Source organism: Fundulus heteroclitus, chromosome 20 (genome assembly GCF_011125445.2).
Source record: "Fundulus heteroclitus isolate FHET01 chromosome 20, MU-UCD_Fhet_4.1, whole genome shotgun sequence".
Lineage (NCBI taxonomy): Eukaryota > Metazoa > Chordata > Actinopteri > Cyprinodontiformes > Fundulidae > Fundulus > Fundulus heteroclitus.
This window is the reverse complement of record NC_046380.1, coordinates 47,552,748-47,624,836: the sequence shown is the minus strand read 5'-3', so window position 1 is coordinate 47,624,836 and position 72,089 is coordinate 47,552,748. Positions and strand designations below refer to the sequence as shown.

The window sequence follows — 72,089 nt, the reverse complement described above, 5'->3', positions numbered from 1 at the left end:
CTGTAGAGTTACCGCAATATTTCTGAGCTGTGTGAAAACGAAATTTCGTTCTGTATGCACTCTGTGTATACAAAATGACAATAAAGAAAGTCTAAGTCTGAAAAATGGTTGTGGCCGTTCTTTGTTTCCGTAATTACATCAAAAATAATTACGATTCTAAACAAAACTAGTGAACTTGTTTAATTTGTAAAACAATAGAAACATCTTCATATTATCTATCGGCTGCAGCTGTCTACAGAAGGTTTTGTACTTCGGAGTACAAAATGTGTGGCATTATGCATGGATGATCTTTGTATGAACAGGCAAAGGTTTTCAACAGGTGTGACCCCTAAATGGGCTAGAAGCCAAGTAATGTTTTCCGTGGTGCTATAATGTTAGGAATTGTGGTTATGGTTAACTCTGCACTGGCCAACATAGGTGATTCCACCGACACTGGGATTACCAGTCTGTCTGATGCTACGGGTCAGAGAACTGTGCCGGCTGTAGCGGCTGGGCATGTTGCTCAGCACTGCAAGAAGAGAGAGAGGGAAGGTGGGGGCTTGTGTGCGTTGTGGATCAGACTGGGGCTAAATTCTCATAAGAACTCAAATAAATTCACCTTGAATTTGAAAACATTTTTGGGGGAAATTGATGCCATGCTTTCACTATGGCGCCATGGACGGCAGCCACGGTGTGTTGGTGTGCACTTTTTTGTCTTGTCTCACTATTTAACTCAGGTTTTTGCGATGAGACCCGGAGCTCTTTCACCAGAGAAGAACTCATGAACATCAGGGCTACATCACCAGAGGATTTATTCCCTACTTTTCTTCTCCCTACGCTGGAAATTTTGGACATTCTGGTCAAAGGTGCGCTCACCTTTGCTCACGCAGCGAAACGCCGGAGGAGAGGGAAGCGCGCTGGTGCGTCATCGCCAGCGCGGACTCCGCTTACCACTACTGGGCATAATCCTGTCCAACGTGCGTTCCCTGCCCAACAAACTACACAAACTGAAACTGATGCTGGGAAAAAACAGGGACTTCTCTTCATCTGCTGTGTTTTACTTTACTGAGACGTGGCTGTGTGGATTAATCCCAGACTCCGCGCTTCAGCTGGACGGTTTCCAACTTCACAGAGCTGACCGCGACACATATCTTTCCGGCAAAGCGAAAGGTGGAGGGATCTGATTTACACCAACAACGGCTGGAGCAACGATGTGTCAGTGATCCAGCAGCACTGTTCTCCTGACCTGGAATCCTTCATCATAAACTGTAAGCCTTTTTATTCACCCCGCGAGTTTGCTTCATTCATTCTGGTCTGTCTTTACATGGCGCCGAATGCAAACGTGCAGGTCACACAGCGTACGCTCGCAGACCAGATACTGAATGTGGAGCAGAGAAATCCGGACTCCTTAGTTATTGTCCTGGGTGACTTTAACAAAGGAAACCTCACTCATGAACTTCCTAAATATAGACAGTTTATTAAATCCCCAACCAGAGAGGAGAGCATTCTGGATCACTGTTACACCACAATCAGAGATGCAACTCCCTCACCAAGAAAGCCCAGCAGAGGATGGACTTCCTGAACACGCCAGCTGAAGAACTTCAACCTGCCAAGGACAATGATGGTGCAGTTCCTCCATCATTGAGTCCATCCTCACCTCCTCCATCACCATCTGGTACCCTGGTGCCACCGCTAAGGACCAGAGCAGACTGCAGCGTGTCATCAGGTCTGCAGAGAAGCTGATTGGCTGCAATCTTCCATCTCTCCAGGACCTGTACGCCTCCAGGACTCTGAGGCATGCAGGAAGATTGTGGCTGATCCCTTCACCCCAGTCACAGACTATTTCAGTCACTTCCCTCTGGCAGGAGGCTGCGCTCCATCAGGACCAAAACCTCACGCCACAACAACAGTTTTTCCATCTGCTACCGGCCTTATGAACAAGGCCAAGAGCCGCCTGTGACACTGGACACTGCCTCTCTCCTCCGTTCAGGACTTACAAGCTTCTGCGTTACCACTTTTGTTTTGTCTTCTATTTGTTTTGCTTGTAAATAGTTCCTTAGCTTAGCTTCTTTTATCTTCATTTTGCTTAGTAGTTTAGTTAAGTTTCACTAGCCTAGTAGAGAGGATTTGTTAATCGAAATATTGTGTTAATTCAGATAATCAGCATTACATAGTGATGTTCTCTGGATGTTCATTTTATTTCTGTTATTAAATTCTTCAACTTGAAAAGAAGTTGTCACTCCTTTATTCTATGTGTGTGCAGGTTTTGCTGTTAAAAAGATTGCTTGTGCTCAAATTCATCCCTTTGAACCATTGTCTTGATATCAGCTTAAGAGCTGATCATCACCAGACAATACTTAACAGAGGGTTATTTAATAAACATTAAATAACTTTAAACAGTGTATAATTGCACAACACATGTTAGGCGTGAGCAGGCTTTAGCCATGTTGCTGCAGTGGAGAAACATATTTTGGCATTCAAGAAGAATAGCTACATCTGCTAGATCCTCCTCACCAGTACTAAGTATCTGTGGAATAGCCACATTATTTGACCGTTTAAAATTATACGTCACTAGTTCAATCTGTTTGCATACGAAGTTTTTATGAAAGATTATAACGTCCTGCTAATTGTCTTGCTAGTCCTGCTAGTTTTATGCTTTGTTATTGCTGACTTTGTTAGTAAATAAAGCCTTTCGTGTTTATTTACCATTTTACCATCAGCATCTCTTAGTGAAACAATGCAGAATTGTCCAAGATCCAGTGGAAAAAAGTCACAAAAAATATATGATTCCAAGAGGGAAAAGGCTGAAATGTTGCTGGGAATATGGTAGGACCGTTGGTGTTCACTGAAGCAGACACTAAACCTGCCGCGGCTCAGATGTGATCGCAGAGTTGATTGATGTGAGTAAATTATCTGATATGAGGCTGTTAAAGTTTTTGTAGATTGGTTTATTTAATTATTAACGGTTGGTGTTTGATCATGCCGAGCTGCTGCTTTATTGTGAGGCAACAGAGGGTCAGGCTTTGTCTGTTATTATTTACAATTGATTTACAAATTAAGCAGATATTATGATAGTTCTGCAATACTGTCACTAGATGTCGCCACGTCTGTTTACATTTGTTTATCACGCTCGAGAGCAAATTATTTTTCGGCTCAAAAAGGACTATCAAACACTATCAAGATAGAGGCTTTGTGTAACCTTACTTTATCATGATCAAATGGTTTTTGGTCTTTTTTATAAACATATTACGTGGTTATATACCTTCTACCATTGCTCCAGCCAGTTTACCTAATTCAATTCACCTGCTGCTGTTAATTAGGTTCAAGTCATTTAACCTGACTCTGCTTATTTATTCCTGCCTCCCACAGTCAGATTGTCAGAAAGCCAGTGTGTGAGTAAACCTTCCAGCATTCCTTGTCCGCCTGCCTGTTTTTGACCATGATTAAGTTTTTGGATTTTCCCTGTTTGCCTTGCCCTTGCTGGACCCCTCATCGGCTCTCCGATTCTGGACCTGACCTTGGACAATTCTAGCCTAGCCCATTGTTCTTGTCTGGACATTTTCCTGTTCACAACTGTTGTTTAACTGTTATTTTTAAAATAAACTTTTCAAATGCAACTCTGTGTCCAGCTTGAATGTTGGGTTCTCTGACCTCCTGTTCATGACACACCCGCTGAGATATGGCAGTTAAACAGTCCATCAGCCAATATATGAAGCCGGAGTCAATACCATAAAAACACTAAGTTTTCATATGGGGTTGAATGCAGTTCAAAGCAGATGAAAAATCAATAAAAACAATCTTGCAAAAGCTTTTGCCCCATCCACAGGACCTAAAATCACTTTTAATAAAATCCCTACTGCTTACTCCTCCCCCTCCCGGACTTGTCGGAAAACTGACCTTTGACTTTGGATAACAGGACAGTTTTAACATTGAAAAAACAGACTTAACAGCTGTATTTTGGGGGACAGAAACAATAACTGTCTTTCCAGAGCTGATGAACCCTGACCCTGGATAGGTACATTAAAAATAAATCAAAACATGTCTGCCAACTGCAGGAGACAATGTCTACAAACAAGTCCCTCTGTGCCATCAAGACCTGCACTTTTCATGTCGTGGGTGTCAGGACTCAGCTGGCAGGGCCATGCAGCCTGTTGCCATCTTTGCTTCGTCCACAGGTGTTCGCGGTTGGCTGGTGGGCGGAGTAGGCGCACCTGCAGCTCGTCAGCAGCACCGGAGCTGCACTATAAGATCTGCACTCAGACAGCGGGTGGATGCCTGAGTGTTACCGTTGTGGTATGCCTACCAGCCTCGACCTCACGCCATTTAGACTTTGCTCCCTCGCTAAACCACTACCCTTTGTGTCTCCCAGGTACCTCCTCGTGCTCCTTCGTCCTCCTTCGAGCTCCTCAGTCCTTCTCGTGTTGCCTCTTGGGATTTCCCCGTTCTTCTTGAGTGGAGCCTTGCTTCTCGGACGAGACGCACTCCCGACGACTCCCAGGTTCCATCCGCTGTCCTGAATCCTCCGGTGCTGCTCGGACCTCTCGCCCCGCTCTCAGCCGCCCGGACACCTACGACCAACATTCAGCTGAGTCCACACTGCCGTCCTCCCCGGTCGGGTTTCTTGCACCTCGTGGTAAGCTTACGTTCCCCTGAATACTTTCCTTGGGGCTTTCCCTTCCCAGAATTAACGTTCTCCCCTTACCTCTAGATCGACCTGGTCCCCGCCGCCCGAGTTCCTGCCCGAGTATCTTCCAGCCCGCAGATTAGCTTCGCCGCCTAGCATTCTCGCCTGTGTAAACAATAAACCTTTTAAACTTACCTGTCGTTACCGAGTGTGTTTCTGCATGTGGGCCCGACATCTCAAGGCAAACATGACAGTGGGTCATTCCCAAGACTAAAAAACAATTCTATCAGTGTGCTCTGCAAAAACTAAGGTCTCAGTCTAAAACCAGAAAGCTCTTCAATATAATCAAAGTCAAAGAGATTATGAAACGTGTTAAAATCCTCAGATAATTCAAGATCAGACAGAGTTAAAAGCATTCAGAGTCCTCTGGGTTGGGATCCTTATCCCAAGCTGGTCAAGCGCGATTGGACCAAAACCACCCTCTCCTCGGAGTGAATTGTTAAGATGAGAAATCCTTTATTGCCGCACAATGGGGAAAGAACATGATAATGAGCCATATCCCCATTATATCCCCTCTTTTTCCATTTGTTATTTTACCTTAATGTCAGGATGCAGCTTGTAGGCTGCAAGCTGAACCTCCCTTCCTCTCTCTCTTCCCTGCGCAGCCTGATTGGTTCCACCTGTCAGGCTGCAATTATCACTGATTCGTTTCCACCTGTGGTCACCTCTATATATACCCACCTCATTCTGTTCTCGTTGCCGGTCTGTAGTGTTCAACTCCTGCTCCATTATAGTCACTATCCTGTGTCAGCTCAGTTGTTGTTCAGTCAGCCAGGAGACTTTTCTTCAGCTTTGTTTTTTGTTCAGTTAAGTCACAAGACTCTGCTTCAGCTCTGTTCCAGCTCACCCTTGCCCAGAGACCTCATTCCAGCCCAGCCTCAGTCTGAAACACTGTTCCAGCTAAGTCACAGCCAGCGACTCCATTCCAACTCAGCCGCAGTTTGGTTTTGCTGGTTCCGGTGTTCCGCTGTGGTCTCTGTCTTCGGCTCCTGTGCTCAGTCCTGGTCTCAAGCTCTCGGCTGCTGGGTTCCATCTTGGTCTAAAGTCCTCCAATCCTGGTGAGCCGTCCTGGTCTCAAGTTCTCGGCTGCTGGGTTCCATCTTGGTCTCAAGTTCTCAGCTCCTGGTGAGCCGTCCTGGTTTCAAGTTCTTGTCTCCTGTGTTCGTCCTGGTATCAAGTGAACCGTCCTGGTCTCTAGTCATCGGCTCTAGTGTTCCTTCCTGGTCTGACTCTCCGCACTACTCCTGCCGACCAGCTTCTGCACCCTACACGTCTGTCTGGTAAAAGACTCTGGGTTCCATCATCTTCCACACTGTTCAAAAAACTCACTTTTAAGAACTAGCTCTGTGTGTGCGTGCTGTGTCCGCGTTCATCCCAGAAAAATATCATGACACTTAAATAAATTATTTAAAATAAAAATTTATTTCCTATTTACTCAGATACCTGTAAGTAAAATGTTTGATTTGAAACATGCATGCAGTTCCTCCCGCAGTCTAAAAACATGACTGTTAGGTTAATATGTACAAATTGCCCTTATGTGTAAGTGCATGGTTGTTTGTTCTGTGTGTCACTTTATTGCCTGTGAAGGACTGGCGACCTGTCCAGGGTGGACCTTGCCTCTCCCCCACTGACAGCTGGGGATAGACACCTATGACCATGCACAGGTATAGATAATGGATATATCTGAAACATTTACACTTACAGCCCAAATTATTCATATCCTGTACCAGACAAAGATTAAAAAGTTACGTATTAAAGCACCGGGTTTGTTTGTGGACAGAACCCTGGCTGGGCCACTACAAAGTGCTAACATTACTTTCAGCCAGAAGAAACATGTTTGTACAATTAAACGATTCATTTAACTCTAAATCTGAGGTATGGATAATTTTTAAACAAAACTAGTGTACTAGCACAGCAAAAGCAGATGAACTGTGCCAGGCCACATACTTTCTCATGGCACTGTAAACCGAGAATGTCAAGCTTAAAACATTCAAATTAATGTTTGACCATGGTGAAATTACCTTTGAGGCAGAGACCGGCTTAGGATATACACAAATAACATGACACACACATCAGGCTTAGTATTTGCAGTTTTCTTTTTATTAATTTTTGTGCAGTGATCTCGAGGCTTCATTTACAGACATATGCAATTTGATATTCCTGTGAATTAGAGTGTGCAAATAGGCAACAATAGTACTGTGATTGTAACATGATGGACCACAAACTTCTCAGCAGGGGCGATCGTCCTCACAGCTCGTGGAAAGAAGCTGTTTCTGGGTTTATTAGTTCTGGATTTGATGCTTCTGAAGAATTTACCTGATGGGAGAGGAGCAAAGAGTGCAATGCCTTTGTGGGCAAAGCACTGATAAAACAGCTACAGAGCTTTTTATAAGACTGACTTAACTACAATAAGTTGATTGTCACAGTTTATTACTGTAAAATCTGGCAGATACCTTACACCACCACTTAGCTAAAAATATTTCATAATTTTATTATTCTCTTTAAAAGCTTTTGCAAAAACAGCTGTTCTTAGAATGCCTTATTGATGTCGACAAGAACTGAATTATTTGCAAAAATGTCAAGGTGCACTTTTGAGAGCCTAAGTCACTTAAATTCCATAAAAAGTAAAAAACAAAGCAACTGGACTTGTTTTACGTAGTTTGAAGACATTTTGCTTCCTATCCAGGAAGCTTTGTCAAATCAAAAAGTCTGGAGTAATGTGGAGTACCAAGCTTTATACTACTGCCCAACAAAGGCCTATTAACATGCAAATTCAACAGAAACAGGTCCACCCCTTAGTAATGGGCGGTCGTTAAAGCCATTAAGGCAGCAGACTGAACAGAAACTGGTCCACTCCTCTGTAACGCGGAGTCGTTAGGGTCGTTATTGGCCTGACTTGCAGGAACGATGAACGATATGAGGGTGAGAACTGAGGTGATGATTGGCCGGAATTAATCCTATAGCTGCATTATACATTTTAGAGAGTTGGAACCTAAGGCCTCCTCCTCTGTTTAAGGTTGGTCTTTTTCTCTCTTAATGTAGATGGCTTCCTTCACACCCCTTTCAAACCATCTGTCTTCTTTGTTCAAAATGTGAACATGTTGGTCCTCACAGAGTGTCCTTTGTCCTTAAGGTGTAGGTGGACACCAGAGTCTTGTCCTGAGGAGGTAGCTCTCCTGTGTTGAGCCATGCGACTGTGGAGAGGTTGTTTGGTTTCTCCATCATGAAGATCAGAACATTCCTCACTGACTGAACTGCAGACACCACTCTACTCATCTTAGCTTTGGGGGTTTTGTCCTTGGGATGCACCAGCCTCTGTCTGAGGCTCCTGTTTGCTTTGAAATGTACTGGGATTTTGTGTTTGGAGAAAATCCTCTTGAGTTTTTCAGAGACTCCAGCAACATATGGGATGATGATGTTTTTGCGTTTATTCTTCTCACCATTATATTCTGCAGCGGGTCTTTTGGATTTTCTTGCTGATTTGACAAAAGCCCAGTTAGGGTACCCACAGGTTTGGAGAGCATCTCCGATGTGTTTCTGTTCCTTGTACTTCCCGTCTGTTTTAGTCAGGACATGCTGGGCCCGGTGTTGTAAGGTTCTCAAAAGTGAAGGTTTGTGCTCCAGTGGGTGGTGTGAGTCAAAAAGAAGATATTGGTCTGTGTGTGTGGGTTTCCTATACACTTCAATGTTGAGGTTTCCATCTCCTTCCATGTTCACCAAACAGTCGAGAAAAGGTAGCTTGTTGTCGTTGGCATCCTCTCTGGTAAACTTGATGTTGTTGTCCACCGAGTTGATGTGTCTTGTGAAAGCTTCCTCTTCTTTTAACTGGATTTTGACAAAGGTGTCATCCACATATCTAAACCAGTGGCTTGGTGGTGTTCCTCTGAAGGTTCCCAAAGCTCTCTTTTCCATTTCTTCCATGTAAAGATTGGCTACAATTGGTGACGCTGGAGATCCCATGGCACAACCATGCTTCTGCCTGTAAAAATGGTCGCTGAACTTGAAATAAGTAGGTGAAAGACAAAGGTCCAGTAAGGTACAGATCTGGTCCGGAGTGAAATTAGTTCTGTTATTTAGGTCACTGTCGTGTTGAAAACGTTTCCTGACTGTTTCTACTGCCTCTGATGTAGGTATGTAAGTGAAAAGTGAAGTGACATCAAAAGACACCAGAGTTTCCCCTGGTGCAATCTTTAAATGTTTGACTTTGTTTGCAAAGTCCTTGGAGTTTTCTATGTGATGTGGTGTGTTCCCCACCAGGGGGGCTAAAATACTAGCAAGCTGTTTAGCAATGTTATATGTTACTGAGTTAATGCTGCTGACAATGGGTCTGAGTGATGGTCCTTCCTTGTGAATTTTTGGGAGTCCATATAAGCATGGAATGTCCTCCCCTGGATATAATCTATAATAATATGATCTTTTTCTAGTTGTTGGAGGTAGTCAGTGATTTTCTTTTTGTAGGAGTTGGTTGGATCCCTTTTCAAAGACTCATGTGGTGGTGTCATTCAGTAGAGTGTGAATTTTGACCATGACCTGGATGACTGAGAATATGCACCAGCATAAGTCATTTAAACTGTTTTTAACCCAGTTCAGGTTGACCAGAGTTGATGTGATATGAGCTTTACTTTCTAATGTTAATGCGTTTCATCACATTTTTTTCATCCATCAGCCATGCCGTATTTATTTCTACAATATGTAAGCTATCAGCAATGAAGCCAAACTTGATTAAACGATTTAAGTGTTTAAATGAATGTCTCATATTCTTTGCTGTCAAATCCAATCACAGGTATGAAACGCCACTTTAAATTGTTAACCAAACAAATCTAATCATGCAACTGCACACAGTTTGACCTGTTTACCTGGTGCTGCCATCTGTGGAAGGTCACAGGCAGGAGCAGGGAGAAATAGTTCCATCCAAGCTGCTGCCTCTTTGGACCGCCATCATCTCATTTAGCTCCCATCAGTAATCACGCCTGTGCTGTATTGTGGGATTTTCGAAAAAGAACTCTGTGAGCATCCAATTAGCATCCAACAAAACCAACACAACCTGTCACACTGGATTATCCCATCCGAGCACCCCATTCCCAACCCCCCCACCACCACATACAGACACGAACACACACATCTTCACATCGCATGCTGGTTTGCTCCACCATCCTATTTACATTTTTATTGGCCAATTATCTCGCTCTTTCCTCAGTCTGTCTAGGAGCATGGTGCTAAAAAACAAAAACTGGGGGAATCTCAGCCATTCTCTAATTGAAAGACTTTCTGGGGATTATGGAGGGGTCAGAAATAAAGTTATTTTAGGAAATCATAAACACAAGCCTTTTCTCTCAGTCTGTTGAAGATTTTTTTTCCCTCCAGCAGCTGTTTATCATTTCAGGAGTTTTTTTTCTGGCTGAGCAGAAGGGCTTATCTCTCCGCTGTGAATACTTTAAGTCTGGAGTCTGGTGCTCTTGTTACCACCAGGAAAACAGGGAGGGACAGATGTTTGATGAGACTTTATGATGGATTAGACTGGTTTTGTATCTGCCATTTTGCTTTTCTCTTCAATCAGTAACATCTCTGTTGTGTCACGATTTAAGACCATAAAAGTCGACCACAACAAAAAAAAAAGCTGCACACGAATGGACACAAAATGTGTGTAAACGTGTACATCCCAGTCTGCAGGATGAATCGGAAAAGGGGAACAAATATCACATGCTGAATTCTAATTGGTTAGTTAGAAAGAAAAGTTTAAGTGAGGTTTGTTTTTTGTTCCAAGTGTCTCTTGAGCCTAGAAACAAATGCTAACAGGGCTAACCAGATGTTATTTAAGGGTATCAGGGGAACAAACTGTAAAGTATCTGCATCCACAATGTGTCTGCTTAACGAAAAGGAAAGTTTCCGACTGCAAACTTTATAACATACTGTACTCAGGTGTGCTACAAAACAGAAAATATATACGTTTGAAATATAGAAAAATATATTTACTTCTGCATATTAAGAACAGAATGGGTGTTTTTCTTGGCACTTTACATATCCTTTTAAAGTTTGAGGTAGTGGGGGGATATCAAGGTAGCAGTCCCCTGCCACTTTGTTAGGTACACTGGTTAATAGCTTGTTCTGAATAATAGTGAATAAGCCAAGCACATTGGAGCAACTTATTGTTATCAGGCATCTGAGGAGGTGAACAGAAAAAAATAATTTAAGTGACTTTGAATCTGTCGTGGTTGTTGGTGTGTGATGAGTTTGTGTTTCAGAAACTGCTGAGTACTGGGATTTTTTTTACACTATCACCTCCTAGTTTTACAAAGAATGCCAAGAAAAAGAGTAAATATCCAATGAGTAATAGTTTTGTGGAACAAAATGCCTGTTTGGTGTCAGAGGTAGGAAGAGAATGTGCAGACTGCCTCGGAATGATGGTTCAAAAGACCACAGTAGGTTCAATGACCCTCTATTACAACCAGGTATGCAAAATACTATCTTAAAACGCATAATGCATCAAACCTGGAAACAGATGGGCTACAGCAGCAGAAGTTCACACCTGCTGCCACTACTGTGAGCTAAGAAAAGGATACATAGGGTACAGGTCCAATTGACTAAGCAAAATTCAACAGGAACAGATTGAAAAAATGTTGCAGATGAGTCAATTTCGTTTACTCCTGTTAGCTCCTATGCCATCCAAGAGTACTAGAGACCCAGCCAATATGGCATTTTGTCTATTGGTAGGAGTGTGGGAACGCAGTGGGGTGGAGGGATATTTCAGCCAGTTATACTCACGGTGTCTGTAGTGCAGCAGTGCAAGCGGGTCTCTATAACTTGTCATCACTTATTTTAGAGCCCAAATAAGTGAATTCACTTTCAGAAACAAGCCCAAAAAACCACTACTCACAGAATTTACAAGCAACTTAAAAAATAAAAGAATCCCAAGGTCGCTTATAATAAGCAGACTTGGGAACAGTGTCTAGAGCCGTGCTGTGTTTCTGAGATACTTTTTAAATAATGTCTATGCTCTCTAGGAAGGGCGTGGCTGAGTAGGTTGCAGCAGGCAGCAGCTTGGTGCACCTGATATCATTCAACTTGAATAAGCTGACTGCACTTAAGGAGCTCCCATATGGTCCTTCTTCACCCAAGTGTTTAACCACAGTTATAGCATCAAGTTTTCACCAGAGGTTGGTAAATCCTAGCCTCGTGAGACCATCCGGATCTCGTGAGCTTTCAAGGTTTCTCTCGCAGATCAGTCTGGCTACTTTTCCTTAAAGAAAATTTGGAGCCGTTCACCAAACGAACGTCCAATCAGCGTTGGCTTTGAGGCGGGTTGAGGTGTGACGCAACGAGAAGCGCGACAGTTCAGTCTAAAGAACATGGCGGCTTCAGCCGATGAAACTTGCGTCAGCGTGGCTATCGAGCAAGTTTTATCGGAATTACAGAGTATTTCTTCACTGAAAGAAGAGCAAAACACTGCTCTGAAGGCTTTTCTCAGAGAAAAAGATGTTTTTGCTCTTCTCCCGACTGGTTTCAGCAAGAGCTTGTAGTTGTATTTTGGTCGTCGCTGTTAGTACGTCATATGCTTCGTTAATCTGATTGGTTTATTTGGCCCGTCTATCACCAACATAGGTCAATCAGCTAACCAGTATTTTCACCCCTTCCCAAAATTACTTCAACGGAAGGTTTCCAGATGGATATGCGAAGCAAATCTATCTGGCGGAGTCAGGTTAGGTAAATCCACCTTCAGAAAGTAAAAACCCTGCCTGGCTTTCCCTTATCTGTTCACTTAACCAGGTTATTTTAAGCCAGTAGTCTCAAACTCATATCCGGTTTCCTGCAGCTGATAAATGGGTCCTTTGCAATACACAACTGAGTCAGATGGTTCAACTACCTCACTAGGATGCAGCCAAACTCTGCAGAGCTATGCTAATAAGCTCATATTGAAGTCAGGTGTATCGAAGCAGAGACAGATCTAAAAGTTGCAGGACACCGGCACTGGCGTACTGGAGTTTGAGACCACTTGTTTAAACATTAGTTCTTGGCTCCAATCCGAAAACATCTAATATTAGCTACTACCTCCTGTTCCTAGCTCCTGTTCCTTGACACCTCATAGAGTCAAAAGTAAGAACTCTACCGTGGGGAGAAAAGGAGCTTTGGACTGCTGTGCTGATTTTGGACAGCCTTACACTTCAACGTCATTGCGTGACTGAAACGCACATGAATGAGTCTAGTCAAATCCAGGCCTACAGCATTCTAAACAAGAACTACAAATTATGCAAGTTAAACAAATGAAGTGTAGATGTAATTAATTTATGAATAGGTTGTGTTTTTAACAGAAAATAGTGTTATACACATATGCAAAATAAACAATGTATACAACATGAATATTCAGAGTTTAATTTTCAAAGTTAACATATGTATATTATATTTCATCACACTACAGCTGGTAATTGTAATAAAATATTGCTGTTCCACTGTTAAACGATCTATTGGATTTTATTTGCTGTAGACAACAAAAGCGGAGATGACCTAAGGCCTCTAATCCACATGGATGACCAACAAGCCATGTAATATGTAAAACAATAAATGGTGCTACTTACAAGTGCACACTCTCTTCTCTTCGGACATTTTTGTTAATTTCCGTGAGGTGGACTGTGCTTATTCATCATGTCCTGTAAAAGATTGTGGGATTCTTTATAGCTCCTCAGCACCAGTAAGGGGCATTGCAAGGTTTCTATGAGTTAGCTATGAGTTGAAGCATACAGGCTATTTTTACTACCTCCTTCCTTACTAACTGCGCTACTCGGACTACTTATGGTAACTGCTGATGCTCTTCTGCTTTGTCTAAAGAGTCCTTACCCAAAATATGTTTTTAGATGCAGCCCCTCACTATGCTGTGGAGCTGGGAATGCAAATAGCTGGAACTAATCTCTGTGCAGGCAATTTACTTTCTGAACCTGGATTACCCACCTCTGACTTCCACTATCCCCATGATCTTTTTCTCACCTTGTGTTCTCCTCTGTGTTCCTCAGTGTCTGCTACACATCCTTCTTGAAGCTCCCACTAAAAGGATTCCTAGCAGAAGTGGGTAATAGGTCTCATAAGTTTGTAAGAGAACATCAGCAAACAAAGATCATCATGAATACCAAGAGGCATGTTAAGAATAAAGTTGCAAAGAGGTTTAAAGCAATGATATGCCACGATTTGGGTTTAGTTTAGTTTAGTTTTTTCTTTGCTTTATTTTGACCAGTTCACCAGTCTGTTAGTGTCAGGGTTCTCTGTGGTTTCCGTGCTCTAACTCTGCTCCACAGGTGGTTCTACTTGACTGGGGGGCGTGGCCCACACCTGCGGCTCATCAGGAGCGGCTTCCACTGACTTCCTAAGGAGAGCTCAGACAGATGGAAGACGCCAGAGTGTTAACCCAGTTGTGCAGTAACGTGCAGTCAGGGGAGGCAAGTAAGGCCAGGCCTCACTTGTCATCATGGAAAGAAAGAAAATTTATAATAATGATAACATAATATACACTCACCGGCCACATTATTAGGTACCCCATGCTAGTAACGGGTTGGACCCCCTTTTGCCTTCAGAACTGCCTCAATTCTTCGTGGCATAGATTCAACAAGGTGCTGGAAGCATTCCTCAGGGAGTTTGGTCCATATTGACATGATGGCATCACACAGTTGCCGCAGATTTGTCGGCTGCACATCCATGATGCGAATCTCCCGTTTCACCACATCCCAAAGATGCTCTATTGGATTGAGATCTGGTGACTGTGGAGGCCATTTGAGTACAGCGAACTCATTTTCATGTTCAAGAAACCAGTCTGAGATGATTCCAGCTTTATGACATGGCACATTATCCTGCTGAAAGTAGCCATCATGGGTTGGGTACATTGTGGTCATAAAGGGATGGACATGGTCAGCAACAATACTCAGGTAGGCTGTGGCGTTGCAACGATGCTCAATTGGTACCAAGGGGCCCAAAGAGTGCCAAGAAAATATTCCCCACACCATGACACCACCACCACCAGCCTGAACCGTTGATACAAGGCAGGATGGATCCATGCTTTCATGTTGTAGACGCCAAATTCTGACCCTACCATCCGACTGTCGCAGCAGAAATCGAGACTCATCAGACCAGGCAACGTTTTTCCAATCTTCTATTGTCCAATTTCGATGAGCTTGTGCAAATTGTAGCCTCTGTTTCCTGTTCTTAGCTGAAAGGAGTGGCACCCGATGTGGTCTTCTGCTGCTGTAGCCCATCTGCCTCAAAGTTCGACGTACTGTGCGTTCAGAGATGCTCTTCTGCCCACCTTGGTTGTAACGGGTGGTTATTTGAGTCACTGTTGCCCTTCTATCAGCTCGAACCAGTCTGGCCATTCTCCTCTGACCTCTGGCATCAACAAGGCATTTCCGCCCACAGAACTGCCGCTCACTAGATGTTTTTTCTTTTTTGGACCATTCTCTGTAAACCCTAGAGATGGTTGTGCGTGAAAATCCCAGTAGATTAGCAGTTTCTGAAATACTCAGACCAGCCCATCTTCCCCATACTGATTCTCGGTTTGAACTGCAGGAGATTCTCTTGACCATGTCTACATGCCTAAATGCACTGAGTTGCCGCCATGTGATTGGCTGCTTAGAAATTAAGTGTTAACGAGCAGTTGGACAGGTGTACCTAATAAAGTGACCGGTGAGTGTATATTGTGATTCACTCAGTCATTTGTAAATAAAAGTTCTTTTTTTTTTATCTAATTTCCTCATTTTTTTATCATTGTCTTTAAAATCGCAGACTTTTCGCTATTTTCCATGTAAATTCTTGGTGGAGCTTGACAGCGAAGCCGGTGAGGCCGCCGCGAGTTTGGCCTCCCCTGGGATTGCACAATCCCATGTTAACTGCGCTGGCTTCCATTCTGTGATGCATCTTCCTGTCTCTAGATCATAAATTCAATTGTTTAAACAGTTATGAACTGATTTTCCACAATTTAATATATGTGGATGTTATGCCATAAGCTGGTTGAATATGCTTATTATTATTATTAATTATAATTTGGTATTATAATTTAAATAATAAATCATTCAACTCAAAATTTCGCTATAACAAATATAGTTCAAATGGTGGTGATGTTAGCTATAAGCTTATAAGTATTTATACCACTAATGCATTAGTTAACTTGCTGTTATGAACTCATTTATGCTGGAATAAATGATCAGGTCGGACTGTTAACCGACCAGGTTTATCCAGCAGGCTGTGAGAACCCCAATGTAACTGCAATTAGAGTTTAAATCCTTATTCCTTATCACCATCCAATGATATTGTCTCTGTATTAATATCAGATGTTAACTCCAAAGGAGGTTAGCTCTGATTTCTGAATAACCATGTAACTGTGAATTGGACTGAACACAAAACAATGTCTATTCCGCAGTCGTGGTTTTATTGAACCAAAAGCAATTCCCTGTTACAGTAATTCTCTGATTCAAACAACTTTGGAATTCTTACTCATTACTAAACTAAAACATGCAAAATATATATGTGGAAATAAAGAACAAAACAAAATAAACAATGGATTAAAATGAGCGGTTAGCAGATCTTAACTTAACTCAAAGTTGTTTAACACCGCCCTCGAAACACCGGCATTTCACGTATCAGCATTGACAGACAGAACAGCTTCGGGAATCTCACTGGACGCTTTGATGTCTTACACAAAGCTAGTTCAGCTAAGCTACCTACAGTTCAGATATACGTCACCCTCCCAAGATGGCTGCTACGATGACGTATGAGGGGAGGTCCTAATGACGTAACCACGCTTACGCTGATGGGACAATGCCTCGCTTCGAGGGGCGCAGCTAACTGGGAGTTTAAAGCAAAGCCTGCGACTTGAGCTCGGACAAAAAGATTAAATTGATAAGAAGACGCGAAAAGAGAGAGGGGGAAAAGCAGGGAAAAAGATGACAAGAAATAAAGCGGTAACCCACGGCAGGGTTCTTGATGGATCACAAATCAACACAGCAAATCAATTGTAAAACGCATGCACATACAAAGAAAATGTTCAGCAAAATAATTCCAACTTCGTCGTGGAATAAAAGCATTAACCAACACCTACAAAGTTCTACCGCCTGCCCAGGCACTTCTAAACACCCTGTTGGTGAGACAGAAATAAAAGGGGAAAACCCCGTTACTTTAAGTTGCCTCGGGGCTGGTCCGGAGCGCTCCGAGTGTGGCTTTCTGGACGCGCCTCGACGAGCGCAGTTGTCCACAGGCTGCAGCGGGACGGGGAAGAAGCTCCTTCGTTTCTTCCTCCGGGTTCAGTCAGTCGCTTTGTTGGCCAGACAAAGCGGGGTCCTCTTCGATCACTGGGAAATCCGGCGTCTCTCAGTCTTTTGATCAGAGGGAATTTAAAAGTACTTATTTAAAGTCGACCTCCTGTTATAAAGCAGGGAATAACCGTTGCGTCGAAAAATCTCGGTCCAGCGAGCAATCGAACACGTGGCGTGGGAATCACCCCAACGGAATCAGCTGTGTGTGTGTCTTCTCGGGTTGGCCAAAAGCCAGGGAAGAAGGAAGACTTTCGTGTGTGATCGGCTTTTATAGCCATCACCATAGCAACCTTATCTTGATCGGCGGCCATTTTGCCGTGTTGCGTGATGGGAGTTGGTGGCCATTTTGACCACATTGCATGATGGGAGTTGGTGGCCATTTTGACCACATGAGTTGGTGGCCATTTGACCACATTGCATCATGGGTAACGCAGTCCGTTACGTCCCGAATTGATGCAGTTTTCTGTCACGTCTGAACTGGCACAACATGGATTACGAATTGTGTTTTGATCATCATACTGTGTGCAGGTAACATGTTTTCGTGTTGCTGGCCGATCATAAAAGGCAAAGAGCTGGTTGTAGGTGAGGCCGGCAGTTCCTTGGCCTCTAGGCAGGGGGCGCTCAAGGAGCACCGCTTCTGATCCCAAAACTATAGAGTGACAGCAAGTTATGGATGTTTTATTAGCGAGTTTTGCTAAACAAGTAAAGCATTAAAAAGACTGTAAACATCCAGCCGGAACAGGGCTGGTCAAGGAAGGCTTTCCTCCATGGCAGTGAGCTCCACTGAGACTGAGAAACTTTTAAAACTGAAGAAGATAAAGAGAACTTTTACCGGAAAATGACCGATATTTTTGTTCAGAAAGAGCGTCGCATGAACTTCATTTATAAGTAGAGGTAAGACAGCGATAATTATTCATGTTTTGTTTTTGTGATGAAATGTGCGTAATGTGGGTAATAGTTTTTAAATGTGTTACAAATGCAGAAATCCATCATAGCTCATAAACTGTTCCCAATCAAATGACAAATAATTTAGTTTTAGTTTTTTTCATCAAAGAATCAATATTTTTCCATGTATCTTGGTGATTTGATTTGGCTCAATCAGTCTCCTTCAGTACTTCACAGAGTAGACTCGTTGCAGAGTATATATATTTGTAAATCTCTGATGATGTCAGTGCCTCACCAGCTATGAACCCTACCGCACGTCACTGCAGTCGTGGTATGCCTAGGCCTCTGACCTGTCTCCTGTGCCTCGTATTTGTGAGTTCTTGGAAATCCTGTTTTTGGAATAATTTTTGTCTCTCTGTGTTCTTCAGTTTTTCCTGTTTGGATTTACTCACCTGCCTTGATGTCGTGCTCAAAGAACCAGCTCCTCAGAATCCCTGCCGCTCAGATTTTGCTCTGGCAGCTCCCCTCATGCTCTCTTGATGGTACCAACCCTGGCGGGAGACCCCCTTCCCTGGATTCACCTGGTTCACCCGCAATATTCCGGTTCTTCCATCTGCTCCTCCCATCTGCCGTCTACTGTGGTGCGCTCCGGATCCCTCGCCAGCATTACATCTGTCAGCCCTCCAGTCACTGAGCCACCTGTTACCATCGATGAGTTACAGTCACAGAGTTCCCTCGTCATTACTCTCTCCAGATAAGGAACAAAGTTACGAGAGATCAAACCAGGGGAAAATTCCAGAAGCTGCGCCGCTTACCATTTAGTTAAGAAAATCTTTCTTTCGGTAGTCGTTCCAGCACTGACGTTCAGACCTCGCTCGAGCCACACGTTGTGTCTTTCCCCGTTGTCCGAGCCTTTAATAAACATCTTGAATTTATCCCTCTCTCCCGTCTGTATCTGCACGTGGGTTAAACACTTAAAAACCATGACAGAAGAACACTCTGGCCAACAAAGCCAAGCAGATACATTCGGTCGGCATTTAGCCGCCCAACAGGAACAATTACAGGCGCTGGGTTTAGCAGTTAACTTCACGCAGGAATAACTACAGCTTGTAGCCGCTCAGCTTAACTAGCTGACAGCAGCCCTTACTTCCGCGTCGAGTCAGCCTGTCACTCAGGATACTAGCGCTCAGCCCCCTGCTACTCTGATAGCTGAAGCCTCCAGTCAACCTCCGCTCTCCGAGAACTCGTCACCGAGTCCTGATAAATTCTCAGGAGATAGTGGAGATTGTGGGGGGTTTCCGTATAATGGGGGTTTCAGTATAATCTCTGTCACGATTTTGTCTTGGATGAACCCAGAACACAGCACACACACACACACACACACACACACACACACACACACACACACACACACACACACACACACACACACACACACACACACACAGCTGGTTTCCAGAGCTTATTGAAGCAGCAGGAAGTGGATGATGAAAGCCAGAGTCATTTACCAGACGGAGGTTGCAGGGGTACAGGAACTGGCAGACAGGACCAGACCGTAACAGACAGGAACAGGACCAGGACACAAGCAGAAACAGGACAGGCATGGTGTTCAGGAGACTGCAGACGAACCGGTAACCGTGGACGAACTGAGGGGAGTTTATATGGTGGAGTGAGCAGGTGGGATGAGTCCATGGTGATTGCAGCCTGACAGGTGTTCCTAATCAGGACTGCACTGGAGACGGAGCGAGAAATGTTCAGGATGCAGCCTCAGGCTGCATCATGACAATCTCATCTTTAATCGTTCCCCCTGAACTTTTTCCACCGACCAAGCCAAGATTTCATATGTGTTACGACTTTTAACCGGTAGAGCACTTAGATGGGCAGAGGCTCGTTTCCCAGATTGTCAGTCGTTCGGATGCACATTCCAGGAATTTATCACCGAATTTAAGACGGTCTTTTCAGCCAAATTGGATCCGGTACAGCAATCTCGCTCTCTACTTTCTTTAAAACAGCGTGGATGAAGCGTCTCTGATTTCTCAGTTGAATTTCGTACTTTTGCCGCAGCCGCCGGCTGGGAAGCCAAGCCTTTGAAGGCCGTCTTTTTTCAAGCTTTGGACAAGAACTTAAAAGATGTATTAGCTTGACTTTAAGAGCCAAGCACGTTTGAGGGTTTGGTCGCGTTAGCCATTTGGCTGGACTCCTGGTTACGTAGCAGGAACCGGGGCTGAACTGATAGACTTATACAGACTCTTGGTCTATCGGCACAGGGAACTGGTTCGCAACGGTTCTCTGAAAATCAGTGCCTTTACTGTGGTGGAGAAGGACATTTTGTAAAATCCTGCCCAGTGCTACCAAAAGACCGGGTCTGTCACCTGTAGTGGGTAAGATGGCGGACCATTGGAGAATTTCCTCCCCCAAATCTTTTTAAGATCCGGTCCCCCGGACAGTACCGGAGGATACTATTGACCTGACCCATGTTCCTGAACAATATCACGATCTTCGTCTGGTTTTTAGTAAAAGTTGGGCGTGCTCACTTCCTCCGCATCACCCCTATGATTGCGCCATAGATTTTCTACCAGGGGCTCCGCTACCCTCCAGCCGCCTCTACAACATCTCGAGGTCTGAACGTCAGGCGCTCGAGAAGTACATAGGTGAGTCCCTTTCAGCTGGATTAATTGGCCCTTCCTCCTCTACTTTAGGTGCGGGTTTCTTTTTTGTCGGAAAGAAAGATGGATCCCTCCGGCCTTGTATCGACTACCGAGGGCTAAATAAGATAACGGTTAAGAATAAATACCCGCTTCCTCTGTTGTCTTCTGCCCTAGAACCAGTCCAGAATGCCTTCATCTTTGCTAAGCTCGACTTGCGTAATGCTTATCATTTGGTTCGGGTTTGACAGGGAGACGAATGGAAGAGGGCTTTTAAGACCCCACTGGGTCACTTTGAATACCTGGTTATGCCTTTTGGCTTATGTAATTCTCCATCCGTCTTCCAAGCATTAGTTGATGATGTCCTACGGGATTTTTTGAACGTCTTTGTGTTCGTCTATTTAGACGATATTTTGATTTACTCTAGTGATCCAGATCAGCACCAACAACATGTTCGCTTCTTAGAAAACCGCTTGTTCGTCAAAGCAGAGAAATGCGAGTTCCATCAGAGCTCTGTTTCCTTTCTCAGCCTCATTTTAGAAGGTGGACGAGTTAGGTCCGATCCTGAAAAGATTAAAGCGGTAGTAGAATGGCCTACCCCAGACCCCAGGAAGAAACTCCAGAGATTTTTGGGTTTTGCTAATTTTTACAGATGCTTTATCAAAAACTACAGCCAGATCGCATCCCCTCTGCACGCTTTAACTTCCACTAAGATTCCGTTTGTCTGGAGTTCTGAGGCTGAAACCTCATTTTCTGAGCTTAAAACTAGATTTTCACAGGCCCCCATACTCATTCATCCCGATCCAGCCAAACAATTCACCCTTGAAATAGACTCATCTGATTCAGGTGTTGGTGCCGTATTATCTCAACAGTCTGAGTCCGATAACAAACTTCACCCTTGTGCCTTTTTTTCTCGCCGGCTGTCTCCAGCCGAGCGAAATTATGACGTTGGGGACCATGAACTGCTAGCCATTAAGTTGGCATTAGAGGAGTGGCGACACTGGTTAGAGGGATCCGAGCAGCCCATAATCATCTGGACAGACCACAAGAACCTCGCTTATGTGCAGTCAGCCTGACGTCTCAATCCTGTCAAGCCCGCTGGTCCCTGTTCTTCTCCAGATTTAATCTCACCATATCGTCCCGGCTCGAGAAACATCAAGCCTGAGGCCCTCTCTCGAAAATTCGCACCTCAGGAACAGAAAAGGGAGCCGGTGCCCATTCTTCCCCTCACATGCACTGTTGGAGCGTTACGTTGGGATTTAGAGGATCGGATTAATCAAGCTCTGCACCTTGATCCTGACCTGGGTACCGGTCCCGCGGAGTTAAAATATGTCCCCAAATCACTCTGTCCTGATGTTTTACGTTGGAGCCATGACTCAAAGTTCTCCGCCCATACCGGAATATATCGGACGCAGTCGCAAGTGTCCCGTTGCTTTTGGTGGCCGTCTTGGACTAAGGATGTGCGTGAATATGTTCGTACCTGTCCTGTGTGTGCTCAAAACAAACCTTCGAATCAGCCTCCTTCCGGTCTGCTCAATCCTCTCCCTATTCCCAAGTGCCCCTGGTCTCTCATTGCTCTGGACTTTGTTACCGGACTCCCTTCATTCCGTAGTCGTTCCAGCAGTGACGTTCAGACCTCTCTCGAGCCACACGTTGTGTCTTTCCCCGTTGTCCGAGCCTTTATTAAACATCTTAAATATATTCCTGTCTCCCATCTGTATCTGCATGTGGGCTAAACACTTAAAAACCATGACATTTATCAGCCAGTTCAGTTCAGTTTTCAGTCACCTGCCAGTTATCAGCCAATCCACCTAGAAGCCACTAGCCACTACCCAATTAGTTTGTTTTGTCACTTCCCTGTCACTAGTCTACAACCAGTCAGATCTGTTCACCTTTCAGCCACCAGTCACCATCCAATCAGTTTCGGTTTACTTGTCTGGCTTAATACTCTGTCCTGCATATTTGGTTCTTGACAAGGTAGGCTATAAAAGAATGTCCTAACCTGAAACATTTCATGAAAAGCTGTTCAATCCACCATCTGAAAGGCAAAAATGTATGACATAATGGAAAATCTACCATTATGACATGGTCATCTCACTGAAGTGACAGCCCAGGCAAGGAGAGCAGTCATGAGAAAAGCAGTCAACAGGCCTACTGTAACTTTCAAGGAGCTTTATAGATCTACAGCACAGGTGGGAAAAGCTGTCAGCAGGGATAGGGAAACTGGTCAGCTGCATGCAAATACATTTTAATCAAATCACAATGATAGTTGTTAAAATCCTCATGCTTGTCCAGTTAATGGTTAAAACCCCAACCAGTGTTAGCCTAATGGTGGCTTGGCAAAACATGCACATGAACTCTTAAATAAAAACAGTAACACTTAAAAAACCGAATTAAACAGCATATTTTTCAGCTGTTAATTGGAGAAATAAACATAAATTAACTAAAGGTAAAAAAAAATCCATATAATTTCCTTTCCAGTATCTTTATGTAGTATCATGGGCTGTGCTGCTCTCTCAGGTGGATCTGTCAGCACTGCATCAAGATGGAATAAAAAAGGAGAGGAAGAGAGAACAGTGGAGCCAAGAAAACATGTTGAGGAGCCGAAAAAACATGCATGCGGGTGATAAAGAGGTGGTATGCTTAAAGGTTGTGGCGATGGCTGGCTGTGGAGATAAGTGGACAGAGTTTGCAGCCACACAAACAGCAGCCATGAGAGGAGCACAGCTGAGAGACTCTCGGGGAAAGACGTAGGCTGCACTTAAGAGCCAATTACCCACCATGTACCCATCTCCTTCTCCTCCCTCTTCTTCCCACTATCTCTCCCTCTCTGCTATCCTACATGGCACTCATCTTCGTTTAATGGCCCACAGGGACTCTCACACATACACACACACACACACACACAGGCATGTTTACATGTATGCCGTGTGATTGTGCACGTAAACCTCTGCCTTGTGTGTGTTTCCAATCTTTTCATAATTTCCTTAACTCCTTACATTCATTCTTTACCTCCATCTGTACTTGACTGTACACACACACCAACACATAGACACACACTCATCTTATATTAATGCGTCTGAAGGGAATGCACTCAACAGCACAGTAGGGGGCTTCCTGGCAAGTCACGAAAGCTCTGAAAACATACACTCCAGCTCACGCTACCGCCACAACACACACATATTCATGGAATGTGCCGTTCAATGATAAGAGAAATCTAAATGAAAAGAAAAACAAAATCACACAAACTTATACTACAGGATTAATTAATGTTCAATGACTGGCGAGGTATGCAGAGGATGTACTCCTGTGCATCCATTGCATGATCAGGGTAGAAATTGCGTGATCAGGAGGCTGAAAGCGCTCCTACAAGGACAGGGAACTCTGCCAGAGGCCATCCTAACATAACAAAGTCTAGTGACCTTTTTGTCAAGCCTACTCAATCATGCAAAAATGATTTCTGTTGTGTTTCAAGTTTTAGTTAATTTTTCCAAATAGGAAAAAAAATCTTAAAACAAAACAAACAAACACAATATACAGGTCGGCATAGGAGTGAATGTAAAAAAAGGATCCTAATATGTTTAGTACTGTCACAAAAAGGTAAATAAAATACTTAATGAGTACTGTACCCTGCACCTCTTTGTTTAGTGGATTTTCTTTTCCACCTTGACCGCCTGTCATGACAGCCAAAACATTGATTAGGTTGTTCTCAGGGGCCTGAGTGTTAACCCCCCCCCCCCCCCCACACACACACACACACACATACACTATATCAATAATTGCAAGAAAACACAGGAGGAAAACAGCATGCCAAAATTAGAATTTTTAATTTTCAAACAACAGGGTGGGAGGAATGAGTTGAAGCAGGGATCTGTACTTACCAACACAACAGGATAACACAACTAAAGGTCAGGGGGAAATCAAACATTTTGGTATCTTAATCAGTTTATATTTTTGTTGTTGAAAGTTATTCTTGTTTAGTTATATACAGTTTTTTAGGGAAAAGATACAGAAATTATCCCAGTCATGATATTACAAAAATTTTAATCCATGACACACTTTTGAAGCTAGTTGAAAAGTGTTTAATTTAGTTTTTATGGACCAAATGGAATGAGACTACAAAACAAATTAGATTAGACATTTATACAACCTGCGATGGAAATTAAGTCACAGAATCTCTGTTTGCGCTTTTTTATGTAACAAAAAATCTACCACAAACCCCTGGCTGCCGTAAGGCAATATAGAAAAATGTATGGGAAAAAATGTGTGTGACCTAAAAACAGGAAAACAAAAACTTTACAAAATGTAAACTACAGCAAATCCAAAAAATCAGCACAGGGAGTAAGTTAAAAAAAAAAAACGTTTAGGCACACATGGAACAGTGAAACAGTGAGCCTCTGACTAAAATGTCTAATCGCTGGGAGGAGGTTTTAATGCAACATGGTTGCGTTAATGAAGAAAATTGCCAGCAAAATCACAGGGATCAAAGAAACAGTAACAAAGCAGAACCTAACCAGTCACTGGAGCGTGAATTCTCACATTCCCAGTGATGGTGAAATGATGAATCATGGAGCCTTGAAGGTTTATCCTCTAACTGGTTGGGCTATAGCTTCATTTGCTTTAGTTTATGTTCATTGACTACTTGATAGGACAATCAAGTAGTCAATGAACATAAACTAGAGTGAACAATTATGATGACAATATGCCATTTGTGTGTAAAGCTTTTAATTTAATTCCAATTAAATTATATAGATTATAAATGATATGGACATTAATATGATGTCTATTTCGAGATAGATGATGGCATGTCAAGAGGAAAGTTGACACAAAATTGGAGAAGGGTTGTGCCATGAATGCTGTTTCGTATTACATTATTTGTGATTTGCTTTATTAGAAGGAACATTTTACTTACTTTAGTTAAATATCTTGCCACATCATAGAGCCTCAAGTTGTTTTTTAATTTATTGTTTGCAGCCCTTATTTTTTTTGAATTGCATATGCTGTCTTAGGAGAAGCACAAACTCTGACATTGAACAAAATTTTGCACACTTAAGTATTCTGACCTAGACTGTTGAAAAATGCCTTCAAGTAACAATATGCTAAACAGAATCATATTTTGATTCCACAGATCACGCTCTTCAGATTCTCTAAGAGAAAATGTTTTTCTTTATGAAATCGTTTTATTCAAATGCATGTGAAGACATTTCAAAAATGCCCTTTCAAAGTAATAATAATTTGTCTGCTAGGGTTAAAACTCAGTCAACAGTGTGCAACCATGTCTTTCCTCTCGGCTAAGACTACTTTAATGCATGTGAGACCCTGTAGGAGGACTCTCACTCCATGTAATGATATTTTTATCTAGGTTTAAACACGGTTTTTAAAAGAATAGCAGAATTTATTGTTCCCTAATAGCTATGTGTATATGTGTCCTATAAACTGGGTGCGATTTGCTGGGGGGGATGGGGGGAATTTAATTGATGAGTTATTTCCACCTGTGGCCTCGTCACCTGTCAGTGTTTATTCCCTCGCTTCCAGTAATTTAGCTGATAAACGCAGCGACTAACCAGGGATCTCCTCATGATTCACTGTTATGTTTTATTTAAAACTGAAAGAGTAACGCTCTAGCTAAGCTAATTTAGCATGACGCGCTTTTTTTTGAAGAAGGATCGGAATGTAAAACGATGTCCCGGTTTGACTGGGTCTGATTCAGAAAAAGTAAAAAAATAGAATGATAAATATTATCACTGTAGAAGCGAGTCGCACCAGAAACGTGTGAAAAAGCCTTTTGTAGATCTATGGACTCATTTTATTCAACCCAAAAACACCTGCCAGACAGACAAGCTACAGCAGCCAAGATTACCTTAAACAATATTTAACTTAACACAGAAGTTTAATAACATTTTTCTAATGAAAAATGTTCATCTTTAAAAACAAGTTATGTTTTTTTTCTGATAAACTTTAAGCAATTTTACTAAACCTTTTAAAAATTTAACCTCCCATCCACGGATTTTCTATACCTCCTGTTCCGTACAGGTGTTACGTCATGCCGTATCTGATTGAAAAACGCAGCTTGATGTAACACATCAAGGTGGAGGAGCTGGTGACTCTCCAGCAGTCAATGAGCGAGAGGTGGGGACACAGAGTCCATCCTGGACAGGTCACTGAGCTAAAATATAACCGTTTTTATAAACTTCAAAAAAGTTAATGCCTTTTTATAAACTCATGAGTTGTGATAATTTATTGGTGACCAATAACGGGCAAAGCAGAGACTGATTATTATAATGTGTGATCTGTGTCAAATTAAAATGTATGATCTCATGATAGTGTTGGATATGTGTCCCTCTTTGTACATGGCTGTTGTTGGCCTTATATAATCATAGGATTGATTTATATTGAATGTTACAGTGGAGTTAATGTACAGGTGTGAAGAAGATGATGTAATGATGCAAGCAGCTGTCTTTTGAATTAGCTGCAGTTTATGGAGGGTTTTGAAATTGTAAAGTGGAAAGGTGAGTGGACAGTGGACCAGTTTGGCAAAAGTGTGAAGGAAGAACTTGCTTGATGCTGCAAATATGAAAGTTAACCAGGTGATGTTATGGATGTGGAAAGTGAAGGAGATTACGGAGAGGGCTGTCCTTGATGGTGCCAAGGCTCTGAAGCTGGAAGGTGGGACAGACACAGGAATTGTCAATGGAACTACCAGATTTAATTAAAGTGGACTTGTTACAATAAGCAAATGAGGTTACAAAGGCGGCATGACGTCCACGGCCCAGGAATATATGGGCTGGCTAGAAAATATTTTCAGTCAAATTGATTATTTTTGCTTTAACCCCTGAATATTATGGATTTTTCAAAATTTATATGAATACATGTCTTGTGTCCTTCACGTTTGTAAATGTATTTTTTGTTTATTTTTAAAGAGTATTATTGCATTTTCTGCTCAAAGATGTTAAAGTAAACTAATACCCACTCACGAGTCCCGACAGTAGATGGCGCAAGTTTAAAAACAATATTTTTTAAATTCATTGAATGTGAGCCTCCCCTTGGAATAGGTAAAGATAACTGCCCCCCCCAACCACAAACCTACCCCACACAGGTCCCTGCAGTAAATGCATCTTTCTTTTGTGTTCCTAGAATGCTGCGTTTCAAAAACAACTGGTAGCCCAACACTTGTTTTTATTGTATTTCTTTTAACAAAGTACATTCATAAAAAAGGCCTATTCATAAAATATCCATCCAAATATTTCCATCTTACATGCAACTTTTACTGAAACATCACGGACAGAGGGCTTAGTTTTAAAATTGAACTGTCATTAAAGCAAATTCATAAACAATTGTTTTCAACAGCAGACAAACTGAACTAAACAGGTGCCAATGTCAAACTGAACTCACGTCAACAGGAGACGTTAACTGAAATAATAATAAAAAAAGATAACCTGAATTTAACAAACGTCAACACTTTCCATATTCCAATTTACTTTTTAGGCTGATTATACACAATTTAAACCTATTGCTATTTTAACAACTGAGCATTTTATTAGTTGTTATCTCTTATCTGATGTATTTCTGATGTTTGGCACTTTGTTTTACCTTTTGTTAAACTTTTGCATCGCCTTCCAGAAGCTGGAAAGAAAAGAGACAAACATTTTTCACACCTCACTTAGTAACTCTAATATTTTAGTCTAAATATTTTAGCCTAAAGAGTTTAGGCTAAAATATTAAACTTTTTATTTGTTTTTCTTCAGTCCCACAGTGATGTTTAGTCATTTTTGCCAAAGGCTGCAGCATTTTGATTTAATCCATTTGAATTCAGTATTTGCAAGCCATACTCTGATTGAATGAAAAAAAAGCCTGTCTTTGATTGGCTGGTGGAGCGGACAGTTTTTGAAGTAAGAGTTGCATCAAGTCCCGACATGCAGCATTCACTCCTGGGGAACCGTAGAGCCACAGGGAGAGTCGTCTGCATTGTACATGGATTTGCTGCAATCCCTCATACTGAGCAAGCATGAAGCGACAGTGGGAAGAAAAACTCCCCATTAACGGGAAGGAAAACCTCCGGCAGAACCGGGCTCAGTATGAACGGTCATCTGCCTCGACCGACTGGGGTTACAGAAGACAGAGCAGAGACACAACAAGAGAGACAAAAAAGCACAGAAGCACACATTGACCCAGTAATCTGTTCTACATTAATGTACTACAAAGTTCAAGAACTTAACAAAAAAAGAAAAAAAGTTTTCATTTGCATCAACAAAATTAACTGACTGTTCAAAACCTTATGTTATCATCTAATACCCTGGTACAAACATAGGTTGGTTTACTTGAAAAGGATACATCCACATCACTGGTTGAAAGTCTTTGTAAGGTGTGTTTTGGTATTGATACACATGTTCATTTGCCAGCACGGTGCTGTAGCATGATGGAGTCTCAAGATGATCATAGGTAAAGATCTTAGGAGCTCTTCTTTCTCTTCTTGGGATGTCCCAAATTTGTGTTTCTGGGCTCTTTGTCTTTGAGTCCGGGGCTTCTGGGGTCTTCTCTTGCATTTCCTCCGCTGGTTGCAAATTTTCACAATTGCAGTCATCTACTGGCTGTGTTTCAGGTCCATTTGCGTTGGTCACCTCTCCATCAGCATCTTCATCATCCTCGTCCCCATTTGATGCTTCCTGGTTGGCTGTTGTTGGGAAAGTTTCATTGTCCGTATCTGATGTGGGTCCTTGATACTGTATCACTGGAGTGTAATCGTCTGCCCATTCATGCTCTTCCTCTTGATGGCTGTTTTCTCTGACTGTCTCTGTCTCTTTATTTTTCTTTGTTGTGACTTTCTGTTGAACATCAAAAGGCAAGAAATCACAAGGCATTAACAAGTTCCTATGGAGGATCCTTGATATTCCTCTCCCTTGTTCTGGTTTGACTTCATATACTGCAATGTCTTTTCCAATTTGACGCATGACAACATGGATCTGTTCCTCGCAATGATTGCAGAGTTTCCCAGGGCCTCCTCTTGGTGTAAGATTTCTGATTAGGACACGATCGCCAGGATACAAAACTGAACTGTTTACTTTTGCGTCATAATGTCTCTTACTCCTATCAGTTGATTTTTTTGCATTCGCTTGGACAAGTGCATAGGCTTCCTGCATTTCTGTTTTCCATCTCTCCATGTAAGCAAGATGGTCTTTGGTTTCCTGTGTTTGAGCTGAGTCCAAAAAACAGGTTGATAGGATCGTCCAAATAAAAGGTAAAATGGTGAGAATCTGGTTACCTCTGACTTTGTACATGTCATAGTTTGAGTTTCTGCCTTAGTTTTAATTTCTGTTTTTAGGTTATTGTTTTCTATTTTAGCTTGTGTCCTGTTTCAGTCTTGGTTTGAGTTCCATCCTAGGTTGGGTCTTGTAATTTATTTTGTGTTTCAGATTGGTTCTTGAACTGTTTTAGTTTAACCTGTTTTCACATGGTAGTTATTCAGTCAGTTCAGTTCCACCTCCAGCCACTTCCCTGATCAGCTCCACTTAGTCTGGTAATTAGTTTGATTCCTTTCACCTGCTCACTCCCCTACTTATGCCTGCCTCTGTTCCTTGCACTCTGCCCGATCATTGTGTTTGTGTTTCCTGCCTGGGGTAAGTCTGATCCTGTCTGCCTGTACCCAACCTGTTTCTGTTAGTTTTTACCTGGATTATTTGACCTGTTCTGCTCTTTTTGTTAATAGACCAGCCTGACTTCTGACCAGTTTATTTTAGGTTGTTGGCTGAGGACTGTTTAAGTTTTTTGGACATTGCCTCTTTGCTTTTTGGCTTGGTGTCCTCTTTTGGTTTTTTGCTTTGTTAATAAATCACCTTTTTATTACAACCTTTTGCTTGTCTGGCTGAATTCAGGGTCCTCTGTTTCTGATTCATGACAGAATGATCGGGCCCTAATCAGACCCTTCGCCAGACAAGCACTTTTTTTTTTTATATTTTTTGCTGGGGATATTTTTGTTTTTTCCCCCTTTAATTTTTGGACATGAGCCTGCCACAAGCCCGGAGTTTACTCTCCAGCAGATCCATGATGCTGGGAGCGTCACTGGAAGGTTCCAGGCTTGCTATCTGTCCTCCCGGTGTCGGTCCCAGACGGCACCTCGTTAGCAGCAGCACTTCCCTACAGCAGCCCCGCCGTCGAAAACACAGAGCGGCCGGTCTGGCTGTCACCTCGGGCACTGCTTCTGTCTCCTCTGCTCCTGCTGCCGCTTTCTGCCCGCCTTCCTGCCCGGAAGACCGGAGCTCTCTTTTTTCTGGAGCTGAGTCGCCTACAGCTCCTCCTTGTGTCACTCCAGATGCAGACTATAGGTCACTGGAGGACAAGATAAGGACTTTTGCTCCCATCATTAAGCAACTGAGGGAGACTTTAATTTACCATTATTCACCTGAATTAGAGGCTAAATTAAAGGAGCTAGAGGAGAATTACAGGTTAGCCCTCCAGGCATTCTACCATCACCCCTCATCACCCGCTGCTCCTAAAGCCACAATCAATAACTCTGTCCCTGTTTCTGGGAGACCAGCTGGGGCCTCAGTTTCTGTTCCTGGTTTTGTGGGTTGGGTTGCAGTAACTGACTCTGTCTCGGGGAGTCCGGCCGACGCCTCGGCTCCTGCACCTGCTGCTGAGGGGGGTCCGGCCGACGCCTCGGCTCCTGCACCTGCTGCCGAGGGGGGTCCGGCCGACGCCTCGGCTCCTGCACCTGCTGCCGAGGGGGGTCCGGCCGACGCCTCGGCTCCTGCACCTGCAGCTGTCTCCGAGGGTCCGGTCTCTCCCTCGGCCTCTGCCTCGGCCTCTGCCTCGGCCCCTGCACCTGCTGCCGAGGGGGGTCCGGCCTCTGGCTCGGTCCCTGCACCCGCTGCTGAGGAGGGTGCGGTGCACGCCAGCCCGGCGTCCAACGAGGGTGCGGCGCACGCCAGCCCGGCGTCCAACGAGGGTGCGGCGCACGCCAGCCCGGCGTCCAACGAGGGTGCGGCGCACGCCAGCCCGGCGTCCAACGAGGGTGCGGCGCACACCACGGCCCAAACCTGCTTGGGTCCTGCCGCTGCTCTGCTAGTCACTCAGAGCCCTCCCACTTTACTGGCATCAGAGGGTCCTGCCACGTCAGCCACCGAGGTCTTTATTGAGGGTGGTTTCCCCTGGTCTTCTGTCGCCGGAGGCCTGACTGGCGTTGCTGCTCCGGCTGCCGAGGGTCCAGCACTGGCCCCCACACCTCAGTCCTGCGAGGAGGCGGTCCTGGGGAACCCGCCTCCAGCCGGCGTTCCTCAGTCCTGCGAGGGGGCGGTCCAGGGGGACCCGCCTCCAGCAGGCGCTCCTCAGTCCTGCGAGGGGGCGGTCCAGGGGGACCCGCCTCCAGCCGGCGTTCCTCAGTCCTGCGAGGGGGCGGTCCAGGGGGACCCGCCTCCAGCCGGCGCTCCTCAGTCCTGCGAGGGGGCGGTCCAGGGGGACCCGCCTCCAGCCGGCGCTCCTCAGTCCTGCGAGGGGGCGGTCCAGGGGGACCCGCCTCCAGCCGGCGCTCCTCAGTCCTGCGAGGGGGCGGTCCAGGTGGACCCGCCTCCAGCCGGCGCTCCTCAGTCCTGCGAGGGGGCGGTCCAGGGGGACCCGCCTCCAGCCGGCGCTCCTCAGTCCTGCGAGGGGGCGGTCCAGGGGGACCCGCCTCCAGCCGGCGCTCCTCAGTCCTGCGAGGGGGCGGTCCAGGGGGACCCGCCTCCAGCCGGCGCTCCTCAGTCCTGCGAGGGGGCGGTCCAGGTGGACCCGCCTCCAGCCGGCGCTCCTCAGTCCTGCGAGGGGGCGGTCCAGGTGGACCCGCCTCCAGCCGGCGCTCCTCAGTCCTGCGAGGGGGCGGTCCAGGTGGACCCGCCTCCAGCCGGCGTTCCTCAGTCCTGCGAGGAGGCGGTCCAGGGGGACCCGCCTCCAGTCCTGCTCCGTCGCCGGCCGCCTCCAGTCCTGCTCCGTCGCCGGCCGCCTCCAGTCCTGCTCCGTCGCCGGCCGCCTCCAGTCCTGCTCCGTCGCCGGCCGCCTCCAGTCCTGCTCCGTCGCCGGCCGCCTCCAGTCCTGCTCCGTCGCCGGCCGCCTCCAGTCCTGCTCCGTCGCCGGCCGCCGAAAGACCTGCTCCGTCGCCGGCCGCCGAAAGACCTGCTCCGTCGCCGGCCGCCGAAAGACCTGCTCCGTCGCCGGCCGCCGAAAGACCTGCTCCGTCGCCGGCCGCCGAAAGACCTGCTCCGTCGCCGGCCGCCGAAAGACCTGCTCCGTCGCCGGCCGCCGAAAGACCTGCTCCGTCGCCTGCACCTTTTGACGCATAATCTTCCTTTAGGGACCCTGCCACGCTGGGGCCGTCCTCCAGGACGCCCTCCGGACATCCTGACTGTTTGGAGTCTGTTCGTCGGGACATCCCATGGACTGGGGCTGCTTTTTGAGGCTTGTTTTCTGTTTGGACTTTTTGTTAGGTCTCTGGCCCTCCGTCCAGTACCCCCTTCCACCCACCCGGTCTGGGTGGTTTTATTTTTGTATCAGATTTTCTAGGGGCGTCTGGAATCCGCCCTTGAGGGAGGGGTTCTGTCATAGTTTGAGTTTCTGCCTTAGTTTTAATTTCTGTTTTTAGGTTATTGTTTTCTATTTTAGCTTGTGTCCTGTTTCAGTCTTGGTTTGAGTTCCATCCTAGGTTGGGTCTTGTAATTTATTTTGTGTTTCAGATTGGTTCTTGAACTGTTTTAGTTTAACCTGTTTTCACATGGTAGTTATTCAGTCAGTTCAGTTCCACCTCCAGCCACTTCCCTGATCAGCTCCACTTAGTCTGGTAATTAGTTTGATTCCTTTCACCTGCTCACTCCCCTACTTATGCCTGCCTCTGTTCCTTGCACTCTGCCCGATCATTGTGTTTGTGTTTCCTGCCTGGGGTAAGTCTGATCCTGTCTGCCTGTACCCAACCTGTTTCTGTTAGTTTTTACCTGGATTATTTGACCTGTTCTGCTCTTTTTGTTAATAGACCAGCCTGACTTCTGACCAGTTTATTTTAGGTTGTTGGCTGAGGACTGTTTAAGTTTTTTGGACATTGCCTCTTTGCTTTTTGGCTTGGTGTCCTCTTTTGGTTTTTTGCTTTGTTAATAAATCACCTTTTTATTACAACCTTTTGCTTGTCTGGCTGAATTCAGGGTCCTCTGTTTCTGATTCATGACAGTACAGTTGTATGCAAAGATGAGTTTGTTTAGGGATACTTTCCAATTCTCTTTGTCAGTCAATGTCTTTAACATTTGTAGTAGTGTCCTATTAAACCGTTCAACTTGCCCATTTCCTTGTGCATGATAAGGGGTTGTTTGTGATCCCAACACATTACAATTCCTTTTCAACTGAGCAAAAAGCTGGTTTTCAAGTTCACCACCTTGATCGTGGTGTATTCTTGCAGGGAGCCCAAACTTCAGAGCAAAGTCATTAAATATTCTATCTGCAACGACTTTGGCAGACTTGGAGGTTGTTGGATAAGCCTGGGCCAAACGAGTGAAATGGCCAACAATAACCAGTATATATTCATAGCCACCACTACATTTGTCTAAATGCAGAAAATCGATCGACACCAGTTAAAATGGCTGGGTGGTAATGATATTGGTTAGAGGTGCTTGCGTTTCTTTGCATGGCTTCTTCTGTTTAAGGCAGGTGCAAGTCCTTGCAACATAATGTTCAATCTCACGTTGCGTGCAAGGACAAAATAATCTGTCCCTGATCAGTGAAGTTGTCCGATCAATGCCTTGATGGCCCATTTCATCATGCAACTGTTTTAGCACAGTAGCTTTGTATACTTCAGGCAATACCAGTTTTGTTTGTTGTCTTTCTGTGAAGGACACCATGTTCATCAATATGGAGTCTTTCCTATTCACGCAGCAAACATTTGCTCTGAGCAATTAATGTTGTAATCTCGTGCACTGATGGTTTGTTATTGGTTTGTTATTTAGCTTCAGGTTGGTTTGTTATTTAGCTTCAGGTTGTGTAACAGCAGCCACGGTGTCAGATGTCAGTTCCTCTGTACACTGCTTCATCATTTCCTCAATGTTTACAAGCATTCTTGAAAGGCTGTGTGCATCCACATTTTCTTTACCCGGGCGATAGCGAATGGTGAAATGAAAATCTGCAAGTTGAGCCACCCATCTGGATCCAGTTGCATTTAACTTTGCAGTCGCCAGGACGTAGGTCAGTGGGTTATTGTCTGTAAACACAGTAAATGTAGGAGCATAATACAGGTAATCCCTGAATTTCTCATGGCCCACTTCAGTGCTAGGAACTCTAGGTTCCCTGAATGAAGATGGAAGTTTTTTTCAGAATAAGTTAGTGTTCTGGAACCATAGGCGATTACACGTAGCTTCCCATCTTGATGTTGGTATAGGACTGCGCCAAGACCTTTATCAGATGCATCTGTGTGAAGGATGAATGGCTTTGCAAAGTCTGGAGAACCAAGGACTGGGGGTTCAACCAAACAGTCTATTAACCTCTCCAATGTGCTCTGGTGTTCGTCACTCCACTCAATTGGTTTGTGTGATGGAACTCCTCTCTTTGTTACTTGTCTTTTATCGCTCCTATTTTGTGGGTCCTTGTCATTTTCAGTTGACCCTTTTAGCAAGTTGTATAATGGCACTGCTATCCATGAGAAGTCCTGTATGTACTGTCTGTAGTAGCTTAGCAATCCCATAATTGTACGTAACTCGCCCACAGTGTTGGGTTTCTTGTCTTTCAATGCTCTCACGACGATGGTGTCTGCTGGATCAATTTTGCTGCTCTCAACCGAAACAATCCTCCCCAGATAGCGGACCTCCCGCTTGAATAGTTCACATTTAGCAGGTTTTAATTTGATCCCATATCCCCTCAACAACTGCAGTACTTTCCGCACATGAGCAAGGTGGTCATCAAACGTCTGACTGTAGACCGTGTCATTCAAATACGGAACACAGATGCTGTCTCTAACCTCTTGCAGACACTCCTCCATGCAGCGTTGGAAGGCAGCTGGAGCATTCATGAGCCCAAAGGGAGTCCTTATCTACTCATAAAGACCCCAAGGAGTCACAAATGCAGTTAATGGTTGGCTGTTTTCTTCCATGAATCCCTGATGGTAAGCCTTCCCTTGGTCTAGCAGGGAGAACCAAGAGTTGCCACCAAGACTGTTCAGGATATCCTGCACACGCGGGATTGGTTGCCTGTCTGGAGCAGTCTTTTTATTCAGCTCGCTGTAGTCTATGCACAGCCTCAAACTCCCATCTTTTTTTCTCACACAGACCACTGATGATGAATAAGATGAGTTGGACTTCTTCACCCAGCCTTGTGCAATGAGGTTGTGCAGATAATCCTTCATCTCTTTATACAGAGGTTTTGGCATGGATATATATGTGCGTGCAACAGGAGTCAGGTCTTTCAGTGAGATGCTTAACTTCAGTCTCTCAATACAGCCAATATCATGATGCAATTTAGAAAAAGATGTACATTCGTCCCTGAGCATTTCCTGTACTCTCTCTTTCTCAGATTTGCATAGATGGCTGAGGTCAAGAGGTCGATCCTATGGACTTTCTGCTTCTTTCAGAGTCTCTGCACTTACATGGCTAACCAGAACTGCTGGAGCATGATCATTCTCCCCCAGGATGGTCTCTGGATACACAGCCTCAATCTGTTGTAAGGAGCCTAATACCGTTCTTCCTGGCAGTTCAATGTCATGCTTAGTGCGAATTTGGACACTGAGAGTAATATATGGTGGCACATTTTTTTTAAGTGTAATCACAGTCTCACAAAGCTCAAGGCCATCTGCCCACTGAGGGTTAATCTCTGGCTCAAACAACAGTAGTAGTGTCCATTTTTAAAGGTCTTGTATTAACTTTACAGTCAACTGGCACTAAAGTGTGTTTTGGCACAATGAATTTTTCTTTGGATGTTTTCACAACATAGTCACATGACCCTTTAGCAGTTACCAAATCAACAAAAGTAGTCACACTTTCTTGTTTTAGACTTGGAAAAGCTGTCATTAATGCCTGCTGCAACTTATTTGTGTGTGTTTCACTCACCGGTTCTGCAGTGCTCATTTTAACCATCTGCTCGATGACATTGAAGCCAAGAATGGGCTGTGGAAGTCCATTGCCTGTCATCACCAACATTGGTACCATTATCTCTTTCGTTTCAGTTCCCTCTGCTGACAGCGAAACAGTAACTTCAATAAAACCTTTGTAAGGCATGTTCTGTCCATTAGCAGCAGTAATTTTAAGTCATCAGGTGCATCCAGTAGTTCAGATAAATCTTTAAGTGTCTGGTCGGGTAAGTATTTCACTTTCCATTGTTCATCAATGATACTGACTTGAGAGCCTGTATCCCACAATGCTTGGACCTTTTTGCCTTGAATGTAGCACTCAACCATGCATCGCTTGCCCACCAGAGAAACAAGTTGAGTTTGGTTGGTCCTTTTCTTCGTGTGGAAGCTCTTTGCTCTTTTCTCCATTCTTTTATATTCTTTTATGTACTGGCCCACTTTTAGCTTGACAGATTTTAGAACAATAAGTGTCTATCTTACACGATGCACATACTCAAAGTCTATGCTCTGTTCCAGAGACACCACAAAAAGAGCAATGCTTATGGGACAATCCAGTGTTGCAGGTTACTCCCTGTCCCGCGGGGGTAACCCTGTTCCGTTTAAAGGAGTGTCTTTATCACATCCAATCTTCATTCTGCAGCCTACAATAAAGTGCTCAGTACTGCCACAGCAGTAGCAGTGGTTACAGTGCCCACACCCATTTGGTTGGCAAACAAAGCATTTCCTTGCACGGGTTCAGAGGCGGGTATGGTTGCTGAAATGGAAATGCTTGCTGGTATGGTCGTGTATCTCCTCTCCACTCCACTCCACTCCTCGGTTTGGCCATGTGTTTTGAGTTAACGACTTGGATTGAGGAGTAACACATTCCTGTATTGCAGGTGGTAGATGATACTGTGGTGGTGGTGGATTTGGTCTCTGAATTGGCTCTCTTATTTGTGCAACTTCACCTCCCAGATTTCTCAATGCAGCAATATCAGAGCGCATCTCTTTCAGTTCATTCAGAAAATCAGGCTGATTTTGACAGGAATGTTTATGTGTTATGGTTTTAGCCTTTCTGTCTGTTGGTTTGTTGTCTGATTGGACTGTGTGAACCGTGGCTGTGTTATGGGAGTTTTGGGTGGAATTCTAAGCAATAGTAACTGAGTTCCCATCTTTACTAAATGACGAGACGGTGGTATGACGTTCCAGCACCTTTATTGAGAAACAGAGCAGAGATTCACATAGTTGGAAAGTAATCGCACCCTTCGGTTCCGCTGCAGTCTCTGTCTGCCCTGTCTCTGTCTGTGTCGCTTTTCGGGCTTCCCCTAATACTGCATCGTGGCGTTCCCACGAGACAAAACAAAGACAGTCTATCGTAAACAATCAGTATCCCTCAGCAGCTGCAGCATTTGGCCTTGCAATCAGAAAACAGTGGATCTTATACACAGACATCAGGTCTCCAGGCCTCCTCTGTCCGAGTGGTGTGAGGCCATAGTGACTTCAGAATAATAATTCTTATAACATTCCTCTCTTTTTTTTTTGATGATGGCGTCGTCAGCATCAAGACAAAACAAGATGACCCATCACTTGAAAATGTGAACAGAGCACAGAGGAACCATTTCTGTAAACTCGTAAAGTGGGACCCAAGGGGTTCCCGTGTTGGAACCGGGTAGTGCTGGAACTTTTAATACAGATCAACATGAATGCTTCATAGAGCTTTAACACACAAGATCAAAGGTTTAGCTTTGATCTACAATTTAGGATTCATCTAATTAGGTAAGGCCTGTTTTAGGTACCTATGCGCACATTATTTTAAAATTACATTAGACTATGGTAAGCTAAACCTGTTCAGTAACCAAGGTCGAATCCGTCTACTCTTCACCCACCCTGAATACCCTCCAACTCCTTTCTCCACTCACCCCTACGATGGACAATAATCCACCACTCCAAACTGACAACACCAGGAGCAAAGGCAGGAGAGGTTCAGTGCGGGCAGGGGAACAACAGAAAAAGCTACCCCCCCAGGGGATAGTAAAAACTGCAAGGCCCCCTCCCAGGGAGATCTGCTCTCGGCCAATCTGAGCCTGAAAACCCTGTATTGAATCTAAGTGTTATCATTACCAGCTAATATTAAAGGATCTTTAGAGCCAATCCGATCCTGGTTCTTCCTATATCAAATCAAAAGGTGCATAAACCATAGATCCTTGTGTGTCTGAAGCAAACAGTTTCCATTTTTTACCCCATAAAACCATATTGATCAACGTGATGTAACATTAAAGTGTAGATCTCATAACACAAAAAAAATCAAACATGTGAGTCAGTGGAACAGAGCAGTTAAACAAACAGCAACACAATATGAGAAGAGTCCTAAACGTCAAGAACGCAAAGTTAAGAAAGCCTTTAGGCCATTCAGGCACAAGGCAGAAAATAATCTAATTGCGCTTAGGGTCTCTTCAGGCAACTCCTCCCGTTGAAGAATAAAGAATCAGAGTTCTCTGGCTTCTTCATCCCCAGTCCTCTTCTTGGTTCCTCCTCGCAGGCTGGACGATTGAGCTGGATGGTAATAAGCGTTCAGTTCTGGATGGGAACTGAGCATTTTATTTTGCATTTCTCTCTAATAAAACACTTTGTGAAAATGGTCTGCAGACACGAGTCCTTGTTCCCACTAGAGAACAGAAACAAGGTGTAATTAGTGTTCTTATCAAAACCCCTTTCATGTGTCATTTATTAAAACATCCTCCAAGCACTTTCACATTCAAGATATTTCTGTGCACAATTATTTAGCTCTCAGAATTCTGCAATTTAATTATTAATTAAAATAGTAATCTTTAAGTTCAAATGTATCTGCAGTAAATTCATAATAATTCTTAACAGAATGCTTTTAATGTGTGTCTTAACTGTTGTTGTCTGACAGTTGAAGTTCTCTGCAACATAATTTCATCAACATATTCGTTTCATGACATTTCCCATTTATTTTGAAAACCCAACTGAGAAAAAGAAAGCCTTTCCATGTGAAAGCCTTTTCCCTCTCTCCCTCTTTTTTTTAAGAAGAAAGTGAGGTGCTGTTCTGCACAGAAAACAAAATATTTATACCATGCTGTTACTGTTCAAGGACGCCAAGGTTCTACAAAACAAAGCAGAGAGCAGGAGAGAACAGGAGTTTTTTGAAAATGTTCTAACATTGTTGAACAACCAAAGCTACTTAAGCAAATCAGAATTAGTTCCCAAATTAATCCTAAAATAAAGTAAACCATACATGTGATTATTTATTTTCTTAAACTGAGGATTAAGGACTTTTATTAAGAAGTTCTTGGGTGAACGTGTCTCTGCGTTCCTATTTGTCTAGGCCTCTGCAATCTGATCTATGATCTATGTATTCTGAGTGCCTGGTCAGGAAGGGTTAAGGTTCTCTGAAGCTTTCTGTTTTCAGCAACCCTGAAAACCCAGAACCCTTTACAGTCAGTGTTAGGTGTCAGGTAACCTGTGGGACCACCTCGTCGTCTCTCTGGTTCCACCAGCTGTGTCAAGTCCACAGCAGCTCGTCCTGGGTGCCATGCCCCAGGGGTCTCCACACCCCCCTGTGTGGAACATCTCTCATTGTAAGGATCTCACCTTATGTCCCGTTCAAGATGTTCTTTACACAACAGGAGTTCCCATGTGGGATGTCTTTGCTGCTTTGATGTTCCTCAGAGAAAACCTTCATTCATTGATATCACCTTCAAGCTGTTACCCTTTTATCATCACAGCCCCCAGCAATCCTAACCAGATCCAAAGTGTCCCCATAATTTAATCTAATTAATTTAATCTTACTTATTTTCTGTATGTAGGACGATAACCATTAAATTATCCTGATCTAACAGCCCCTAGGTTAACAGTTAGCTAAAACTCAGTGTTATGTGTTTTTTCCCTTAGGATGTTTAACTGATTAAAAAGACTATTGAGTTATTTGTGTTCTAGTTGAAAGATATTAAATCTCCATAAATATTGTACCCATTGTACACTGATGCTTTAAGCCTAAATTTACCCATGTTAGTTAGTAGGATGGGTCATTATGCTAATTTTATTGCAACATTACCCATTTTAGCCAGTCACCTTTTCTTTGCGTTTTATTGAAGCCTGCCAGAGTAGCAGAAATCAGCTTACTCTTAAGATGTTTATTAAATGAAATGCTATTTAAAAGTTCAGATTACTCTACCTATATAGTGAAAACTAATTCATTCATTTATTTATTTAACTGTTGATATAATACCCACTTAATTTATTAAGTTGCTCCATGATTCCATCAAGGTGCTTCTTTAAAAGTTTTCACCTTTACATAATCTTAATGTGTTTTATAATGTGTGTTTTGTTTTAATTGTGTACAACAAAATCTGAAGTGAAATGCATGAAGTCGTGTCTGCAGAACTCATCTGTGTTTGTTGTCGAAGGTTGTCCGATGCCTCAGTCATAGTCCTTCATTGTCCTTTTTCAGTCCAATGTCTGAGTTCAGCAGCCAAACATTCTCCTTCCCTTCAACAGTCCATCCTCCAGTCCTCACGCCTGCAAACAGAATGAATTCTGCCAGCATTTTTTGCCAAAGAAAACGCTCCATAGGTTGAAAAGAAATTACAGCAAAGCAGTCACAAACATTTTAACTACAGTGTTCCCTCTAACATGACAAACATAAAAGAAACAAAAGGATAGAAAAAAAATAAATCAAACTTTGTCTCTGACAAAATAAAACTCAAAACTGGATCAGGCTGAAGTCAATCACATCACCTTTAGTCCTTGTCCCAAGGATCAGCCCCCATGTCACTGCGGCACTGTTTCTGCATTCTCTCACATCTGAGAATGTCTAAAATGAGACTAAATCCCTATGTTAGCACAATCCTATCATATTGACCAGGTTTATTTGCAAAGAAAAAGAAGCAGAAAGATAGAGCTGTTAATAGCAGAAAGCAACAAACATTTTTAAGACACCACCTTTCCTGCTGGAAGATCTGGCATAACTTGGTTAAAACTAAGTATAATTTAGTGGCCAAATCTGATTATAACTCCTTACCGCACTGCTAGCACTGTCTTTTCAGAGTCTTCTTTTGGCAGAAAGGTGGCGTCTCCTTTAATCTGAAAGCAATAACTCAGAGAAAAACAGAGTGTTAATAGCATGCAGTTAAAACCCTGGTCCCCTTAGCGTCCCTTTAACGTGATCTTTTCCCCTTTTTTTTCTGATCCTGGGAAGGTTTCTATTCTTCACCTTTCCTTTGAAACTCTATTCAAAACACCTCCAAAAGAAAGAAAACAAAAAAACGAAAGAAATGAACCAAAAAAAACTAAAACAAAATTGTTTTCCAAGGAGCACAATTATGTCTTTCCAATATGACATAGGTTTTTGACTTATTACAAACCTTTTTGAGATCCTTCTGGTCCTTTGACCATGTGTATTTGCTGTTAGTAATACTTTTATTCATATATACCTTTTCAATCTTAATTGGTCAAGGGTGAAACTTTAAAGCAATGATTGTTCCCTTTTAGTTTTTGAGCTTCTAGTGTTTCTCTATAAATGATAAGAGTTTTCCCCATAATTCAGCACATTGAGAAGGCTACCCAAAACAAACCAAGATTAGAATTAGAATTTAACCCTTCAGAAGCTGGCTTTATTTTATTTTTTCCCCTCTGACATAGTTTTCGTGCCCCAGGCCAGAAAACACAGACCCAGCCTCGCCATAAACATTCAGATGTTTACATCATGGTCAGATTTGTTTATCATATCTATTGTCCTTCTCAGGTTATACTGTCCCTCTGAGGTTCACCTCAGTTCAGCATAACTAATAACATCAGATGATTTTGTAACTGTTGACGCGTGTAACGTGGCCTTCTGATATTTTGACGCTTTTCAAAATTTCTCATTAGTTGCATTCAAATTCCAAGTAAAAAATAAATAAAATAAATGAATAGAAAACCCTTAGAAAAGCAATTCATATTTAGTTCCATACAGGTTTGTTCAAAGCACAGTTTTTTCTCATCTATTTAAATAAAAAAAAAATCATCTATATCTAAACTTCTTTCACATGGACTGGTTTGTGATGAATCATTATTATTATAAGCAATAAGATCTCAGTAATTTTAAATTACTTTAGGGCTAAAAAACAAGTGATAGGATCTCAGCTTAAATTTGTAAAACAGTAAACTTAACAAGCTTATGTAAAGCTTATTACCAGTTCCAATTTCTAACAAAGCTGAAATATTTCCGTTCAAGCCATGTTAATCTCTCCGTGTATCAATTTAATTTGGTCCTGATATTTAATGTTAAAAAACAAACTTTGTTATTTAAATCTCTCTTTTACTGTACCTCTATTGTTAACATAGTCCATGCTTAAAATGTCATTTGAATTGCGGAGCTGCAGTTCTCCCAAAACAAATGAACATTCTGAAACCATGAACATTACTTTTACCCCGAATTAATTCACACAGACGAACGTTTAGTTACATAGATACATACACACGTACGGTTACATACAAACAATGACATTCAGACAGACAAACACGTGCAGGCCTGCTTTTTCACCATCTTAAATAGTTCTATGTTTTTTCATAATTTTTAAACGTCAACGCCGAAAGATGTTTTCAACGCGTTAAGTTCCAGCTTAGTTTAAAAGGTGGAGAGCGTGCGCTGGTTACGACCCCCCGATGTTTCGTCCACGCGCGGTTTTACGCTTCAGTCCCGCAAGGATACAACTCTGTGTCTCGCAGACACTTGGACGCTTACCCATTTTTGAAAGTTATACGTCGCTATTAGCAGTTTAGACCAATTTTATCCACAACGGAAGTGCCTAATCGGTCCCCACGTAAACGCTTCCCCGGTGCAACGCCTTTTTAGTTTCGTTTCCGTTTCCTTGTTTTTATCGCTTTTCTTTTTTTCTCTTAATTTTATTTTTATTATTTAGTAGCAGTACTGCAATAAAATAAAATAATAGTAATAATAATAACCCCTATGTGAGAAATCTGCATGTTTAATCAAATCATTTCAAATCATTTATGCATGTCATGCGTCTGGGCCCCTACGTTTTTCAGCATGAAATCGAACGTTTCACCCTGGGGCTAGGCTTGACCCTGAGAAACTCTGCCTTTTACCCATTACACTGACTCTTCTGCATCCACACTCTTTTTTTTTTGTTTGTTTTTATTTATTTTATCCTTTTTTTGTTTTTTATTATTATTTTCTACTCATCTTTAGCACGATCGACCAACTAAAATGAAAGGCCTCACATCTGATGGTCGGCTTTTTGGTATAAGGGTCGGGGTCCCCACTTATCAAAGCTGCAAACGTCTTCGCAACAGTCAAGGACTTAAGCATCCCTGCCGCTTTCATCCACAACAGAAGTGGACAGCCTCTTGCACAAACCCAAGACAAGAGGACTTTAATGGACCAGCTGCAAACTGCTCAGCCGGTCACCTGTTCTCCAGGTGAAAATCACTCTGCCCCTCCTCCCCCCTTGTGGGAATGTCCGTATTTCAGCTGAAAACGTATTCTAATTAAATTTTGAATTTTAGTTTAATGTTTAAACCTTAGCCACCGTTCGGTATTGCGAACCCTGTTTTATTTGCCTTAAGGATTAAATATAATTAATTATTTCTACCGGCTTTTACTTTTACTACCTTTTAGGTTTACAGTTTTAAATTTTAAAATTTCTTGAGGTATACTTTAAAATGGGGTTTAAAATTTAAAAGCTTGCAAGCATTTTTGACCAATTGCGTTTGTTTTTAAAAGAGCTGGAAAATAATCCCCTTACCGTCTCATGAAAGAAAGGTTCGGATCTTCGCGCCGACGCCCAGAGACGCTCCGAGACCAGGAGCTCCTCCACGTCCCTTGAAAATCCATTCGGGGTACCAGAGGCCGGATAACCTCTCCGGGCCGGCCAAAGCAGCTCCTGTCCTCGGACTCCCTCGCTCGTCGGTCAGAGATCTTGTTCGTTTACGCCAAATTGTTATGGGAGTTTTGGGTGGAATTCTAAGCAATAGTAACTGAGTTCCCATCTTTACTAAATGACGAGACGGTGGTATGACGTTCCAGCACCTTTATTGAGAAACAGAGCAGAGATTCACATAGATGGAAAGTAATCGCACCCTTCGGTTCCGCTGCAGTCTCTGTCTGCCCTGTCTCTGTCTGTGTCGCTTTTCGGGCTTCCCCTAATACTGCACCGTGGCCTTCCCATGAGACAAAACAAAGACAGTCTATCGTAAACAATCAGTATCCCTCAGCAGCTGCAGCATTTGGCCTTGCAATCAGAAAACAGTGGATCTTATACACAGACATCAGGTCTCCAGGCCTCCTCTGTCCGAGTGGTGTGAGGCCATAGTGACTTCAGAATAATAATTCTTATAACAGGCTGGTCTTTGTTGGGTGAGTAACTTCTTCTTGCTTTGTCTCTCTGTACATTTGCACAAGCTCTGTTGAGTTTCTCGAGTAGCAGTTCATCACTTGCCTTTGTTTGTTGCAGGTATGGCTGTAGGTCACTTCTTATGCTGTCATTTTGCAGGCCTGTCAAAACAGTGTGGAGAAACATACTTTGTACGAGATTTAGATCATACCTCAGACCAGATTCATCTTCCTGTGACGCAAAAAGTATTTTATGTCTCAAATCAAGCGCACGAATCGGAAAGTTTTGTGGAGTTTCTCGGCTGCTCTGGACCTCTGAAGTGAGCTGTTTATACAGCTATGTTGCTCCAAGCTTCTCCTAGTAATGAAACCTGAGAATTCTTCTCAAAGTTGGTAGAGTGATATTTGTTTTGCCTTCCAGATAACTACGTAGTTGTAATCAGGGTGAGATTGCTCTTATCACTGCATCAATTATCTCTATTTCAGGAAACCCTTTGCTAATAGCTTGCTCAATCTGGTGTGCCAGACTAGAAAAGGAAAGCTTGTCCTTATGGCCTGGTTCCCCAATTTGGCCAGAGATTTTGAACTCTTTGCTCCACTACAGTGAAAGACGAGGGTGAGCGGGTTGGTGTTCATTAGACTTATCAAATTTCCTTGCTTCATCACTTTTGTTTTGTTTCTCTCTCAATGATTGCTCCAATGCTAGTTGTAATGTTACGATTTCTTTTTTCAGTCGCTCCTCCTCTGATTACTTAACAGTCCCCTCTTGTACAAGACTTGTCTGTTTTACTACTGTTACTTCTTTTGTTTTATGATCCTCTGTACACTGTTGTAATTCCATAACTTTGTCTTTTAGAGCTAGCAGTTCAGCCATGCCCTGCTCACTGAGTTCTTCCCTTCCAAGGTGTTTTTGAATAAGTGTAATGAGCGAAAAACGGCTTTTTCCAGACACATGTTCAAATTTGGGTCCAGCAATCATCAGGAAATCACACGCATCTATTAAAGCTTCTTTTGTCAGAGTGTATAGTGCACTTCCCACCATTAGCTTCAAATCCTCCAGCTCTGATGAATCCATCCCAGTATCTGTCATGTGGATGTTGGACGAGACAGACCAGAGGGCAGGGGTGGTGGGATATTGGTCTATACAAAAAAGTAATATTAAGTGTGAACATGTCTATTTTGAAATGACAAACAAACAGTCTTGAATATGTTGCTTTAAAATTGATTATGTCCCCACAAATGCCCTTTATCATTATAAGACTTTGTAGATCTCCCACTGCAAATGACACATTTTTTGATCAGCTTAATCTTATCCTGAAAAATGCAAGAGTAAAGAAGTCATCCTTTTAGCTAACTTTAACCACAACTTGGAAGATAAAACAAAAATAAAAAGCTTAAAACCATAACTGACACAAATAGTTTTCAACAATTCATAAAATGTCCAACTAGGATAAAGCAAACAAATGTATCTAATTCTTTTAAACAGGCCTGAAATGGTCACTAAAAGATACAATCTGATCACAGGCCTGTCTGATCATAATTTAACTTTGTTGGCAAGGAAATTAACATCAAAACAAATTAAATATCTGTAGCTCAAATCAGAGTAACCCTTTTATTCTATTCCTTCATGTAATAAGGTATTATTTGATAAACAAATGAAAAACATCAACTGGGATGATATATTATCCTATGATCATTTAAAGTGTGTTTGTCAACCTGTCATAGGTAAAATTAAATCTCTTATTGACAAATTCACTGTTAAATCAAGGAAAAAGTGCATCAAAAGCTCATTTGCCATGGTTTAACTGTCATAGTTTGAGTTCTGTTTTTAGTTTAGGTACTGTTGGTGTTTGACATCTGTCATTGTTTTAAGTATTTCTGTGCAGTTCATTTGTTTTCTCAGTTCTGTTGGGATCTCGGTACTGATGTTGGCTCTGATTACTTACTCCACACACCTGTTCATCTCCACCCCTGCTGCAATTAGTTCTAACATGCTCCACCTGTATCTACCACTACTTAACCAGCTCCCAGACCAACATCAGTGCCAGATCCTCTCATGAGCTTACTTGGTGAGTTGTATCCAGTGGTTTTTTTCTATCTGTTGATCCTGACCTTATTTTGCTTTGTGGATTCTGAGACAGCTGATTCTTTACCTGTTTTACCCTGCTTGTTGGATTACCTGCTTGTTTTTGTCTTGACCGGACCGGTGTTTGGATTTTCTGAGTTTTTGCCTTTCCAGGACCTGTGTTTTTGGATTCCCTGAGTTTTTCTTTGTTCCTGCCTGTTTTTGGGTTCAGCTCTCTCACGTACTGACTGGAACTGTTTATTGAGCCTGTCTGTCCCTTTTTCTGCCAGTCTGAGGTTAATAAATCCTCCTTTCATCCACTCCTGTTGTCGGTCTGAATTCTGGGTCCATCTGTCCCCATTCATTACATTAACGAATGACTATAACAACTAGACTCAGCCTTAAAGAAAGCTGCCAAGTCCAGAAGAGTGACAGACATGTTAATTTACAAAGGTGTTAGGAATAAAGTGATCAAAGAATTGAGATTAGCTAAAATCCAGTTTTATCTTCAAATACTAAATGACACTAAATGAACCAGTAAAAATATTTGGAATAAGATTAATCATCTTATGGGAAAAGAAAAATATTCCTTTAGAGATCTCAAACTTAAAGATGAGGGTGAGTTAATTGAGGATCACTTGACAATAGCCACAATGTTGAATTTTTTTATTACATCAGTTGAAGAAATAGCAAAAAACTTAGGACATTTTTCTATCAACATTCTAGATCAAGGGTTTGATTTAGAAATAACCAGTGAAGGGCAAGTCAACCAAGTAATTAGTTTCCTTAAAAACTCTAAAAGAAAGGATGCTTACAATTTTCATTCAATGCTCATTAAAAGACATTCAGACACTTTAGTTGCTCCTATTACACACTTGGTTAATCTCTCGATCAAAGAAAGTATTTTACCTAATGAATGGAAATGGACAATTGTCACTTTCATCCTTAAATCTGAAGATTTTCATGAAGCCACTAACTTTAGATGTATAAGTATATGACCAATACTATCTAAATTTGGAGAGAAAATTATATTTGAACAAATTATAGAACATCTTAACTCTAGCAGCACTGGCCTTCAACCTTTACAGTTCAGGTTCAGGAAGAACTATTCTACTGAAACAGGAACCTTGTACTTGATTGAACAAATTAAACCACGACTCGACAGAGGGGGAGTTGTTGGTGCTGTATTTTTTAGATTTACGTAAAGCATTTGATTTAGTTGGTCATAAAATTTTAGTTTTTAAACATGTTAATTTAAATTTCTCTGCAAAAATACTGGCTTGGGTAACCTCATATCTGTCACATAGACAATAGTGTGTGGAAGTACAAGATCTTTGCTCTAGTTGTCTTGAATGTACAATTGGTGTACCTCAAGGCTCTATGGTAGGCCATTTATTTTTCAGTTATTACATCTACAACCTACCAGAGCACTGTAATGATGTACAAATACGACTATATGCTAATGACACAGTGTTATAGGGTAGTTCCCGCGTGACGTCAGCGCTACATCCGGGTCCGGCGGGTAGGCACAAACAGTACTGTTCTCGTCTACTACATGACAAAACAGGTGATTTAGAGCGTACTTTTAGTTAGTTTATTTTTGGAATCTAAACAATGCCTACGACTTGTTGTGCTCCCGGTTGCACACAGAGGCATTCCAAATCGTTGGATGTACGTTTCTGTCGTTTACCGAAGGATGAAGAAAGAGATGGATATCTTCAATGGAAAGAGCGCAGGCAGACACTCCCAATGGACTGGGGGAGCCATCATACTACAACAGAATTTGCAGTCTACACTTCATCTCCGGTAAATACAACTTAATTCTGCTCTAGTCATTGTTCTACTTAAATAGCGGCGGAGGGGAGGTGGCGATCGCTACACGGGCCGGAGAAGCGGTAGCAGCAGCAGCCGTTGTCTGAAATAACGCCCCCGTTCACGGGCGCTAGTACTTCTGTGTTTACGCTGCAATGTCGCCGACACCCACACCCATTTTAACAGGACAAAAACACCTAAATAGTCCGTAGTGAAAAATGTTTTTTTAACCTACCGGGCCTCTGCTGAGATGCGGCCTGTGTCCGACGCCGCTTTGTGCTGTTGCACAAACATGTGTGAACAACATCCATCCATCCATCCATTTTCTGACTGCTTAATCCCTCATGGCGTCGCGGGGGTTGCTGGAGCCTTTTTCCTGATATAAAATAATTGTAGCCGTCCAGTGGTTTTACGCTTTCGTGCTCTCTCGTCTGTACTGGCCTGCCGTGTTTATAAGGCAGCTGTATGTCGCCGTACGGAACACTTGGCCAGCATTTCACAGACTTGTTCCGTTCCTTCAGGCTTTTGGTGTGTGGATCTGGCAATCTGATACCATCAACCATCAACTTACTCTTAAAACGTTCTTGTAGTACGTTATCTAAAGAAGAAAAATACGTGGAGAACTCGTCAGTTTCTCTGTTTGCGTCCGCCATTGTCCGCCTTTTGCCTACCAGTCCGGCGCGCATGCGCGAAAAACCCGCATTAAAACAATAACAATGAACTGGTCTATAGACACATACTAAAACTGCACAGTTAGCTGCTGAAAAACTTACTCAAGCTACGGATAGTGTGATGGAATGGCTTGACCAGTTTAGCCTAAGTTTGAACATTAACAAGACAAAGGGAATGTTCTTTTCTAAAACAATTTATCCAAACAATTTTTCTAAAACAATTTAAATATCTCGGAGTCACATTAGACACTCAACTTGATTTTAAAAAAGATGACCAAAAAGACAAAGTATAACCTGGCAAACTTTAGGCATATTAGACCCTGTCTTTTGTTTGCACAAGCTAGCTTTAAAAGTCCTTCTTAGAAAGCCATTTTAGTACCATTCCAAAAAAGTTAAAAAACAAAACAACTGGACTTTTTTTTTCAAAGTTTAAAGACAATTCACTTCTGGATAGGAAGTGAAACGTCTTCAAACTTTGAAAAAAAAGTCCTTTTTTTTTTTTTTTTTACTTTTTTGAAATGACCATGGCCTGGATGACTGAGAATCTTCACCAGCATTTCAATACCATCACTGCAGAATTTTGGAAAAACATTGCTTTTAAGCTTTGAAAACCTTAGTCTGATTTATAAGATTTTAAATGGCCTGGCTCCAGCCACCTTAGTGGACTTTATTTGTCGCCGCTCTGTAGGCTCGATAAGATCTACTCAAGTAGCTTCTCCAAACGACTGTATCATATCCATTTGCACCTCGACATTTGGTCAGTCTGCAATCTCAATAGAGGCCACGGCACAGTGGAACAGGCTTCCTGATGATATCAACACCTTTATTCTATAAGGACCTAAAACAACTCCTAACAATTTCATAAAAAAATAATGGCAGCTTGTTGTTTTGTCAGGCCAAATGTCCCTCCTCAGCAAAATGGGTTGGTTGTATTAATGATATGCAGATCTACGTAGTTGACTTCAATCTGACCGGTTTTCCAAATATCATTGTGGCAAATCAAACACGCACGGCTTCTCACCCCCCCCCCCCCCCCCCCCGCCCACACACACACACACCACTTTCCACCTCCAGCCACACCTCTCTTCTCTGTGCAAATCAACATCATTATGTTTTATGGCTCGTGGACATGTTTGTGTTGCAGACCAAAGGTTTTAACCTGGCCAAAATAAACATACACATAGACTACTGCGCGACAGAGAGCTCACTGTGTCTGCACAGTAGCGGGGAGCCAGCTCCACTGCGGTGCACACTTACTGGTAATGACAGCGTTGTGGTCGCCATCTTCCATGTTGGTACAGAAGTTATTTATTTATTTTTTTATCTGTTCGAAAACACCGACTTCAATTCTCCCACAGGAAACAGTCTTCAGTAAAGTCCCCATAAATGAACTTCTGTGATTCTCTAATCCTTTGGGAGTAAGTGAAAGTTCATTTTTTTTCATCCTCAGACATATCAGCTCTCCTTTTTAGTGACCGCGGTGAAGTTTGTTTGACATTGAATATGGTATATTCACACTCCGTGTCTTCTGCGGTTACTGCCTCCTGTTTGAGCAGATACAAGGAGGCCTGGGGGTGTGGGGCTGCAGTCTGCTTTCTCCTCTGCCTAGTCCGGGTCACTGAGAGGTAATACAAGATGCAAGGCTAAAAAAAGGTGAAGGCCTTCTTCTGATGAATTCTTTTTCAGGATTTTCTCAGTTCAGTTTCATTTAAACTCAATTATGTTTGTTTATTTATGTATATAACACACATTAACAACAAATATCTTCTCCTGCTTGGCTGTCTGCATTGGGGTCCAATTCCAGTCACAACCTGACAGAAACCTGCTTCATATGGGTTTTAAATGACAAATCCTGGCCAGAGATAACAGCAAGGTTCTTTAATGGATTGCTCGAGGTCAGTTTAACGTCACCAAGAAATAAGCGGTGTGTTCTTTAAAAACTCAGAATCTCTTGTCAGAATATAAAAGCAGAAAACAAAGTCATACTGTTTTTTTATGTAGTCAATATAGGCAAGTAGTCTACCTAACTGGTTGGACAAATCAGGATAAATATAATTAAGCATCTTTGGCATAACATCCTTTCTGATAATTGTATCAATTGGAAGCATATATCATAAAAAGGAAGCTAAACTAAGCTAAAAAGGGGGCTAAACACTTAATTTGAGTTTGCGAATCATTATCATCATCATTTCAACATTATTATCCTCAACATGAATAAACCGGAATCTGTCAGGCAAATTAGATGTAAATAAGCCTAGTGCTGATCTCTTGATCCCTACATTATGTTAAAGCCATTCTAAGTGAATATTTTGATTGACTGTGTCAAATGCAACGCTGAGATCTAACAAGAAAAATACTGATAGTCCGTTATTTGAGGGTATCATTGACTTTCACCAGTGTGGTTTCTGTGCTAATATGAAGAGCTCATAGAAACAACTTTTTCAACAATCTGAAAGAAAAAAGGACGGCTAAATATAGGTCTGCAGTGTAAAAAGTCATTGTGAGCAAGGGCAGGGTTAGTAAACAAAAGTTTTGCAAGAAGCCTGTGATAAATGTCCATTTGTCTAAGGGGGGGGGGGGGTGGATACACCTTAATTGTGGTTGGGATAGGGTCTGACATTTAAGGTGATAAGAAAGCTCAGAAAGCTCAGTTAAAACAAAAGTCTAAATCCAGCTCAACTTCAACTTCCCTAAGGCCATATCACATTATAAAGACCTAGGTACTATGTTTGGGAAAGTACTTGTTGTACAATTACACACAATTTTAAAGTTATTTAATGTTTAATGAATACCTCTCTGTATTGTCTGGTGAATATCAACTCTAGATATCAGGACAATACTTGAAAAGGATGATTCGAGCACTGGCATTCTTTTAACAGCAAACTCTGCACATATATAGAATAAATGAGTGACAACTTCTCTTCAAGTTTAACAGAATTTATTAACAGAAATAAAAATGAACATCCAGAGACCGCCACAATAGAATACTATTTATCTGAATTGACACTATATTTCAATCAACAAATCCTCTCTACAAGGCTAGTGAAACTTAACTAAAACTACTAAGCAAAATGAAGATAAAAAGAATCTATGGAACTATGTACACACAAAAGAAATGAAATACAAAATAAAGTGGTTGATCATCATCATCAGCAGCAGCAGCAGCATCATCAGAATAATTCAATGAATCCTGGTTCACTGCAGATCTGAGTTAAAGAACCAAAGTTCAACTTAAAGAACATGGAATGAAGTTAAATTAGCTTAACTAATTTAGAACAACATTTGGCATGTGTTCCAACCCATTCACAATGCAAATCCTGAGTTAAACAAAACATTATTTGATGACATAACATTTTAAAGAATGATTTTCTCAGTGAACATCCGTAGACTTTTAGAACGCTTTATTTTATCATACAAAGTCATACAAGACACCTTTAAATTGACATTAATATTCCATATTAATGCGGAAATAATGCTCATATCTATCGAACAATAGTGGAGCAAAGCAAAACAAACCCTATGTTTGAAAAAAATTGTAGTCGTGCATCTGGGAAGATGGAAGTTACCGGAAGCTAATAGCATTTATGCTAGCGGACATTCGCTAACTTTAAAAAGTTAGGCTTTATTTTATTCATAATAAGTGGACCGGATAACACAAACATCAATATTCCATCAATGTATACAACCCTTGTGGAGATAACATTTGTTATAACCATAAAAACACACTGGAATTACATCAACAATGACTTGGTTCGAAGAATACTGACGGGAGCTACCCTGTAAGCTCCACGTGCTTCAAAAACACAGTGAAAATGCATTACATAAACCTTATAAATAAACCATTTAACTTTCTCTGTTTATTTCTCTGCCAAATCTGTCGGTGCCTCTGTGGCAGTTTGGTTCACTTTGGGCTACCAAGGGAAGCCTGTGCTCCAGGAAAACCAGTGAGCATGCAGCTCTGTGGCAAGCCGAAACGTGGTCGGAATAGGCCGCTCCGAGGTCCTACATGCAGTTGAGTCCCCGGTTTGCGAAACCCAGCCGAGCTCTTGCTCCCCACGTTGTCTGGTGGGGAGAGGAGACTGCTCCGCACCGTCTCGAGTCAGCTTTCATTTAACAGCTGAGAAAAAAAATAACAAAGCTGCTTTTGGCATGGATGGATTCTTTGTTCCGGCGTCTGAGGCAGAAAGTTAAGACTGCAGACTTAACTCTGATATCCAGCCGGCAGTTGTCCGAGCCCAGTCAGATCCTTCGCTCAGCAGAGGACGGGTTTCTCCCCATTACTGTCCCAACAAATCATTGAGAAAAGAGTTTCAGAGAAGCACACTTTACTCAGCTTGTGAGCCTTTTAGCCCTATGTGAAGGTGCATGGCTGGCTGGCCCCCAGGGGACCTTCTCCTTCAGAGTTCCCAGATAGAAGAGTGAAGAGAGTGAGGTGAAATCTGGCTTCATAGCAGGCACCCAGGTGAGAGAGGTTGTCCCTGCGTGGATGTGTGAAATTCCTTTGCTTACAACCCATTTTTATTTCTCCCTCATGGTACATGTTGTACCCAAGTCAATCTTATATTTTGCCCATTGTCTGATGGCACAACATACCAATAATTTTATTTTTGATAGAATCAATCTTGTTATTAAGGAATCACATTATTCATTACTGCTGCCAATGTATAAAAAGTGTGATATTTGTAATGTTCTGTGCTCTGGCAAGTACCTCAGGACCGCTTACAGACTGTTGAAGCTGCTTGCTTCCCCGGGTCCGTTGAGTCATGTGCAGGACTTAGTCTAAGAGTGCAACAAAAACTTAGCCAAGGAAACAGAATTGAAGTTTCACCTTTGCAAAGGGAGAGAAGTTGCACCAGCCGACACCTGCGAGCAACAACTCTGTCCTCTTCTTTGTGCAGGCTCTTTTTATTAACTTCAAAGGGGAGGGTCTCACAGAGTTACATGAGCGAATGACACACCGTTACATGAGCAAATGACACACCTTAACAATACTTCTACCCTATATGGGGTTGCTTCTTTGGCTGCCTTGTTCTGGTTCTTCCGGTCATTGCTTGCAGGCTGCTACACTACACTGGTTCTTCTGGTCATCGCCTGCAAGCCGCTGACCACAACCCCAAACCTTGTGCTACCAACAAAAGGTTGAGCAAGACAGAAACCCGTCTTGCAAATTCCAAGAATTCCAAATTCTCTTACCAACAGGCCTGGTTTTAAAGCTTTCTGCCAGCTATCTTAAAAGCATATTAAAGCATATAAACACATGTTAAACCTTCATAAAAGTGTAAGAAACGGATCAAAGTTAATACATTCCACAAGACCTGGGGCCGATAATGTAAAGCCAGTTGCTCTATCCAGGATTTATGAAACAAGAGAGGAGAGTCCTGTGGAGGCCCAGGAGTTCATCTTGCCAGACTCAGTGCATTGTGCCATCACTAGGCTTGACCTAGATCAGGAGATCCCTGGAGGGGAGAACTATCCCTGAGGCCTGCCCTAAGAACAAGCTCTTCATGCTGGACCCCCTGAGAAGTAGGGTCCTTCATTTCTGTCACAGCTCCCACTTATACTGTCAGCGTGGAATAACCAAGTCTATAAGTCTATCAGAGTCGTCCAGTCACAGTTCTGGTGGCCTACCCTGGCAGTGGATGTCAGGGAGTTTGTGGCTGCCTGCCCTAAGTGTAACCAGGCTAAGGCCTCCAGACGACCCCGTCCGGTCTGCTCTGCCCTGTCCCCGTTCCCTCTAGGCCCTTGTCCTGTCTCGCAATGAACTTCATCACAGGTCTGGCAGTCTCTGAGGGGAACTCAGTCATCCTCACTATTGTGGACCGGTTTTCCAAAATGATCCACCTAGTCCCGCTGCCCAAACTACCTTCTGCAAAAGAGATGGGCAACATCCTGGCCCAGGAGGTTTTCCATTTACACGGCCTGCCCGCTGATATTGTGTCTGACAGAGGTCCCCAGTTTGTTGCTCTTTATTGGCAAGAGTTTTGCTCCATGTTGGGGATCTCTGTCACCTTGGTGGTTAAACTAGGAGGTTGAGACTAAACTCCGCCTCCTCTGCGATTCTGACCCTACCAAGTGGGCCCAGAACCTTCCCTGGGCGGGGTACGCTATAAATTCCACTCCTTCATGCACCACAGGCCTATCTCCCTTCTACAGAGTATATGGATTCCAGCCCCCGGTTTTCACCATTGAGGAGAGGGATTCCAGAGTTCCATCCGCTCGTTTGTCTGCCTTGAGGTGCCAGCGGGCTTGGAGAAGGGCAAGAAGGGCCATTCTACACTCTTCCCAGGTCCAGGCTCGGGCCGCTAATCGCCGGCGGGTCCCAGCCCCGCATGACCAACCTGGAGACAAGGTCTGGCTCTCCACCAAGGAACTGCCGTTAAAGGTGGAGAGCAAGAAGCTGGCACCTCGTTTCATCGGGCCCTTCCTGATCTCCAAGGTACCGGTGGCGGTCCGTCTTCGCCTGCCTCAGGCCATGAAGATTCATCCAATCTTCCATGTCTCTCGAGTTAGACCGGCTAGGTCAGTGGACCTCTGCTCTCTCGGACTTGACCTCGGACTGTATCTTGGATCACGTACACGGAAAGCCCTGCTCGGTTTATCTGCCTGCCATTGCCCCAAAGCCCCGCCGGCCGCGGATCTGTCAGCTCAGGCCCTGTACTTTGATCACGAGCCGATACTCTAAGCTCCCGACTCCAATACTCCAGGAGTCCCAGTCCTAGCACTGACGAATGCCATGAGTTGTCGAGCTGACTCTCTCTCAAATAAACAATACTTTAACATCACTGACCTTGTCTCGGTTGATTCCTGGGTCCAGCCCCGGCTCATTACAATATTTGGCAGTTATTGATACTAGCTGTGGAATTTGTGGTTAACTGGTGTGTTGGCATCAAAACTGCCAGTAATTTGCATCAACTTTGTCAGTGTTGCTTTCATGACTCCCCTCTCCTCAGGTCTAGGGGTAGCTTTCACATGTAACGAAAGTTGCTGTGAACCCTACAAATGCATATGAAATAGTCATCGCTGGTGTTGGTGAATACTTTCCGTAATTTCCCTTACATTTTAACAATGAGTCGTAGATGCAAATGTAACCAGAGTTTTGTTTCTATTTTCTTTAACTTTAAAAGGATTTGCACTTTACATTGCTTGTAATCTCTTAGGCCTTTTTCTATTAAAATATGTGTATAGTACTGAGAAATCATGTAACCAATATTAAATTCACAGGAAATCTTTCTAAATTATATTGTATTATGAGATTTTAAAGTACTGTAAAATTAAGGTAATGATGTAACATTGTCCCATACATTATCTAAATGTCCTACATCGCAACCCTCACCTTTTCCACTGTCTTGCGCAAATGGAGAGTGGATGTGTTTACCACCCATCTTTCAGCAATGTGCTCAACAGGGAGAAATGATGCTGAGTATGAGGTGTCTGTACCCTACAAGCTCCAAACTTCTACTGGGTTTCCATAACAATGTCTGTCTGAGTGTCGAAATGTACATTGTGACACAACATTGACAACCATAAACTGCTTTATAATGGATGGCCGTGGTAGTATTTCCACAGAACTTAACTTAACATATGCTGACCTTTCTGCTCTGGATCCATCTATCGAATAAGTTATATTCTGATATGTTACCCTTTTCCATGTCATGGCAAAGCAGTCAGTGTCAATAATACAATTTCCAGGGCACATCTGCTGATACATTGACAACATTGCATGTCTGTCCAACTTCTCCAAGATTGTCTGGTGGAATGGGGATAGAGCTACCACTATAGAGTACCACAAGAGAAGTGCTTTTACCAACACCAAAGCATTGTGCTTTACATAAATCACATCAGTTGTGTCATCATTTATCCTTGTAAAATATTGAAATTGCATCATAAACTGGACTTCTTTTGTCCTATTGTTGCGCTTAAACTTTCCTAGTATTCCACTTAAACGCTCAAACAAAAATCATCAGAATGAATGAACTGGTCTGTAGTCCATCATACACTCCTGCAAATGGAGATGTAAATGCATATTGGTGGTGCAGTGCAGTGGGCAAAATAGCTTCACATATTTTGAGAGAAATGCCTGCAAATATCTGTCTGCTACTTCTAGTCTATTGATGGATATGACTCTGGAAAAGAGAATGATACTAGCCAGCACTAATTCAAACCAGATGCCATAGTGGCAGTTATTCAAGGTCTTACAGATGAAATAGTGAGTATAGTATAGTATAGTATTTCAACTACATAAGGTAATTTGATGTTTTCCACTCATCTGATGACATCATAGTAACTTAAATGGAAAAGTTCTAACCATCATGCTTCATAGTTTTGTTTCAAGGAAAAGATGCTGTTCAAGGAAAGATGCATGCTTGGGTCATTGTCATCTTCTGTTCGTTCTGGAAAATGTCTAAAGCACAGCAGATAACTGTGCAAATAACTGTGCATTCACAACATCAGTAAACAACATAATATATTTGGAGTGATTACAGCAATTAAAAGCAGAGGTGGCCACAAACTGTGCTCATCTGCTAATGTAAGAGCAAAACATCGTAATGATGATACATTAAACAAGTATGACAACTAGAAGTTACTAAAGAATCACTGAAGTACACCTGCATTTAAAGGAGCGCACAAATTGTTAATATCCATGTCTGATATTTTAAAATTTTGTTTAACCTTTATTTATACAGGTATTGAGATCCAAGATCTCACTCTCAACAGAGATCTGACTGATAAAACAAAACAACAACATTTTAAAAACATAGTAACTATACAAGTACTGAAAACAAGTACCTAAAATTATGAGCAATATATATATATATATATATATATATATATATATATATATATATATATATATATATATATATATATATATATGAAATCCGTTAAAAGCATGTGCGCAGTGTTTTATTACTACCTTTGGGAACTCTTTCAAGAAAACCGTATGAACCATTTCAAATGACTAACCTCAGAGAGTCATACCAATAAGTAAGAGTCATTACATGACACAGGTGAGACTGGTAGTAGATGGTGTGTGTGTATTTGAACTTATATATATCCATTTCTTCTGATTATTTTGTTACTTCATCTAATTCTCTTTTCTGGTCCTTGGGATGCATTATTTAACTTTTTACACATTCTCCAACTTCAACAAAGTTCTCCTCTTGATATTCAAACAGCAACGGTGCATAGCCAACATTACCAATCATAGGATCACTTGATGACAACACACCCTGGGCATTTTCTGATTTTTCTAGTTTTCCACGTAGCCAATCCGTAGATACCATCTCTTGTGGTAATGATAGTGTGACTGAGACAATTTGTTATTGTAGTGTTCACATAGTTACTCTAAATAGCTTCTTGTCTATATGTATGTTTACAAAGGTTCAAAAGCCTCTACAAGGCATTTCCGTGTGGCAACATCACCTGTGATTTAAGAAAAATCACATTCCAGGCCACGTTCACGCTGACAAACTCGCCAGACAAGAGCATAGACATATACATGATATTTTTTCGTCTACTCAATTCTTCACCTCTACTGCATCTCAATTCTGGGGAGTTTTCTGATACCAAAATGGCTGGATATTGTCTGCAATTCAACTCCCCAAAATCTTCTTAGAGAAATGTGGTTTGCCCACCAGCTTCAACAAGTCCCACCACAGATGAAAGGAAACGTTCTACCGAGGTCAATCAACAGTTGGCCCAGTTGAATGACATGATGGTGAATGCAATGGAGAAGCTTATTGTTTTGGAATTGTTTTTGCCAACAGGACCAGAAGAGGAAAAGATGTGAGAACAACCTCAAAATTGTGGTAAGACTCTATCATTTCTAATCCAAAACATGGCATACATTTTAATTTAACATAATAATGAATTACCATGGCTTTATAAAAAACACAATTTCACATTTTTAAGTTTAATACCTCTGTTTATAACGTTGTTATAAGTTTATCAGAAAATAACATTTACAAAGCTTTTAAAGTTTACCACTTTTCTAAAGCCCATTAGAAAAATGTTATTAAACTTTTGTTTAAAGTGAAAAATTGTTTAGGTTAATCTTGGTTGCTATTCCCTCATCTGTCTGGCAGGTATGTTTGGATCTGAATAAAAATGAGTCCATAGATCAGGAGCAGACTTTTTCAGCTGTGCATTTCTTGTGCGACTCACTTCTACATTGTCGCACTACATTACGCCTCTCACTTCTATATTTCCGCCTCTGTGACTGCAGCTCTGCTTTCCTTAAATAAAAAAGAGCCTTATTGTATATTATATATGTATATACTCTACGGGACATAGATTCAATATGCTGGACAGAAATTAAAAATGTGGCTCAGTCCTGCACAAATCGGGACATCTGGTCACCCAACACACCATATGTTTTCCAGTTGCATGCAAGAAACACTATGAAACGGTGCATCAGAACTTCTGGTTTGCCCAGCTAGATAATGCGGAGAAGGCGGCAGCTGTCAAGAATTCTGCACAGTGCCAGTCAAGACATAAGTGGGTAAGATTTCTTGGAATATAGTCTTGGTCAGCGGTAATGGGACACTTACTATTAGAATCTATTTCAACAGGAACTTTTTATTCACATTTTGTTATGATATATTTTTCTGGGATGAACCCGGACACAGCACGCACACACAGAGTCAGTTCTTATGAGTGAGTTTTTATTGAATAGTGTGGAAGATGGATGATGAGACCAGAGTCTTACAACGGACGGAGGTGAAGGGTGTAGAAGCTGGCTGGCAGGAGGAGTGTGGAGAGACTGACCGGGAGGAACTCTGGAGCCGAACACTGGAGAGCAGGACCTCTGAGCAGAGCCGTGGAGCGCAGAGCATCAGAGCCGAGCAGAGCATCAGAGCCGAGCAGTGGCGAGCAGAACGTCAGAGCCGAGCAGAGGCGAGCAGAGCATCAGAGCCGAGCAGTGGCGAGCAGAGCATCAGAGCCGAGCAGAGGCGAGCAGAGCATCAGAGCCGAGCAGAGGCGAGCAGAACGTCGGAGCCGAGCAGTGGCGAGCAGAACCTCAGAGCCGAGTAGTGGAGCACAGGACGTCCGAGCCGTGCAGTGGAGGGCTGAACGTCCGAGCCGAGCGGTAGAGGTCTGAACGTCTGAGCCGAGCGGTGGAGGTCTGAACGTCTGAGCCGAACGGTGGAGGTCTGAACGTCTGAGCTGAATACTGGAGAAAACAAAACTGTCGGAAAGTCTTTGGGCTGACTGAAACAAGACCAGGTGAAAGGAGTCTTCAGGCTGACGGGTACAAACGGAGCTGACAAGAAAAACTGGCAGGGACTGAGCGGGAGTGAACGCTATGGACCGGCGACGGGAACAGAAAGAGGTGAGTCTGATAAAGCGGTGGGAACAGGTGGAAGCAGTTGTGGGTTAATTGCAGCCTGCCAGGTGAAACTGATCAGGCTGCGCAGGAACAAGAGAGAGGGAGAGAGGCTCAGCATGCAGCCAATAAGCTGCATCCTGACACATTTATTGTTTGTAATTAGTTTATCGTGTCCACTGTAGGAAAATATGAAATTAATTTAAGAGTCAGTGCATGAAAAGGTTTCAATTGGACTTCAAAATGCTCACATTTCTTCAGCTAAATGTATTATTTGTATGTATATGTCACAGCAATAAGCAAAAATATCCAAAAATTTATTTTTCCATCTCGGGCATTTGTTTTGTCATGATTATTGGTTATTGTTTCATGAGGTTCACTGCAAATCTTTAAACCTCATTATGTACCCTACAAAGGCTCTTTGAATATGATCATAAAATATTCTAAAGAAAGCAAGGTTTATTTAATAGTAATTTATGGAACTTATAACACACCTTACATTTTTAAAAGTCAATGTGCTACTGTTTTAACAAACTAGGAAACAGAGCGAGAACCACAAAAGTAAAATAAAAAAGTCATATCACTCTGATGTGCAAAGTGAATTGCAGAAATTTAACAGGATGTGTGTTTAAAAGCTGTATTTAATATTTTGCATGACAAAGTATACCTTTGTCATGGCCTTTTATGGAGGACCAACTCTGACATATTTAAAAATAATTACAGACATAAATAAATGCGCAATAATTAAAAGAGTATTAAATGCACAATAAAACAATAAAATGCACAAAAATACAGCAACTGAATAAATGTAAGGAGTAATTAATTTATACAATGAGACATAAATGTATATATCTCCTTTGATTAGCTTCTCTATTTATTTGCCTTTGTAGTAATTGCCTTATTTATCTATAATACATAATAATTTTCCACTTTATTAATTACTTATTTTTAAATGTATTTATTTCTGTGTATGTTTAATACCTATACCTGTTTTACTCCTCCTTTGTATTATTTTTACCCATTTCATGTCATCACATCAACACCAACAGGCCCCAGTTAGGGAGGATAGGGAAAGTCACATAAATAAGTGACAACTTCTCTTCAAGTATAAGAATTTATTAACAGAAGTAAATGCTCATCCAGGGAACACCGTTATATGATGTTTACCTGAATTAACAATATATTTCAGTGAATTACTCTTCTTTACTAGGCTAGTGAAGCTTAACTAAAACTATTAAGCAAAATTAAGATTAAAGAAACTAAGGAACTATGTACACACAAAGAAACAAAAGAACACTGTCATGGTTTAAGTTTTGTCTGGCTTCTTTGTTATTTTGTAGTTCACTTAGCTCTCCCTCGCTCAGCTTTAGTCACTCCTCTGGACACTAATTAGTTTACATTCCCGTCACCTGTCAGGCAGCAATTACCCCTGATCTGTTGCCACCTGTGTTCACCTCTTTATAAGACTCACCTCATTCTGTTCTCGTCGCCGGTCCATAGCGTTCACTCCCGCTCAGTCTCTGCCAGAATCCTTGTCAGCTCAGTTTTTTGTTACAGTCAGCCTGAAGACTTCCTTCAACTTTGTTTTTTGTTACAGTCAGCCAATAGACTTTCCGTCAGCTTTGTTTTGTTCCAGTCTCTGCTTAGATCCAGCTCAGCTCTGTTCCCACTCCTGTTCTCATCTCCTGGTGAGCTGTTCCGGTCTCCAGTCCTTGGCTCAGAAGTTCTGCTCTCAAGTCCATGGCTCAGATGTTCTGCTCTCAAGTCCACGGCTCAGATGTTTCTGCTCTCCAGTCCACGGCTCAGATGTTCTGCTCTCAAGTCTACGGCTCTGATGTTCTGGTCTCCAAGTCCTCAGCTCAGATGCTCCGTTCTGGTCTCAAGTCTTCGGCTCCAGAGTTCCTCCCGGTCAGTCTCTCCACACGCCTTCTGCCGGCCAGCTTCTGCACCCTGCACCAAGAAAAGAAGATTAGATATAGGTCTGTAGTTTACTAACTCATCTTGATCAAAAGAAGGTTTCTTAAGTAAAGGTTTAATAACAGCTACTTTGAAAGCCTGTGGTACATATCCATTTACTAAGGATAGAATAATCATGTCTAAAATAGGACCACTGATCAGAGGCAATACCTCCCTAAACAACTTGGTTGGGATTGGGTCTAACATACAGGTAGAAGGTTTAGATGAAGTTAAAATTTTAGATAGCTCAGTAAGCTCTACTGCTTCTAAACAGTTCAAACACTGCACAGGTTCTAAAGATTCCTCCAATGCTGCCTCACTTACTGAGGACGAGGTAATCATGTTTGGGAGGATGCCAATTATTTTATTTTTAATGACATCAATTTTATTTATGAAGAATCCCATAAAATCATTACTACTAAGAGCTAAGGGAATGGATGGCTCAACAGAGCTGTGGCTCTGGGTAAGTTTGGCAACTGTACTGAAGATAAATCTAGGATTATTTTTATTCTCCTCAATTAATGATGAAAAATATGCTGCTCTAACTCTGCAAAGGGTCTTGTTATACAACAATAGACTGTCCCTCCAGATTAAGTAGGATTCCTCTTGGTGTGTAGAGCGCCATTTTCTCTCCAATTTCCTAACATTGTGCTTCAAGGAACGCAGCTCTGAATTAAACCAGGGAGCCAGCTTCCTGTGAATAATCACCTTCTTTTTCAAGGGAGCTATATTGTCTAATGCAGAACGCAATGTTCTGCATTAGAACAACGCAAATCTTTCAAGTTCATCTTGAAAGATTTAAAATGAGGTCAAATTAACGTAACTAATTTAGAACAAAGTTTGGTATTTGTGTACAACCAATTCACAAGACAATGTTTTATCTAACTCCAAGTTAGTTTGAGAAAATAAAATTTTAAAGAATGATTTGTTAAATTAAAAAAACACAATAACCCTTAGTGTCAGGGTGTGGGTGCGGTGGCGGGGACCCAGGCGGTAATAAGGCAGTGGACAGCGTATGATGTTCAAGGATTTTAATCAAGGAAACTTATAGAAAGGCTCTGGAGAATGGAACACAACTCAGGGCAGCGGTATCGCAGGAGAGAACACGGGAGAACACAGAGCAATGTAATGTTGAAGACAAGGCAAAGGCAAATTTATTTATATAGCACAATTCAGTACAGAGAGAATGCAAAGTGCTTTACATGATTAAAATGTAGGAATAAAAGCAAGTAGGGATAGAATGTAGAAACAAAAAAGAACATTAAAAATAGTAAAACAGTTTAACTAGAACATTCAAAGGCAATTCTAAACAAATATGTTTTTAATCTCGATTTAAAGGAACTCAGGCTTTCCGCACTTTTACAGTTTTCTGGAAGTTTGTTCCAGATCAGTGGAGCATAGGAACTAAATGCTGCTTCTCCATGTCTGGTTCTGGTTCTGGTTCTGCTGAGAAGGCTGAGGCCAGAAGACCTTAGTGGTCTGGCGGGTTGATGCCCTGATAACAAGTCTGTGATGTATTTAGGTGCTAAGCCATTCAGGGATTTATAGACTAACAGAAGGATTTTAAAGTCTATTCTCTGAGATACAGGGAGCCAGTGTAAGGACTTTAGAACTGGGGTTATGTGCTCTACTTTCTTAGTCTTAGTGAGGACGCGGGTAGCAGCGTTCTGGATCAGCTGCAGCTGTCTGATCCACTTTTTAGGCAGACCTGTGAAAACACCGATGCAGTAATCAATTCGACTAAAAATAAACGCATGGATTAGTTTTTCCAGATCCTGCTGAGATATCAGTCCTTTAATCCTAGAAATGTTCCTCAGGTGATAGAAAGCCAACCTTGTAATTGTCTTTAGATGCTTTTGGAGGTTCAGGTCTGAGTCCATCACTGCTCCCAGATTTCGGGCCTGATTGGTGGTTTTTAGCTGAAGCGACTGAAGCTGTGTGCTAACTTTTGACCTCTCCTCTATTTGTCCAAAGATTATTACTTCAGTTTTGTTTTTATTCAATTGGATGACGCAGAAGCAACATCGCAGAAAGACCCGACAACAAGGAAACAAACTGAGGGAGCTTAAATACAGGCTGCGGATCATTAACAACAGGTGAGGTAAATCAACTAATTAATTAAACAAGTCCAATGCTTGGGGATCCTGACATCACCCCCGCCCCCCTCCCTTAAGAGCGGATCCCAGATGCCTATTAGTGTCCATGAAAAAGAAAACAACCTGGCCAGGGCAGGCGAAGCGGGTCTCGGAAGGAGGGAAAAAGGTCAATACAAAGTTCAGGAGATGGGAGATCGCTGGAGAACTCAGAGCGACTGCTTGGGAGTACTGGACAGCGACGGCTTGGGGGCGCTGGACAGAGAGTCTGATGCGGGCGCTGGGGAGGGCGACCCTTATGGAAAAAAGTTTGTTAAAACTTTAAAATGCAACCCAAAACCCATTAGCATAGCTCTGTTTTAAAGATCGCTAATGGATAGCTTAGCATGTTAACTCGAGGTCTAAACCTCAGTCAAGCCTTAGAAGCAAACAATTTTAAATTGCTTCATCCGGGACTACCTTTCCCTGTTCATCTCCTCTGCCTTTGTGTCTCGGGGCATCCAGTTGCAGTAAGTTGTTGCAGAAGCATCTAGCTAGCACTCTGGCTTGGGGTGAAAGCTCTCGTTTGGGCCAACCGTCCTTTATGCCTAGTTTTTGTGCTGTCCTCATATGCAGGCTGCAGAGTGTTCGTTTAGACGATTCTGGGGACCTCTGCACAGCTTGCAGGAAAAGTGGCTTTCAGGTAAGCTTTCTCATGCCAGCGGCTGAATGAGAGATCATAAACACCCGGTTTCTGTGAGGGCTGGCTGCTTAGGTTTTGATGTCTGATTTCACAGAAGGCAGACTGTACTTAGCTTTGATTCCATTCTGAGGAGCGTCAGCAGCTCTCCGATGTGAAACTCACCCGGGCCCATGTAATTGTCTATCCACTGTTGATCACCTTCAAACAGTTTGATTTGGATTGACAGTAAGGCTTTATAGGATTTCAGGAGGCACCCTGCTGTGAGAGCAGTCCTTAGGAAGTTCCTGAAATCTCATAATACATGTGGCTATCAGATTATAGTCTAATACTTACTGCTCATGTTGGCTGAACTCCAACAACTGTGAACATCTCTCACCTGGATAAGAAGGGCCAGCAACAGCTCTTTCTGTGGAAAGTGGACTTTCTACTCAGCTGCTCATAAACCTTTATAGAGCTACAATCAAAAGCATGTTCCGTGGCAGTATGATATGGGAGCTGCAATGCACAGGAGAGGAAGGATTTAACACGGGTGGTGAGGTCTGCACAGGGGATTGTGGGATGCCGTCTATAATATCTAGACAAGGTGTGTGCTACAAGAGTCCAGAAAAGGGCCAGACATACTGCCACAGATCTCACCCACCTGGGCGATGCACTGTTTGTCCCACATCCATTAGGTTAACGATCCAGGAATCCATCCATACATTTTCCGACACGTTTATTCCTGTTGGGGTCGCAAGGGGTGCTGGTGCCTATCTCCAGCTGTCAATGGGCGAGAGGTGGGGTACAACCTGGACAGGTCGGCAGTCTATCGCAGCTAGATTAAATAAAAAAAAAGAAAAACATTTTCCCTTTATAGTTCCATAGAAGGGAAATTTGTCTCTGTATTTTCTAGGCCCTTAGGGAGCAGTGTGCCACCAACACTAAGAGCTATACACAGGGAGCAATTTGTATTTCAAACTGAGTTTCAAACTGCCAACCATTGGGCCTCTCTTAGACGTAAACGCCCATCTCTCTAACTACACTCCCACACCACTTCCATACCCAGAATGTGAATAAAAGGCTATTTTACAGTTATGGGCTGAATCATAAAAGAAAGAACTTATCAGTTCTAACCCTATCCGCAGACTAAGACTGTCTTTTGTGTCTCCCAGGTTCACTTCTTGAGCTCAGACGTCTCCTCTCGTGCTCCCGTGATCCCTCTCGTGCTCCACTGGTTTCCCTCTGAGTCGGCTCCCCCTTCTCCGGACCCAAGGTCCCGACAATCTTCTGGTTCCTCCTGCTGTTGTGATCCCTTGGATTCCCCGGTGCTGCTTGGACCCGCTCCTGCCCCAGCTCCCCACGGACACCTGTCTTCTCCACCGTGTGCAAGGGCTGAGACCACACTACCCCCTCCCCGGTCAGGTTCCCAGCGCTTCGTGGTAAGCTTACGCTCCTAGTGATTTCCACCGGCTCTCTCCCGTGGACTAACCGTTTGTTCTCATTTGTGGTGAGGTGGTGTACACCCTGGACAGGCCACAGCTTGGTCTAGTCAGCTTGTTTAAATGTACAAACTACCAACCACATTTTAGCTTGCATACTGTTCACACACACACACACACACACACACACACACACACACACACACACACACACACACACACACACACACACACACACACACAAAACAATTAAAAAAACTAAACTTAAATATGAGACAATAGAAAGCTATTTCTTTAACCCATGGCTGAAACATGCCATGAGTTTTGTTTACTGATGTTTTTTTTTTTTTATCAGGACAAAGCCTGTTTCTGTTCAGCCTTACATGCAAACAACCCTAACTCCTAATTTGGCTGTACTCTATTGGATATAGACCCTATTCTGAAACGTATTCTGGTTTAGAATTGCCAGGCACGTTTAAAAATAGCTAACCCATCTTCAAAGTATGGCCCAAGTTATGCAGGATGCAGCAGTTTTATTTAAGAACTGTGGTGCTGGTGTCTTTGAATGAACGATACCAGATGTTTTACCAAAGTCGTCCAGGTTGCCTGATGAGATGCTTGAAAGGTCACTATTATATAAAAAGCTGGGTCTCCTGAGTCTCCATCAGACTGTAGCTGTCAGCAGATACCAGAACATGTCTGTGCTTTTAAACTGTGCACATTGAACAGAGGCAATTTCAACAAAATTGAACATTAGGTGTCATGCATAGTAATTTAGAACATCTCTAACTCTATCAATAAAATTGGAGAATGTCAATCGTATTCAGCAGAAAAATCAATGCTTTGTAAACTGCTGACTGAGTAAACAGAATAGGGTCAAACTGGTCAGAGAATGACAGATATTGTCAAATATACAATATTTATTGAATGTCAATCTAATAACTCATGAAATACTTACAAGATTATAATGGACAAATATTCAAAGTTTTTTTCCACTGACAGCTCTTCTTTCTGTGGCTTATTCCACCTGGAGCTGTCACCCGATGTATGTTTCCAGCATCCTGAAACCTGTTTTAAAGCCAGTTGATGTTTCAGCTGCCAACAGTGTAGCATACCCAGAGGTCTACAACAGTGGTATTATATATAGGTACCTATCATGAGTTCCAAACAGATGTATAGATGTGATGTGGATGAACATACATAGAAATAACAAAGCTAACAAAACAGTGCATGATTATGACATAGACTGAAAATTATACATTGTTTTGAAACCCTCAGTAACAACTGGTTAGCTGATCTAAGGGAACGGGAGGGTGTGTAGGGATGTAGCAGCTCAAACAGATAAGGTGGGGCAAGGCCATTAAGAGATTTAAAAGCAAATAAAAGGATTTTAAAATTAGATTAGAAAGAATAGGCTTTACGTTTGCAAGCTGCCTCAAGCGGAAAAAGCTGGATTTTACAACAGCTCTAATGTAGGTTTATAATTTAAGTTCAGCGTCTGTCTTTACTCCTACATTTGTAATAATAGGCTTGACGTACTGGGCCGAGAAGCCAACATTATTCAGGGTGCCTTCGCTAGAACTACCAAAAATCACAACCTCTGTCTTTTCTATATTTAGTTTTAAGAAATTTAGGACCATTCAGACATTCAAGTCTTCCAAACAAAAAAACAGAGACCGACTAGAGGTGTAGTCAGTTTTCTTTAGCGGGATATAAATCTGTGTCATCCGCATAACAATGAAAATAAATCCCAGATTTCTTAAAAATAGGAGGTACAAGATGACAAGGAAAGGTCTCAGAACTGAACCCTGCGGGACACCACATGATATTGGAGCAGAGGAGGACATGTGGCCATCAAGACAGACATGGAATATTTAAATAAGATTTAAACCAACGAGCTGGAGTACCGGTCGGTCATCATGAACTTTGTGGACTGGTGTGAGAAGAACCATCTGTGTTTAAACACCAGTAAGACCAAGGAGATGGTGATGGACCTCAGGAGAAGACCCCCACCTCACTCACCTGTGAACATCCAGGGGCAGGACATAGAAACTGTGGAGAGTTTCAGATACCTGGGTGTTCACGTCAACAATAAGCTGGACTGGACGCATAACACCGACGCTCTGTATAAGAAGGGCCAGAGCCGCCTCCACCTCCTGAGGAGGCTGAGGTCCTTTGGAGTGAGCAGGCCTCTGCTTAAGACCTTCTATGACTCTGTGGTGGCCTCAGCCCTCCTCTACGCTGTCGTCTGCTGGGCTCCTGGCAGTGCAGAGCGGGACAGAATGAGGCTGAATAAGCTGGTGAGGAAGGCCACTTCTGTCCTGGGCTGCCCTCTGGACTCTGTGGAGGAAGTAGCTGAGAGGAGGGTGTTGTCCAAGTTCACATCCATCATGGACAACACCTTCCACCCCCTGCACCAGACTGTAGAGGAGCTGAGCAGCTCCTTTAGTGACAGACTTAGACATCCTGTCTGTAAAAAGGAGCGCTACCGCAGGTCATTCATATCTGCTACTATCAGACTTTACAATGCTGCACTATAACTGCAATAACTTGTGCAATTCTATTTAATACACTGTGCAATACCCTGTGCAATAATACTGTTAAATAATCCTGTTAAATAACCTACCTCACTGTTGTTCCTTACCTGGTACCACTTAATGTACAACGTCAATCCATTTGTATATAAGTCACCTGAATGTACATAAGTCATCCTAAATATCTGCTTTATTTCCTTTGTATTTTTATTTTATTTGTTATTTTTTGATACACTGTATCTATGTGGATGCACTCTATATACCTTATGCACCTTTACCTCCTTTTGGCACCTTCTTTTGTCTATTAAGCCGATGTGTGACAAGTGAATTTCTCCACTGTGAGATCAATAAAGCCTATCTTATCTTATCTCATCTTATCTTAAATCATCTACCCTCATCAGCGGAGTTTTAAAAAGAGCCTGCAGCCAGTTCTTTGACATGTTTGACGTAAGTGTTTGCCTTTTATGGTAAGTGCTAGCCCTCAAAGCTCCTCGGGTTTCGTGTTTTGCTCTCTTTTTAAACCTGACTCATTGTGTTTGCTCTGTGCTTCACAATAGCCTCTTGCGTTTGCTGGACTTCATTCCAGTCTGATCTCCAACCGATTCAGTTACCTGCAACTGCTCTGCCCTGAGACCCGGATTCTACCAAACCACGGCTGGCGGTTCCAGGCTCCCCACTTCCCCTCCTCCAGAACATGTTCCGCTCTCCACCATGCTCCCTGGCTTCAAATCAATCATATTGTACAGATTGGTCAAAAATGTCCAATATAAGGGAACCAGTTGATTGCTTCAAAGCATTCACTCCTGGAGAAGCGTAGAGCTACAGGGAGAGTCGTCTGCATTGTCCATGGCTTTGCAGCAATCCCTCATACTGAGCAAGCATGAAGCGACAGTGGAAAGAAAAACTCCCCATTAACGGGAAAGAAAAACCTCCAGCAGAACCAGGCTCAGTATGAACGGTCATCTGCCTCGACCGACTGGGGTTACAGAAGACAGAGCAGAGACAACAAGAGAGACAAAAAAGCACAGAGGCACACATTGATCTAGTAATCTGTTCTACATTAGATGGTAATAGCGGGTGATCTGTCTTCCCTGGATGATGCCACAGTTAACAGAACGCCAGTACCTTCTATGAAGAAAAAGAGAGAGAGCAAAAAGTTAAAAGATGAAATGACAACAGTCATTTCAATGCAATGCATCGCAAAACTAGAGAACAGTAGAAATCAGTAGAGTGAGAGAAATAGACCCTGATGTCCTCCAGCAGCCTAAGCCTATAGCAGCATAACTATAGAGGTAGCTCAGGGTAACATGAGCCACTCTGACTATAAGCTTTGTCAAAAAGGAAAGTTTTAAGATTAGTCTTAAAAATAGATGGGGTGTCTGCCTCACGGACCAAAACTGGGAGTTGGTTCCACAGGAGAGGAGCCTGATAGCTAAAGGATCTGCCTCCCATTCTACTTTTAGAGACTCTAGGAACCACCAGCAGACCTGCAGTCTGAGAGCGAAGTGCTCTGTTAGGAACATACGGGGTAATCAGAGCTCTGATATATGATCGAGCTTGATTATAAAGGGCTTTATGCGTTAGAAGAAGAATTTTAAATTCTGTTCTTGATTTAACAAGAAGCCAATGAAGGGAAGCTAAAATTGGAGAAATATGATCCCTCTTGTTGATTTTCATCAGAACTTTTGCTGCAGCATTTTGAATCAGCTGAAGACTTTGAACTGCATTTTGTGGACTTCCTGATAGTAAAGAATTACAATAGTCCAGCCTTGAAGTAACAAATGCATGGACTAGTTTTTCAGCATCACCCCTTGACAGAATGTTTCTAATTTTGGCGATATTCCGGAGGTGAAAAAAGGAAACCTGTTTAATATGGGATTTAAATGACATGTCTTGGTAAAAAATAACACCAAGATTTTTTACTTTATTACCAGAGGCCAAGTTAATGGCATCCAGATTAAGTGATTGATTAAGAAGTTTATTTTTTGAGGACTCTGGTCCAAAGATTACAACTTCTGTCTTGTCAGAATTTAAGTGCAGGAAATTTAAAGTCATCCTGCTTTTGATGTCATCAAGACATGACTGCAGTCGAAGTAACTGATTGGATTCATCAGGATTTATGGATAAATATAGCTGAGTGTCATCAGCATAACAGTGGAAATTAATCCCATGCTGTCTGATAATTTTGCCAATCGGAAGCATATATATAGTAAATAGAATTGGTCCAAGGACTGAACCCTGTGTTACTCCACAGGTGACCCTAGAGTTTGAGGAAGATTTATTATTAACATGAACAAACTGGAATCTGTCCGTTAGATAATATTTAAACCAGCCTAATGCTTTCCCCTTAATCCCTACAGTATGTTCAAGTCTTTGTAGGAGAATATTGTGATCAACTTTATCAAATGCAGCACTGAGATCTAACAGGACAAGTATAGACACAAGTCCATTATCTGAGGCCATGAGAATATCATTAGTGACCTTCACCAGAGCTGTTTCAGTGCTATGATGAGCTCTGAAGCCTGACTGAAACTCCTCAAGTAGGTCATTACTTTGTAAATGTTCACATAGTTGATTAGCAACTACTTTCTCAAGAATTTTAGATAAGAAAAGAAGATTAGATATAGGTCTGTAGTTTACTAGCTCGTCTTGATCAAAAG

The 72,089-nt window shown here is 42.5% G+C and overlaps 1 protein-coding gene and 1 long non-coding RNA gene across 2 annotated transcripts; both read left to right on the top strand.

Moving 5' to 3' along the window:
• The first annotated feature begins 4,410 nt into the window (after positions 1 to 4,410).
• Positions 4,411 to 4,797, top strand: LOC118567295. Its single transcript, XR_004933579.1, has 2 exons — positions 4,411 to 4,612; positions 4,688 to 4,797. It is a non-coding gene; the product is annotated as an uncharacterized LOC118567295 (long non-coding RNA).
• Positions 4,798 to 19,434: 14,637 nt separating this feature from the next.
• Positions 19,435 to 66,852, top strand: LOC118556648. The gene is given in 10 exon segments (XM_036124669.1): positions 19,435 to 19,463; positions 20,347 to 21,020; positions 31,234 to 32,333; positions 32,385 to 32,512; positions 55,159 to 55,321; positions 55,713 to 55,856; positions 64,877 to 65,103; positions 65,411 to 65,477; positions 66,629 to 66,729; positions 66,810 to 66,852. Coding segments are annotated over 10 exon segments (2,676 nt in total).
• The last annotated feature ends 5,237 nt before the right edge of the window (positions 66,853 to 72,089 follow it).